Source organism: Lagopus leucura, unplaced genomic scaffold (assembly GCF_019238085.1).
Source record: "Lagopus leucura isolate 7727_CA_CO unplaced genomic scaffold, USGS_WTPT01 Super-Scaffold_100002, whole genome shotgun sequence".
Classification (NCBI taxonomy): domain Eukaryota; kingdom Metazoa; phylum Chordata; class Aves; order Galliformes; family Phasianidae; genus Lagopus; species Lagopus leucura.
The window spans coordinates 8,448,916-8,521,004 of record NW_024962263.1 but is presented as its reverse complement, the minus strand read 5'-3'; the positions used below and the strand labels follow the sequence as shown (position 1 = coordinate 8,521,004).

Here is a 72,089-nt window from a genome sequence, read left to right as displayed (position 1 = left end):
CAAGCAGTGGGGATAAAAGTCAGAGGAAGGGTAAATTGCACAAGGAAAATGAGGAGAAACATGTGAGTCCTGAAGAATTTAAGCTGACCTTCTGAGTGCATCTCAGACATTTCGGAGGTGGCAGAGCAAGAGAGAAGCTGTTAATTTAGGGGGGAAGGGAACAGGCCTAAAGAATCAGGAAAGCCATGGGAATCAATCACAGAGAAAAAAAAAAAAAAAAAAAAAAAAGCGCCATGTTGGTGCTTGAGCTGAAAATACACAGAAGTAAACTGAGAAGAGCCAAAGGAAGGAAGAAACACGAAGTTGAGGGGTAAAAGAAAAGAAAAGATAAAGAATTCATCACTGGATTTGCCTGAAATTTTAGAAACGGGAGATCAGCTGTTTCATTAAGAGCATTTTGATTTTTACCAACATGAAGATTTTAAGATGTGCAGTAGTTACTGAACTGAACTTATGAGCTCATCCTTTCTTTTGTACCCAAAGCTTGATAACACTGTTGCCACTTGACAACACTGCTTTTGCTAGAAGACACTGTAATTCAATTCAAATTCTAAAATTGTGATATTAATACATTTGTAATGAATGTCAATATGCACATGCACAAATAGCTTGACACACAGAAGTGAATAGTCAAATTCCAAGGAGAAACTAGAAAGCATTTCAGGTATTCTTATGTACAGACTTAGCTGAATCTCAAATGCGTAGAAACTGAAAAAAAAAAAAAAAAAAAAAAGAAAAAACAACCAGTAATATCCATACCCCATTTTCAAATGTCTTTCATCCAAGTATTTTAAACTACAATTTCAATTGAAATGCAGTTCAAAAAATCATTAAAGACAGAGGAAGCATCTTACTGAAAAATCAGTAAGAGGCAGACAACATCAGTGTGCTATGCAGTGCAAAGACTAACAGCTAGAACAACTTCACCTATATGGAGATCTTTAGGCAAAGCCATGGCTAAGTCATGTTCACTGAGCCAAATTTGTATAAGGATGCCTGCACTCAGCAGTGGCTTACTACAAGAGCAGTCTTTGATGCAAACATGTCAGTAAACTGGGAAAGGACAGTAGAGTCAAAACTGCAATACATTTATGTATGTCAAACAGGAGATCTAGGCATAAACATAGCACTGTGGCATTATACCTCTACACATAAAAGACTGGAGTAGGGTTTCTCCTTCCAGAGAGGAAGTAATGGAACCTGCTTGTCCCCTGCATAACTCTAAGCCTGCTGCTTGAAGCCTGAGAACCTGCAGTTGGACACTGCCAACTTGATGGGCTACATCTAGTCATGTGCAGCACTGCTGAGAATGGTCACATATGAAAAGGTTAATAAGTGAAAGACACGTATGTTCTCTTACCAGAATTTACGAGCAGCAAAGGGATCCATTCCAGTGCTGGTAATTCTTAAATCCAAGCCTCTTGAATCAAACATGCATTTAGGCTTCATGGAAAACAGGAGGTATTCCCTCCTTAAAGCAAGGCTGGTCTGCGTGACTTCTATCCAATGCAGGCTTCACTTTCTGAAAGTAGCGGCTTCTAGATCTATCAATTTTGAAATGCAGAGTCAGCAACAGTAAGTGAACTCATGGCCTAAATGTACTCTTTCTTATCATAAAGCATTGCTTTTATTCCATTTTGAGATGTTTAGAGGGAAGATCCTTAATACCTCACGTTCCCAAGAAAGCTTCATTTACAGATTTTCTGCAAAATTAAACATAAGAAACCTTTTTTGGTAAACAGACTCACAGTGATCATATTCACATATCCATCCTGGTGTAATTCCCATAGGGTTTTGGGAAGGTCTGAAAAAGCAAAGGAGAAAATAAATTCATTTTCTGTCAGATTTACAACTGCTCCTTCAAGAATGGCTGCTTTGATTGCTGTCTGTCTCTGTCAGTCCCAGGCAGGCTCATACAGAACTCCTCAAATGATGCCACGAGCAGAGAAAGCTAGAGCAGTAACATATACCGGTTGTCGAGTTATTGCGAAGTATCTCATGCCAGTAGCAATTTTTTGTCTTCCATTTAACTTGGAGAAACACAATATAATATAACCTCCCAAGGGAAGGGTGAAAAGGAACTGCATCATCTTAGAGCATCAGGTGCTCATTATAAATACCAATTAACAAATCTCAGATGCTAGGATGCTTATTCAAGCCACCTGAACATGTGCTATTACACAGGAAATCCCATGAAAACTGGATGCGAGAATGCCAAGGCTTCTCTCTCAACTGAGCTTGAATGTAAAATGCAATAAGAATTTTTCCCCTATACTTTGGCACATTTATTCTTGGAAAGAATGAAGTACTGGGTCTTGTATACATGTTTTCTTTTAAAAAGATTAACTTGGAAGAATTTAATTGTAGGTATTTACAAGATTTGTTTGCAATCCTTAATCTAACGAGCTGAGCTGAGCTGGTTCTTTTTGGTCTTGGGCTATGGATACTTGGAATTGTTTTTTCTAATCAGTACTGTATTTTCAAAAGCTGCTAATGTGTCTGGATACTTCAGATTTGAAGCACCCCAAAGAGCTCTAAATAGAGTACCTCAAAGGGTAGCCACAGAAACCACTTGCCATGTCTGCAAACATACAACGTTTTGCATACTGCATATTTTAGCTCAGCTTTGACCATACAAATAGACCAACAAATGGTCTGGTATTAAATGTGGAGATTGATGGCCCTGCATGTGGCTGGGGGGTTGGAGACTCATGATCCTTGAGGTCCCTTCCAACCTGGCCATTCTGTGATTCTGTGAAATACCATTCTAAACACATGGACTGTCTTACAGTTTTGTCACCTGAGTCTGTACAAAATAGTTAACTCTGAGTAGTTGCTTTAGAAGAGTGACATCTATTACAGAACAGATAACTCTTCAGTGGATTCCAGTAGATAAAGTCTAGTTCAAGAATACACAAACTATCCCACTTAAGCTAACTAAAAAGTTTCCCTGGTCTTCTATGGACACTGAGGCACTGGGTGCTCTTATGTTGGATGATTTCTCAGTGGCCAGTAGAAAATACTCATAGTTGTGTTGTTCCTCTGAAATAGATCACAAAATCCTCTTCCCATTTAGTACTGGAGCCCAGGATGCTCTAGGACAGATAATGAGTGGTAATCCTGGTCATCCCACCTTTAGAGGCACACAGATTAGCAGGACAAGGAGAAAACACCTGTACTAGCAACACTTAAGCTGTATTTGCACAGTGGATAGAGATAACTTTCATTTCTGGGTATGTGCCTGATGGGCCAGAAAGAACAATGGAATCAATAACATAATGTAAACGCTTCAATGTGTGTTCTAGATAAATCCTGATGGGTATATGGACTTACATTACAACTAGATAATCTGATTTTTTTGGAATTCAATTTCAGTTCAGCACAAATTTTGCTTAAAAAATTAAGAAACATTTTCATTAATTTCTTCACTGCACTGATTTCCTTTGGGACCATTAGAGAATAAATGAAAATTTGCCTCTTATTTCTCCAGTTCCTGCTCAGTAAGCTCAAGACATTTAGGCAATATAGGTAGGATTTTTTTTTATTTTTTTTTTTTTTGCATGTGCACTATTATCACGAGTGGCATTTCTCAGAGCATTACACCAGTAGCCCCATCTTGCTTGCCTTAATTACTTAAGCAGTCTGAACCAAACAAACCTTTTTGTTTAGTTGTTGTATAATGGTTTGGGTGCAGTACTGGTGTTGGCTCCCTAGCACATGTGGGCAACATGGGCGGACTTAGGAGGTAGTGGGGTTTCATTCAAGGGGGTACAGTCAGGCATGCTGTTTGAAGTAGCTATCTGACAAAATTCTTTGACATAACTCTTCCTATGCTTCACACTTGGTAAACATCAACTTGGTTGAAGCTAACTCTGTGTCAGGTTTTAGGCACTGGAGTCAACGTAGTTTTATCCTGCTATCATGATGGCATGCCTGTGGTTATCAGTCTTCCAGGATAGTCTCTGAACACTCCTAATTAAAGACTGATTCTGGGAGCTGCAGAAAAAAGTTAGTAGTACATCTCTGCAGTGTATCCTGGTCTGGATGGCATAACATCTTTTCCATTGTTCTCAGTGTTTGGGCAGAAAGCTGACGTGGTACTAAAGAAGGAAGGATGTAATTCATCTTTCCGTGAAGTTCTGAAGTATGTAGGAGGATTGATTTTTTTTGTTTTGTTTTGCTTTTTGTGGAAAATGGAATTCTATTCAATGGTGCCCATCTTGGAATAGCAGACAAAACATTATTTGTTCCCCGGATACCTGCAGTATGGAAAAAGCTCAAATCTAAATAATGTGAGTATTTCTGAAAAGATAGTATAGTATCTTCCAGGAAGTACTTCTTGCACTAAATCATGAGCTGCCTCATTAGTTTTTCTTTGATAATTAGCTGTATATATGTAAAAATTATTAGCTATATTGAAACAAGGGACTTTGGAAAGAGAACCAAAATGAATACTTATTGTTAGTAAATTAATTTGGAAAAGGCTTGATTTAGCAATATATACCTAATTTCACATAAAAATGCTGATTTTTTTTTCCCCTGAAGATTAACTGTGAATGCCATTAAGACTGAGAATGTTCTTTCTGAATATCAATTAGAGCCTTGAAAAGGTGGCTTTACCTTGTTTACTTTGTTTTTATTTAGCGAAGTGTCATCTGTGTGAAGGCCAGTGAGTATGATCTTGTCCAAGGTTTGGATTTACCTCTTGGTGTGTCGCCTTGTGCTCAGCCACTGAAACACAGAAGGAGCAGCAGCAGAAAATCTACTGGCCAAGACAGCCATTCTGATGGCTTGAGTTTTTCCAAAGCCTTGCGCGTTGTGTTGGTATTTGTACCCACATGCTCCAGAACTAGACTTTCCTGTTGTGGCACCAGTGCACACATCTTCAGTACCTCAGTGAGCCACTGAATGTGGCAGCGTGGGAGGATGTGATTTTGCCATAGGCCTCTCCAGGCACAGCCCATGGGATAGAAGCTGTAGATGGGCACAGCAGTAGTTCTAGAGCCATGAGCCACAAACTGCCCAGAGTAGTGGGTTAATCACTTTAGCTGTCTGCAATACACATTGATGGCTGGGGTTATTGGCTCTGGGCTTCTTATCCAGGTAAAATAATGGGCAAACTTTATTTTCAATGCAATGCTTAGCTGACTAAGGAGCAAGACCATTCAAAAGGCATATATAAGTCTATACTGATAAAAATAAAATTAAATAAATGAAATTAATTGTGGAAATGGTACGATAAAAAAGCGAGTCAGGCAAGATACAATTCATTCTCCTTTTTCTTTGCTGGAATTCAAGCATACCTCTTAGAACAAATGAGCTGAAGCTTGGGACAGTAATAAGTCTTTGATTTGAATATCATTTTGAAAGAATCACATATCTCTAAAAGATTAGGGAAATATAACTTTTATTTTAATGCGAGTAGTATTTTCCTGGACCCTGGCAGTGCATTAGAGAAATTATCATTTTCTCATTAGTCTAACTGCCAACTAGCTCTTCTTACTTTTCTTCACAATGGAGAGTGTCTCAGACAAAATGCTACTTAATCAAATTAATTAAGAAAGAGTAGATTTCTAAAGAATGAAGTTCAGAGGAATCAGGCCAAAAACTTAACATGTTCAAGACTTCAAATGCTTTTTCAAGTTCCACAGACTTCAGTGGTATTTAATTGCTTTCTTGAGTCAGGTCCTAAGAGTGTAGCTTTGGGATTAGAGCAGGGGAAAATTTTGTTAGACAAAAAGGTGCCATCAAATGGATTTATGAATATATGTGGAAGTGTTGCTGAGTTTCTTTGTCAAAATAATTTCCCTCAAGAATATTCAGCTCTGTCAGTGCCTACATTTTTTAATTAAACATTTTTTACAATTCAGGTTGAACCAACTACTTGTTTCAAAATTCCTTTTTGTTATACTGTTGTAAAGTCTGAAATCAAAACCCCATCTGACTTGATATTTTCCAATTAATTGGCCAAAGTAGCTGAGCTTATTGCCAACTTGAAATACTTTGAAATAATTATTTTTTAAACTGTCAGAACTACAGAAGGATGAAAAAAAAAAAAAAAAGCAACTGCAAGAAAAGCTGTCCTGACTCAAACTCTGAGGGCTATAAAAAGGAAATCCTTCATGACTGTTTTATTATACCTTAGTTTATTCAATTGCCATAAGCAGTGGATACGGATTAGCTTAGTTTATCAGTTTATCTTAGCATGTATATTGAAAACAATTTCCTATTTCTTAAATTACTACATACTCATAAACTTCATATAAAAATCTAGTAGTTAGTCATTTGTGCTTGATACTCCATCATAATGCTGTAAAAACTCATGCATACACCAACTGTTGTGTCAGGCTCCTCACAGCACAGGTATGTGAAATGTCACTCCTTGGTCTGCTAGACCTCAGCTTGTTGTGATGGGATCCCATTGCTGCATCCACGGTGATACGAAGGCTTAGAGTAGAATCCAGATTGAGGTCATCTAGGAACCCTTTTCAGAAATTCTTCCCTAAAAAATCCTGTATTTGAAGTAGGTTCCTAGTAACGATGAAATCCAGAGCCTTCAGCCCAAAGTTTTAGGAGTCACAAGGGCATTTTAGTCCTCATAGCAGACTGTGACTGACCACAAATACAAGAGCAGAAGAGATGCCTTTGCACGGACCTTCTGAGGTGTCAGGCCATGCTTCATGCAACAGCACCAATATCCAAAGATAGGTACAAATTCTGTTTCGGTGCACTTGGAGGATTTGCTCCAGTACTGCATGGTACTCATGCTAATACGGATCTGTATCCAGGCTGTATACAGATGTACAGATCTCAAACTGTCCGTGTCAGATATGACAGATCTGCCATACCAACATCATGCTCATTTCCCTGTATATTTAGAGAACCATCCCTGTTTGTTCACCACTTATATTTTCTTCAGGAACAGCACAAAGGAACAGAGACAAAGGTTTCCTTAAGCACACAGTTTCCTGTCTCCTCAATGGTAGAAGAACTTAGTAAACATCATGCTCCTTACTGTACTTCCCCTCAGAGTGGTCTCTCCACCCACATGTTCAATTGCTTCATAGACAGTCAAGTCCTTATCTCCCACATTGAAGTTCTTCAAGTTCTTTATATCTTTATTGATGACCTGGATGAGGGCATCGAGTGCACCCTCAGTAAATTCGCAGATGACACCAAATTGGCTGGAAGTGTGGATCTGCCTGGGGGTAGCGAGGCCCTACAGAGGGATCTGGACAGGCTGGAGAGCTGGGCTGGAGCCAATGGGATGAGTTTCAACAAGGCCAAATGCCGGGTCCTGCACTTCGGCCACAACAACCCCAGGCGACGCTACAGGCTTGGGGCGGTGTGGCTGGAGGACTGCGTAGAGGAAATGGACCTGGGGGTATTGATTGATGCTCGGCTGAACATGAGCCGACAGTGTGCCCAGGTGGCCAAGAAGGCCAATGGCATCCTGGCTTGCATCAGAAACAGTGTTGCAAGCAGGAGCAGAGAGGTGATTGTTCCCCTATATTCAGCACTCGTGAGGCCGCACCTGGAGTACTGTGTCCAGTTTTGGGCCCCTCACTGCAAGAAAGATATTGAGGCCCTGGAACGTGTTCAAAGAAGGGCAACAAAGCTGGTGAGGGGTCTGGAACACAGGCCATATGAGGAGAGGCTGAAGGAGCTGGGAATGTTCAGCCTGGAGAAGAGGAGGCTCAGGGGAGACCTTATTGCTCTCTATAACTTCCTGAAGGGAGGTTGTAGTGAGCTGGGGGTCGGCCTCTTCTCTCGTGTCATTAGTGATAGGACCAGGGGGAATGGTTTCAAGCTACGGCAGAGGAGATTCAGGCTGGACATGAGGAAGTATTACTTTTCAGAAAGGGTGGTCAGGCACTGGAATGGACTGCCCAGGGAGGTGGTGGAATCACCGACCCTGGGGGTGTTCAAGGAAAGACTGGATGTTGCGTTGAGGGACATGGTTTAGTAGGAGCTATTGGGAATAGGTGAACGGTTGGACTGGGTGATCTTTTAGGTCTTTTCCAACCTTAGTGATTCTATGATTCTATGATTCTAAGGAAAGCTGATTTTATTTGCTGTTACTTAGTTATCTGACACTATCAACAAAGACAACTTTCTTGCATGAAGAAGCACATTATTTGAAGTGGTTTCCACTCCCTTTTTGGCAGAGGTCAGCTGGAGATAACCAAAGCTCTTCACCACGTATAGCCCCAGTTGGGACATGGGCTGAAGGGTGAGGTGGAGGACATATATCACAGCTATTAGTCCCTTCCTCTGATTTTTTTTAAGAAGAAACCATTGAAGCTAGTGAGAATTAGACTTCTGTTTCATTGCTCCTTCATGGGCCTGCGATTCAGAGAGTGTAATATGAAAACCTGTGATTCTTCTCAGAAAGGATAACTATGTTGTACATTCATGAAAACCACTGCAATCAGCTACTTGCAAAAACTTTGGAAAGCTCATCTATTTACCATTTTTCTACCTCTTTCTTTCATGTGGCACCATCTTACTGCAAAGTATCTAAGGAGACATGCCAAACAGGATGAAATAACCTAAGATTTTTTTTTACAGAGGAAGTATCTCATTCAGAAGTCATGTTTTTAGAGGCTTACAAGAGATTGCTTTACTCTGATATTATTTTAAGTGAAATGAAAGCAATATAAAACATTGTGGAATTAGCTGATGATGAGATGATGAAGGAGAAACAGCCTGCTAAGGATATTATGTACAACAAACAAACAAAAAGAAATTGGAAGAAATTGTTTCTAAGCTGGCTATGCAGAAATGGAAAATAAAGTCATGTAACTAAGCAAAGAGGAACATAATATGGATTTATTATTTTTATTAATTGCTCAGAAATTTTCTCCCATTTTCAGAACTTCTACTCCAAGCTTGAACCCCAAACAAATTTTCACAGTAGAGTTATAAAGCCCCAAAAACAGAAGTCTATAACAGAAACACTGGCACAACACTAACTAATGGTGTAGTATATTTGTAGTAGCTAAAGTTTCTGAGCCTGCATGTCAGCCATAATAGTTATTGACATCCAAAAAGAAAAAAAAAAAAAAAAAAAAAAAAGCAACAGAAGTAGACATAGATGAAATATCAGCAGCCCCACCTTCTCAAAATAAAAAAAGTACAGGAAGTGTTACACCATAAAGGATTGCAAACAAATGATTTGTCAAAGCAGTGAATAAATACAAGATACAAACCATTCTTTGGGAAAATGATGGGTTATTAAAGTATGGAATTTAATATCATTGTCAATCTATAAAAGTTTTACTACCTAGTCTTATTTGCACAGAGATTACATCCCCAAAGCTCAGTGCCAAAGACACATGTTAATAAGCTCACAACTTTTAATTAAGCAATATGTATAAGTAGATTCCCATTAAGCTGTGATTTGTGGGCTAGTTCATTACAGTGGGTTCCAGCCACCAGACACATATTCAATACAAATCAAGCAGCCTGCATATTATCCAGCTTAATGTGAGCCTACTTGGGATATTTTATCACCAGTTCAGATTGGTGGTTTAGAGAACTATATTTTTTTCTAAAACTGGGGACCAGAACCTTATAATGACCCCATGTTGTTTTCTTAATGAAACTATCCATCCGAATTGTTCAGTTGCAACTAGTAATTATTCATACAGTTAATCATAGTTCTACTATATACTATATATAGTGTGTATGTGTATGTACATGACATTGAGCCAGAACATATTTGATCTCATTTGAATTAAGAACATAAAAGAAGGCATAAAAGAAGGAAATACAGATTTCAAAGACATGGAACAATAAAAATAATTCACACATTATATTCCAAAGAGATTGATGACAACGTTTTCCAGATCTTTAAATAACTCTCATTTGAGTCCCTGAATTATGCTAAAATTTCTGTGACAGAGTGTCAAGTGGAATTTTTTTCAATCAGCTTTACTCATGACACAGTGTGGCATGCCATTTCACATCTTTCTTAGACAGATTTCCCATTGATTGCATCAGCAGTCAGGATTGTACAGTAATCTGATGCCCCAGTCTTAAAAATAAGATGGATTTTCTGCAATATTTAACACATTTTTTTGCAGGAGTTAGAAGTTCGTAGATCATTGGATCATAGTCTAGGAGAAATTACTACAGTCAAATTGCTGGAAAATAATACTTCATCATAACGCTTTATTCTGCTACTCCTTCCATAATAATAAGTTAATGAATTAACTTTGCTGCATATTTACAGTTATCAAGAGTGACAACTGTTGTTTTTAACAACCCTTTCAGTGAGGATCCTCCTGTATTTAACAGTAATGAAATATGCATTTTATTTACTGACTGAACATTTCCACATAACCTCTCTTTAGCCCCCATAAAACCACAAAACCCTTAGGCTCTTTTTTTTTTTTTTTTTTTTTTAACTTATATTTTCTATTTCACTGGTGAAAATATTCTCTAAACATCCAACCTTAGGCTAACACAACGATATTGTCTGAAGCATCCCTGTATTTATTTGGAATGTAGAATTTGCCATCTGACCTCGGAGCAGGGGTCCATTTTATTCAGTGTCTTGCTAACAGTAGCATCTTAAACATGAGGTGTTAGAAAGCCAGCGTTGAAATGTGCTCTAGTAGAGCACACTCTGGGCTGAAAGAGAAAGGAGGGAGTTCTTGAAAAGGGGACTTGAACTACAAATCAAGAAGACAAGGAGAGGAGAAAGATCATAATTAGCTATAGCTCTAAATGTAACAAGAAGAATTTTTCAATCAATATGGTAAGCTGCTTGTAGCCAATTAAAAGACTGTAAAGTGAGGACAATGCCATATGTAGATTAGGCTTGCCTCATAAAAAGAGCCTTAAAGCAGTGTTGCATAGTTCATGAATTGATTTTGCTTGAAGGCTGAAGGAAAAGGAACTGCAGTAAGCCAGTCTTGTAGGAAAAAAAATGGTACCTCAAAGAACTCTATCAATGGCAAGCAAAATGGTCAGAGGAATTTTATGTACCTCTTTTTTAGTAAAGATTTTTCCCACCTCGGCAACTTTCATAGGATCACAATGAAGCAGAACTATAGCAAAGGCATTTTTTATGATTACATTATTTCTGAACTAACTAAAGTTGAACAGACATGGGAAAAAACGAAACCTCTGCTTTCAGCTTTAATTCACCACTGAATCCCAGCGCTTTGCCTGTGACAACTCCATACAATACTGCAGCATTTGGAGCAATGAGGATACCACCTCCAATGCCAGAAGCTGAAGAGTTAAAGAGTTAGTCTGCAGAGAAAGCGGGGAGTCAAGAAAAAACATCCAGACATATAGCTGTTGAGACAGGAGCAACATTACAGCCATTAAAATCAAATGTCAAAGAAGGAACAATGCCTATTAGCTTTTAGAAACCAAAAATGAACAGTTCAGCTTTATCAAACAAATAGGTTGCACTATCCAATTACTAACTTCTGATAAGGACCATGTCAATTTTGAAATTGTACTGAGCCTGAGCTCAGTACAGCTGAGCCTGTGCAAAAGAAAAAAACAAATAAGAGAATAAGAGTTATCCACATAACAAGGATAAAAGAAAGCCAAACTATTACGATCCTGACCTAATTACCCAGACAAATCACCCCCCTTTCAGGAACACTGTAAATCCAGTAAAATCACTGCAGCCCTGATTCTGACCTTGTATGATGCCATTCAGGTCCCATTTATCAGAAACCTTGAGAAGTCATCAGGTCAGGTCCTTCACTTGAACCAATACCATTCCCAGCATGTTTTTGTTTCATCTCACCCGGGAATATCACAGCTAGGACTGCATAAGCTCCAGCTAAGTGGGCTGCAAAAGACTGCAGCCTACAAGGTGAATGGGACTCCCCCATCTACAGCAGATGAACAATCCCTGCTACAAAGAGTGGCCAGCAAGTATACTAGAAGAAGCCAGAGGCACAGCCAATAGCAGGTTTGCCTTTTTTAGAGTAACATCCATTAAGTTCCCCATATATCCTGACAAAGCTGAAAGAGGACACATGCCACCAGTGATATTAGAGCAAAAGCTAATAAACCTGTGGGACTATTTATGAGTTTCAAAACACTGAGCTACTTAAAGACTTTGCTGGTAACTGTGGTAGGTCTGGGACTATAAGACTATAATACTACAGAGCCAAGAGCAATCCCATAGTGGACAGCCATCAGCTTTGATCAATTAGATGGACGTTTTGTGTCTTGCCTACCCACGTGTCCTGGGCAGCTTTGGAGGTGACTACGTTAATAACTTAGATAAACTTTTGGGGCATCATTTTGTCCCATCAAAGGGCCAGATGAAAATAATCTGAAGTAAACCACCACAGTGTGTGGCATGGATGCCAGACCTGCAGCACCAGCTATTTTCCACTGTGGATCTGCTCCTACTGTACTGTACCACTGCTAACTACAGTAGTCTCCTGCTGCTGTTTTCCCTTGCATTCTCATGGCATAGACTGCTTGCACCTTTTTTTTTTCATCTGTCTGAAATGAGCATTAAAATCTATGTATTCTCCCCACTCATATAACCATCTGTGAGAACTCCCACCTCAAAGATCTTCCTTACCACTCACAACATTTGCAGTCAAATAAGAAACACAAGACTTCCAAAATAGCACGTTTAACACAGAGATGCACACAAAGCAGAAATCCATTTCAGCTGCAGCTGTGCTGGATGAAGGAATAACATCATCAGCCCCACCAGTCCTCACCACCCTTCTCTGGAAAATTAGTGCACTCAGATCTGCAGGTGGAGCCATTCATGTGAATATTCTCGCAGGTGTCTCAGTTAAAATGGCCATGCAAAGCTTGGATGTCTGTAAGGCAAGGCATTTGCTCATCCTGAAACGGGTGAGGGAGAGCTCTCACGGGAGCAGCTCCCAGATGAGAAAGCAGCTGCAGATGATCACTTCAGGTGGCACAGCTGTGCTCACAGAGCTTATGTCCACAGCAAGGGTAGAAGAGGAAGGCTGAAAATTAGAAACCTGAATGCAATAGCTCTTAATCTGAGCTCGTTGTTTTCTTTTTGGACCACATTGTGCTCTTTCAGCACTGTCTGTAAATTCCCTCTGGCTGTCAGAGGATCACAGACTGGCCCTCTGCTTTTAAGTATAGCTCCAGACTGTAATGAAACATCATGTTTCTGATAAGCTATGCTCATGTACATAAGGCCATGATTCATATGCACAAGCCAGCACTCAAAAGTCCTTAGAAGATCAGTGTAATGTGGTAGCTTTTTCAGCATCGGCTGTCTACAAAATATCTAAACCTTAGATATGAGCAATTGAAAATGGGAACCTGGAAAGAACAGAATAACAGGTGACTGTAAGCCAATTTCTATCCATCATTTTTTAAATGCTATGCTTTTCCATCTCTAATTGCAAGGTTTCTATGAAAAAGTACATTCTCAGAACATCTCTTATATATATAATGGGAAATAAATATTTAGCAGGGACAACAGACCAACTACTGATAATGTGTGGAATACAAAGCCTTGCCACTGAAATCTGTCCTGCTTTCATTCTATACACAAGCACAATCATTCACACGCTGGCTTTAGATGCAAAGATAACTGTTTATTGCTCCAAATTCAATGTTATTATTTTTTCCATCGCATGGCAGAATTCCAAAATTAATATGAAACAATGCTGTTTGAAGTTTTTTTTTTTAATTATTATTATTTTTATTTTTATTTTTATTATTTCATTGCATAAGGTCTCTGCACTTTTGGAGTACAAAGCTATTATAAATGTATGTCTTAGTACAGATGAGGAACTTCACCAATTTCATTAACAAGTAGCAAGATCCATGCACGTACCTTCCATACCGAATGTCATAGAAATATGCCCTATTACGTTTAGTTAAGTCAACCTTGTGTCATTATTTCATATTAGGGTATATGTCAGGATTGGCATACCTAGAAAAGATGCATCAGTGCTTGTACATGTCAACCAAGAAAATGAAAAGAGGAATTCTGTGTTTTGAAACCTAGGTTAAATATTATAGACTTAAATATTTTTAGACAAAAAGGTTATGTTGGTACCAAGAACAATTTGTGTTCTTTTAAGGTTTGAGCATTAAAAGGTACTTCGAATAAATATCTTGTAAAACAAGGAAAACAAACTTCTGAGTGCATATCTAAGTAAAAGAAAACAGATGAATGAGTACGAAAATCTGCTGGACCAATATAAGTATTCTGTAAGTGCCTTACTTTAGAACATATGTTGTAAAATATTGACCTTTTTCACATGGAAACATTTTGAAACATGCAAAATATTTCTTCCAGGCCCAACATCTTTCTCCTACACTGTTAGTGGAAATAATTCTGCTCTATAGGGCTTCACTGATTTTAAAGTTATGCACAAATGGAAAAGATATTTTTGACCAGACCTTAGAACTCCAGAAATGTAGGGCCTGAAGAAAACTCAGCACATCTCCAGCTAACTTTTATATCAAAAATAGGTAAACTGTATCTAGCTTATCCGTTGGCTGTGGCTCTCTCCGAACAGTTAAAAAAAAAAAATTAATCTAATTGTCCCATAATCTTTATTATCCTTCTTCCCTTGACCAAATTGTCCTTTTAACAGTGACTTTCTGAAGAGCTGTGGGTCAGACCCTAGCTCAACTCCTGCTTGCGGTGTCCCCAGGACCTTTACTGTGTGTCTTGTACCAGGTGAGTTTGTCAGATTGGAAGCAGTTTGGAGATTAGGGATGGTCTAGAATTTAGGAATGTCCGTGATTGTTCACAGCTTCTACATGTTTTGGCAGCAGATGCTTTGCAAGAGCCAATTCCCCACAGCTACTGAGTATCTCCTAATGCCCATAGCTGTAAAGGAAATAATAATGCTGTGTGATATAAAGGTCGCTCTCCATGCCAACACCTCTGATGGAGTAATTCTCAGATCTCTGTCGTCTTTCTTTAACTGAGCGACCATAAAGTACCTGTGCTGAAGATCAGGCTCCTCATCTCTAGATTCCTGGATGTTAATAACATCCTATCAAGGAGATATAAGAGGGGATCAGAAAAGCTCATCAAAGTGTTCGGTGACATGGTGGCAGATTTATGGGAAAAAAAGATGTCATTATAGAGAAGGGGAAAAAAAAAAAAAGAAAAAAAGGAAAGGTCACATTCATTAGTAAGAAAAAAAAAACCTGAACAAGGTAGAGGAAATGTAAATATTACATATCTACAAGCACTTTGGGCTTTTGTTGTTAAGAGAGAGGCAGGTTTCCATAGGGCATTTAATTAAAATGAGGTACTGTTTCTTTTTATTTTTACATTTCCAATCTTTTCATTATCATAGCAATACATCTTCGACTGCTTCCTTAAGCATTAACAGCTGATTTATTTAATAAAACTGAGGACTGAGCATCACTGGAAATACTGCTTCCAATGGAATGCTCTCATGCTGTGATTGGTGAAGTGCTAAGTAATTTGCTTTTAATGCTAGCACATACCACTTAGCACTATATTTAACTGAATGATGAAAATCACTCATTTTTCATCTCCTTGCTTAACTGGTGCTTAGTGTAATCTATCTATTGCACTGTGAGCCTAGTGCCAGATATATTCTAATAGACCTTGCTCTCCAATCTACAACAAGCATTTTAATTTTTAATTCATACTTATGTCTTTATCCTTTAATAGAACAGAACTACAGATGGGGAGTATGTTTTAGATAATAAGAGCACAGTAGGTACCTAGGGAAACTACACCACTAAAAGGATTCTTTATTTACACTTTTCAGTAATGACTACATATATATAGCTACACGGGAGAAAATTGTTGTAAAGGAACACTGCATAGGCAGGTAATTACTATCCAACTATAAATGAGCGTTATGGATGGTGGTACTGGTAAGAGCACTTTAGAAAACAATTTCGAATCCAAATACCACCAAATATATACTGACCAACAACCACAGGAACACACTGAATGTGAGTAACCAAAATTAATAGGTAGGATGCTACATTTTTAGAGGAAAAAAAAAAGTATGTAATATTTAAGCCTACTTTAAATTTATTTTTCAAGAATAGGTACTGTTGCAGAATTATACATTCCAGATCAGATGAAATTCAATGGAAACATGGCAACACAGCTGAGGTGATAAAAATGGTGGACCAAGTCCTTCAGGCTGAATAGAGATTTGAGTCCAGACGCACATTTGTTAAAAAAATAAATAGTTACAGGAACTGAAGGTGTGGTGATTTGCTTCCACAGGTAGTCAGTCTTTCTACCAGATTAAATCACAGAGTCAAAAATCACAAAACTGTAGGGGCTGGAAAAGAGACCATCCAGTCCAAACCCCAGCTAATGCAGGTTTCCTACACGAGGCTGTAGCTGCAGAGCCTGATCCAGTGCTGTCACCCTCGCAGTAAAGAAATTATTTCTTATGTTCATGTCCTTTGTTCCATTTTGTACCCAGTGCTGCTTGCACTGTCACTGGGCACCAACAAGAAGAGCCTGGCTCCAGCCATTTGACTCCTACTGTCTAGATATACTGGTATAATACCTATAACAAGATAAAACCTTTAAAAATCCAAACTGGAATATCTTAATATCTTAATCCAGCGCAGGCAACCTAGTATATATTAAACCCCAAAGGGATTTTTATTACTACGTCCAGTCAGATTCAAATACAAGACTCAGGCCAAGAAGATGGGCAAAGTACAGTGCTGCCCCCAGTAGTTTATCATCTTGGTACCATTCCATATGAGCAGAAAGAGGTTGTAAAGGAGGAGGTCGGTCAGCTCATAGCAGAGAACAGCTATGTACACAAGCAATGCTGGTGACCTCTGCCAGATTGTTTGTGTCACTCGTCAGATGCTGGGGCATTTGGTGAATAGTGTAACTCCACTCAGGTAGAAAGATTCCACAGAAAAATTCTGGGATTGGACAGCTTCTCTTCAGTTAGCTTCTTTTTCTAAATTATATACGACAGTTTAAGATGTCAAAAGGCAAAGCAAAAATTAAGAAGACAATTTTATTTCTGCAATGGCAGAGAGTAGCTATCCAAGCAATATCTGATGCAAGAGAAATCACCAAAATTACATCACTGCTTATAGATACTCAGAAGATTTTTAACACCATTCCTGTCCTGATGTTACATGTACAAACACACTTCTGCACACAAATCAATTAGAAGAAGAAAAAAAAAAAATGAAAGCGACATCATTACATTTCAAACCCAAAGATAAACTGCTTTCAGAATTGACATTTAAATTTACAGGTTGCAGTGTGGTGTAGTTTAATGATAATTTGGGGGGACGTAAATCACAGGTTTACGTATCAAAATTAATCAATGGTGTTCAAGGCACCTGGCAAGATCTTATAGAGGCAATTGCATCTGTAAGAAGTTTTAACTTACCAGTCTAAAAAAAAAAAAAAAAAACATCAGAAAAGCATACTTTGTAGAAAAATGTCACCGATGTGCTGTTAATTGAATAAGTGCTGTATGTGAATGATTCAAAGCTGCAGGAAGATGAGACTCTTCCCTTTTCTGTCTGTATTTCCAAGGAAAAAAAAGGATTCTAGCACAGAGAACACCAAGAGTCAGAGCACTGACAGCTTGCCCTCTATTTCTGCATTTGCTGCTGACTTTCATGACCTTGGAAGAAGGATTTCACTTTTCTTACTTCTATTTACCTTCCCACCTTCTCCTTCTGCTATCTTACGCATCCTTGCCTTTGGGGCATGGACTTCATCTCTTATGCATTTGTATGAAGCCAAACAGACTAGGCATTAACTGGTTCAAACTAATGAGCAATACTTTAGTACTAGTGAGAAAGCATAAGGATAATCTCCAGGTTGTTTTCAGATGCTGTAGCTCCCAGAGAAGGAGGTTTGTCCAACATTAAGACCCTAGCAAGCTGATCTCCTCTGGGATCATGTAAATTTTGCAGCCTGTTGGGATTTGGCTTCAGAACTGGTGGTTTTTCATGGCATGAAGCCATCATTGTTCTTTTTCTGGGCATCTTTGCATCCTTGCAATTACTTGTTGTGCTTTGAACAGTTACTGAAAACAGTGATCATTTGATTCATGAAATGAATGATAAATCAGCAATATTTTCCCCAAATCTAAAAAGGCAGGCAGGTACAGGGAAACCTGAAAAAAAAAAAAAATCACACTATTTGGAAGGAAAAAACTCACAGGTAATAATTATATATCAGATCCATGATCTGCTTCAGTGAGCTCCTCGCGCTGAAATGTTTGTTGAAGCCGTACAAGGGCAATGAACCATGCAGGATAATGCTGTATGCTGAGAGGTATGGACATCAGAACCGTAAATCCTGTCAGACAGTAATTGTACCATGGATGTGAATGATGTCATAAACAACTCCAGTGGACTATACAGTCTTCCAGGAATTATCTCATGTCAGAAGTAATGGGATTACCTGATAATTACAAAATAAACAAATAAATAAAAATTGTGGAGAAAGGCAAGATATAAATACATGGGTCATAATTACCCCAACAAGAGTGGTGCATGAACAAGAGTCCACAAAGTAAATTTGCCCATTTTACTTTGAAAAACTGTGCCTTATATGAACTTTTCAAAGTTTCTCTGTCAGCAGACAAGATTAGCATGGATTTAAAAGTAGCTATGTGCTTTCAGCCAAACTTTGCTCCTGAGAGAGCATTAGAAAGGTTGCAATGATAGGACTCAGTACTATCCATGCCTTCACTGAGGCCGTGCAAAAGAAATGAGAGGAAAGGTTTATCTTGCATTAACAGTAACATCTAGGGATGCTGAGTGTGTCCACAATTCCCTGTAAACTAACACTTTTATCAGTAGCAACTTCACTTGACAATTTGACACATGGGCAATCTCCAGTTTACACAAACCTGTGTAGACATTGGAAAGGATCAGTGCTTCTCAGCACAGGATGCAAAAAGAAGTGCAAGTCTAAGAAATGGGGACCATTGCAGCACATGCTTTAGACTCACAAAACCATCAAGGTTGGAAAAAACCTCTAAGGTCATCCAGTCCAACCATCCACCCATCACCACTATGACCACTAACCCATGTCCCTCAGTGCCACGTCTACATCTTTCTCATTTATGCATGTTTGCAGCATACTTGCAATGCTGGACCTTGCTCCAGACAGATTTCTCCAGATTGCATTACTGTTGTACCAAGGTTCAGAGAGGAAACAGCAATTGGGTTTGGGTAAGGAATGGCAGCTCCTCAGGCTTCCAGGACTTTAGTGACAGACATAGGACACCACACAAGGAGGGAGGCCAAATGGACAATGCTGCTGTGAAACTTCCTCCTAACCAAGTATACCCTAATGTTTTCAAGAGAAACTATCTTTTCTAATGGCTTGCTTCCTGTGTATCTCACAGTTTTGTATTTAGGTATCAGTACTATTTTTCAGCTAGGTACAAAAATTGAGAACAATACCTTTAGCTGTACTCTTTTTCCTCTCCCTCATCTCGATGCGAGAAGATGTATGCAGCACACTGTCCGTTTTGCTTACGTGCTCCTGGGCTGTGCTCACTTCATTACCCAAAAGACTCACTCCAGGAATATCACCAAATGCCTGAAAAACAGAACAGACAAAACCAACACATTAATATGGCGCATTCAGTGAAGTATCAGAATGAACAGAGATGACTTTGATCACACTTCCCCACCCCTCTCTTCTTGCTCTCAAAATATTGCAGCTTAGAAGCTCCTGTGTGTGTGAAATTTTATTCTGTCATACTAATAACCCAGCTTTACAGCAGCTTACAATTTAGCTTTCATGGTTCAGTTCCACTCCTAGACCTTATAACAATTTTTATAACAGCTCTGCCAAAATATTATAAAGTAAATGTTACTACAAATGTATTCACTAATACAGATACAGCCATGAGATTAGCAATTTAAACACATGTGAAATGTGAATTCACCTAATTTTTCTCAGACTCTAAGCACTTTAGTAAAACAACAGAATGAGGATCTTTACGCCCATTGCTTTTAATAATTTCTTCTTATGATGTTCTTGACACATGGATAAGATTTTAATGAATGAAGAATAGACCTTCAAAGAAAAAAGAAAAAAAAACAACTAACTGTGGCCATGAGGAGGAGATGATGTGTTATAGAACTGGAAATTGGTTATAAAGCCAAGACACTGCCTCAGCTCCAGCTCAGCCCGCTTGCAGTTACCACATCACATGTCAGATCCCCAGCTTGTGTCGTGTGGGTGGCATTTTGCACAAGAGTGCCCTGGCTCTGCTCCTCTTCTCTTTCTGGAGTGCCCATGGAAGAGAGGTTTTGCTCAAATGAACATAAGAATAAATCAAATTCCCAACACTGAGAAGTAGTAGATTCTCAGCTCTATCTGTTGTTACTACTCAAATTCTACCATGGAAAAGAGCAGATCACTCCAGTAATACAGTAATTTTTAAATGAATTTTGCTGTTTTCAACCTGCTTTAACACAGCTGTAATAACAGAAGCACTGCTTTATGTACAGGACTAATCTATAATTTTTATTGCATTTTTATATATTTCTTATATAAACAATCTCAATTTTTTGTTGTTGTTGTATTTCTGTGTTTGACACCTTGGACAGCTGAGTAGTGCAGTTATCTCTGGAACTGCGATACAGGGAAAGTAGGAGATATCCTCAACTCACATTAAAAAATTGTGGTTGAACATGGGAGCAGATTTATGCATGCTACACTGAAAAGCAAATTTCATTAATCACAGAATGATAGAAATACCTGAGTTGGAAGACACCCTTAAAGGTCATCTAGTCCAACTTCTCTGCAATGAACAGGAACACCTACAACTCCATCAAGGTTGCTGAGAACCCTGTCCAGCCTGACCTGGAGTATCTCCAGGGTCAGGGCGTACTCCACGTAGCTGAACAAGTTGTTCCAGTGCCTCATCACCCTTATTGTAAAACACTTATTCCTTACAGCCAATCAAACTCTCCTCTCTTTTAGTATGAAATCATTTCCCCTTGTTCTACCAATAGGACTAATTATAGGCTGCTATGTCTTCTTAGCTAGGTATCACTTAACCAGCACACCTCCCACTTTATTTTTACTATCATTTTGTTCCATTAAGAGGTTGTCCAGGTTTAGACTGTTTTAGCGTATTTCTTTTATAGTACAAATGAGCTTTAGGACAGGTCAGCCAGAAATACAGCAGCTGGCAGGGCTTCACAGAATGTTCCTGCAAAATACAAAGTTAAGACGACAGGAGGAAAAAGGGATACGTATCACCAGTGAAACAACAGAAACAGCAGTATTTTTCGAATTGCAATAATTTGAGAAAACACTACAAGAATATCAAAGTACCCTGGAGATTTTGTCCTAGTTACCCAGGTGTTGGAACCTTCCTACAAATGTGATCATCCCTATACCCTGCATGCCTGACCAAAGTGACAAGGAACCCTTTGCTACACAGGTGCTGCTGTTCACTTGTGTACTTTAAATTGAAGCTTATACGGATGTCACATTTTTAGACTTGATCAGATGTCGTGCAGAGCTCTGTTATTAAATTACAGTGCAAGTTGTTGTTTCTGAAAATGGCTTAATAGCAGTAACCTTATGGTTAATCAACTGTTTAGGAAAGTTCACTATGCTTTCACTGCAGTGTAATTATAAAGTGAGCAAAAGTATAATTGATGCATTTTGTCAATCTGTGTAGCTGCAAGGTACTTTTTCAAAGGTTATTTTTTAGTCAGGTAAAATACGTTAATGCTGCTTTGGCAATTATCCTTTGACTTCAGATATTTTACTGCTGATTCGGGTAAAACTACATTTTAAAATCACATCAAACATTACAAGCATTTAAGAATACAAAAGACATTTTGCAGTAATTGGTGTCTGTACCTTCACAGATTAAAACCAATCAAAAAAAAAAATCACTAAAAATAAAGGAAATCTACATGTTAAAGTGTGCTGGAACTGAAAGAGAAGAGTTTAAATACAAAATAGAATCTTGAATGTACCCTTTAATTATCAGCATTAATGCTTGCTATGTAACACAATTACAGTGATATGACATTTTTCTCATGAGTGTTTGCTCAGACAGAATGGATGTGTTTTGGCAGTGTTGCTCCCATCTCTTCTGTTAATGTTTGAGTAAAAGAACTCTAACTCCCCAGGCCCCACAAACGTAAATATCCATGCCCATAAGATATCTGTGTGTATGTTAGCTAGGTACTGAAACCCTTCCTCCTCACTCTGTGCTCTCTGCCACTGGTAAAGAAGCCAGCATGATTTAAAATTGCAGATACATATGCAGAATAAAGCAATGATACTGCAGCGTAGGTGCTTCTGTCATTTGTTAGTTATCTGAAAGTCTGTGCATCCTGCTGAGAGCCAGTGGTGGACCTGTCCCATTGCTCTCCTGCTCATTCTGTTGGACCACAATTGCAACCACAGGTACACAGGACTTGGTGGAAATACATCTAGCTCCCTACAGCTATGTGGGTTTCTGCATTGTGGAGAAGATCAAACCTGGGATTTGAAAACAACTGGAGCGGGGAGAAATGACCATGTGCTGCCTCCTGCACTTCCATCCTACTGCATGAAGTAGCATATTCTTGACAGTAGCTGATAAACTATTAAACCACTGTTTGCAGTTAAGAGTAACCTCAATTTACTATAATAAACAAACAAAGAAAACATTACTCAGTCTTACACCTGAAAGGGTAAAAAACCCGAAACAGCACATCTTCTCAGATTAGTAACTTCTAACCCGAATCAGTAACTTCTCAGATTAGGTGAAGTTTATGCATCCTTTTCATCCATTGCAATAGGTTGTCTTAGCCAGCACGGAGACGTGGAACAACAGACTGGGTCCATTTGGGGACAGAACTGGCGTGTCATGTGTAAGATGCATTGGATCAATTTAAGAGAAAAGGATAGAAACTTTTTTCACTGTTCTCATCTTTCCTTGGGATGGGAAGGGACACCTGAACAACTATTTTATGCCATAACTGATTATCTTTAGTTGAACTACATCATTAAAGGAGAAATGTATACTGGAAAAGATAACATAAAACAGTCTGGCTTACTCCTTATTTGCAGAGGAGCTAAAACTGCAATCATGATCCTCAACTGAAGGGTTGTAAATTTATAGGCTTGTATAATCAAAAAATATTAGGCTGTTATAATCACAAAATAAACAAGAGAGTTAGGCAAAGTAGACTATGATAACAAAAGAGAATAAATGGCAGGCTTACCCTTACGCTGGGCTCACCCACAAAGCACCAGTAGAGGCGATCTCCAGCAGAGATCCTTCCCCTCTGGTAGCCAGCTCTTAAATAGGTCTAGGAGGGCTGCAGCCAGGCTCCACCCCTTCCAGCAGCACAGGTGAATTGCCTTCAGCTGTGCTCCTGTGGCTGACTCAGTGCTCGCCTCAGGTGGTCAATCAGAGGTTCAGGCTGTGACTCAGCAGTTCCCATACAAGGCTGTACTAATTTGATTGCCTATGTCGATGGGAGTATCCCTTTCCTGACTTTCACCATGTACGATTCTCAACTGAATTTCAGTGAGCGTTAATACAGAACAGTAGTGATCATCCTCCTGTTGAACACAGGTACAAAATATTAATTGCTTTCAAGAGAACAAGAGTAGAGCAGCATATGGCAAAGCCCATCCAGCCCAGGAACATGTGCACAGATGATGCACTTATATGGGTGGAATCACCCTTGCTCCACAGCCTGGTGTAAATCTTTGCCACTAACTTCTAGTTGTACAGGAATCTCCAGGAAACTAACTCAATGTGAACAGACTGTCTTTACAAATGACTTGGCATGATGATGCTGAAACCAACAAATGTGGAGGAATTTGCACCAAAGGATTCCCTCTGACCAGTCTCTCCCTACAAGCAGATGCTTCACAGTCCAGCTTGGTTTATTCAGCTTACGATATGGAAAAGCCAGATCTTTCTTCCTCCTACTGCAGGGTCTGCTGAGATGATGAAGCCATTTGATGACAATGCCATTAGGTAATACATCAGGTTCAGTCACTGAGCTGGAGTAATCCTCGTTCTTTCTTTTCTCCATAAATCTTCAGAGACTGCTGCAGTGAGACTCCTTATGAAAACAGTGTGTGGGGATTTTGCGGTCAACTAGGCCAATTTATTCCCATAATGAAGTTAGAGCCAGAAAAATCTGTGCTCCGATACATGCATAAACTCCATCGGAGTCAACTGTATGGCTTATGCTCGTACAGGAAAAAAATAGGCCTCAATATTCATAGTAACATTGCGTATATAAAAAGAATTTGTGGAATTAAGAATAAAACATGAGGCAATTTGTTGATTTGCCCAGGGAGTATGTGGGAGCGACAAATCTGTAGATTATTCTAAGGTTGTTTTTTAGTGTCATTATCAGATCCAAGAACTGTATATAAAAGCACGCAGTCCTTCACATGCTAAAAGTATAGTTTGCTCAAACAATTGTAAAATATTCAGCATTCTTAAGATTAAATATCAGAATATTGCTTCTGAAGGAACAGCTGTCAGCTTAAATCTAAAGTCTAGTTTGTTTACTGGCTGTATTTTATATCTGTTAGAAAATGACACCAAATGGCAATAAAATTGTTGTAAGTATTCTACTGGGGAATATAAATGCCCTTTGGTTACAGTGTACATATCTTTATACATAATTCCAGTATATTTTCCCTAGAATTACGTTAAATATGTAAAAAGCCTTTTCTCATAAAGGTAAAAATGCTAGATGTTTCCAAGCTGTAATTTAGCATTAGTGTCAAGATTGCTTCAGAAAATAAGCTACAGTTACTGTTTCATTCTTTTTAAGTGTCACTCAGCATACCATATCTGATCTTGTATTCAAAATAAACTTATATGATTTTATTCACTTTTCCAGAAATGCGAGAGAGTTTAGACATAATTTATAGCATGTGGATTGATGTAAATAGCTTAAACTAAGTAATTGGCTAGTCACCTATGCTGTCTTATCCTATTATTACTAGGTACTTTTCAAGTAATTAGGGAAAGCAGACCTCTTTTATCCAGGAAGTTTAAATTGGATGAATCCCTGACATTTGTGCAGATTTATCTGATAGATAAAATCATGCCATACAAAAAGTTTCTCTACAATGCTGAGCTTTACTAGGCCTATAATAAGAAACTGATTTTTTGCTGAGTTAAAGTCACTTATCTTTGACCTTTTAATAAGAAATCAACTCCAGTCAGCAAAAGTCGAGATAAAAATCACTGAGTTCATGTTATCACCATGTAGACAGCAAACACTTATCACTATCATTAACTTTTCTGTGCATGGGTTTCAAATACATTTTAAATGCTAAAATTCAATAATTTCCTGTATATTACAATATTATAGCCTTAATGAATGAGGGAAAGCATGAAAAGTGATTTATTTTGGGAAGGTCATTTCTTGGTTAGCCAACATCTAAATTGAATACTATAAAGGAGAAATATATTATAGGTAAAACAGAAAATGGGTTTTATTGCATGGGAATTCTTTGAGTTTTACAATGCTTCTGATAAAAGGACTGCACTTACATGTTTAACCTCTATAATTTTTATGCTGCACACTTAAAAAAAAATCTTTTTATTTAACATTTCTACAGCAATTTATACTTGTCACCTTGTACTTAATATTCCTTTTAAAGCAGCTATTTTTGCCTTGTGCATACGAAACCTATAAAATGACTTTTCATACCCGACAATATATTTATATATGTTACTTACTAGCAAAGTTAGACCTTTAATGGGAATGCTATCCCCAGAAGAACATACATATTTTAAAGACGTTACTGCACAGATAGCCATTTTTTCCTGCAAAGTGTACTCCTTTACATAGCTATTCATAGCAGCCCTCGCATGCTGTAAAAAAGTGAGAGCAATATTAAGTGAGTGAGTTTTGGCTCCTTGGCTTAAGTGAAGCTCACACTTAAGTTCTTTGCTGAATTAGATCCAGTAGAAAATCTAGCTTCCACTTCAGTTAAAACCAGTTGTGATTATAACGTAAATTCCCAACAAGCAGCCTTATACTAATTCCTTGCACTGAAACAAAATTATTCAAAATTCCTTTTATGTCTGTCAAAGAGTATCTGCAGATACAGAAAGATCAGTTTGAGACTTTGTGATAGATGTTGTTAGCATGAATTTGAGGGAGAATTTGGCCTAGTGGTTTAAATAATGTTCTCATACCAGACTACTTGATGAGAAGTACTGCCATCCTCGTAATGGCCTGCATGAACACCTCAGTCAGTTGAAAGCTAAAAAATTATGGCTCGTGCCCACATTTGCACTTAGGTGTTGAAGTTATTATCATTTCTGTGCTGTTTTCTGCCCATTAGTATTCTCATAGTATTAAAATGAATGCACTATTTCTGAAGAAGACTTACCAATACCAAATAACCATGTTGCTGCAGTGACACAAAGCATTATGCATCTGGTGGCTGTTAGTCCCAAATGTTTAAATTAATGAGGGCCCAGTATAGTAATTAAGAAGAGGTGTTACAGGTCTTTCAGGTATAATTCCAGAAAGTCACTGAAATTTAAAAGCCAATGCCTTTTCATTTTGCTGTCTTCAGAATGTCTTAATAAAGATTAACAAACAAGAATTCACACTGAAATAACTGCATTTTCACCTCCAGTTACTCGCTGTAATAAAAAGCATGACTGTTTTACAGGAAGCAAGTTCATGCAACAGCCATTTCTAGATACTATGGAATTACTCATTGTATCCTGCAGTTATACTATAGTACAATAACTTATTATAAAAGAGAGAAAAAATGAAGCAGAAATTGGTTGGGGTTTTTGTACTCAGCAGTCTCTGTAGATCTATAGATGAGGTAGATGTATATGCAAAGGCAGGTCAAATCACTGTTGTCACAAACCACAACTGCTGATAAAGGCCATGTCCCTACAGTCCCAAGAGGGTATTTTTCACAAATATCTGATCTCTGTTAGGAAGAAATGGCTTGCTGATCATATAGAAAGAGGAAAGGCAGCTGTCATTCATCAGGCAGGGAGAGAACAGGTGACAATCTATGTCCTTGCAACTGTGGAGGAAGAAACTTCCTTCCTACACTGCTGCTGGCAGGGTGAGGAGGGGAATGAAGAACAAAAGGAGAACGTGCTTCTTCTTGTGAGGTACTGTACCCTTTCTGGCAGAAAATGGATAATATTATGCCTTGTGAATAGATTAGACAGGAAAATTTGTGGAAGGGAGTACTCCAAAGGGTGCTGCAAATAAATACAAAGAAGTTGGTAACAAATAGCTGACCACCTGCAAAGTTTTAGAATGAAGATTTTTATGCATGAAGGAGTTGGGCACAGAAAAACCCCAGCAGATTGGACTCCTTATCCCAAAACACCATTTTTAATCTTCATTTCTTACACGCTTAAAAGGTATACTTGGTGTTCCAGTGCAACTTTTTAGCTGCCAACAGATTTTCTAACCCCACTTAAGCACCACTGCTTATCTAGTCACAGCAGAGACAAACACAAACAAAAAACCTTGTTCCTAAGGTGCAACAGTAGCAAGCAGCAAAACCTGGGTACATCTGCCCCATAACAGACCCACAATGGAGTTTTCTCTTTTTGTCCTTGCTATGGCCCTTGCTCTTGTACAAGAGAGAAAATGGAACTTTTCCCACAGAGATTTTGAGGGAACATGGAAGATGGGAAACCTTTAAAATTTCCTCTCATTGTACAAATGGTAGCTAATTTTTACTAGTGAGTGCATTGCCTTAAAATTCATTAACTTATAGAGCATAAACTGGGACCAAATAAGAAAATCGCAACCCTTAAAGCACACAAATGTAGAATTACATCCATTATCATCTAAACGTAAGATTAGGATGTCAGTGTTACTGAAATTATTAGCTAAACACGTTTCTTACATGTATTTAGGCCTACCAATAAAATGCAGCAAAGCATGCACTTATCTCCTAACTTAGAGGCACTTTTTTCATTATACAGGAATCAGACACAGCCACACTGATTTTGGACAAAGACTTCTGTGATATGCTGCAGGAAACTATGCAGGAGTGGCTTAAGCCATTCACACTGTGCAGTGCTCACTTTGTGGATGCTGATCAGCATCAGTTCAGAGGCTGGAAGTCTCTGGGAAGCTCACCCAGGAAGGCAAAATTAAATTTTATGGAAATGCATTTCCTCTCTCTCAGAAATACAAAACGGAGTAATGCACAGAACCAGCAGACCAAGTTAAGATTTCCTCTGTGTTCAAAGCCCTTCCTACCACAACCTTTGGAAAGTGAATGAAACCTGATGTCTAAAACGCTGAGAAAAACTAAATTAGGAAAAAAAGCATTCTGCTCAGAGCAACTGCTTGTAACAGGTGGGAAGTAGACATGGGGCTGCACTGTTGACCTCAAAACAAAATTCTGGCCAAAGCTTTGTAAGAGCAGCTTTGGTAACAGACTCAGGCATGGATCAGGATTTGCAAGTTTCTTTGTGTTAATTAATTTCTGCTTTATGTAGGCCACATGCCTTCTCTTGTTTTCTTTGGCTAGCTCTAAAACTCGAGTGTCTTCACTCTGGTGAATCACAGCTTCCCGGGGCAGAGAATTATTCCTTGAGGACGGTGTCCTTTAAATTAAATTTTCTTTAAAAAGGCAAGTAGGGCAAAGGCATTAAGAATAAAACATTTAAATGAAGAAAACAGCCTTGAAACATTAACCAAAGAGCAGAATCAATGCTTTCCTCATTCTGGAAAGACATATTTGAACCTTCAATTTTGAAGTGAGCAACTGAAAACTGTATTTCAATATTATTTGTGCTCATTTTCTGTGGTAAGCAGACATCTGCGATGATGCTTCTACTTCATATCTGGGTGGGTAAAGTAATATTTTTTAATTCCCATTCTCTTAGACATCAATGTGTTTTTTTTAAAGTTCCACTCAAGACCAAATGCAACAATGCAGTGCGCCTCTTCTAAGCACTTGGAACTAAATGTCAATGCAATGAACAAAACGCAGCCTACAAAACAGGTAATGGACAATACCTTTTGTTAATAATATTCTAGAATGCATTTTAGTATACAAGCTGCTTGTAGCGATCCCAAAGACATGAAAACATCCAGAATTCAGTCTAAATGTTACAAGATGGCACTATGTCATGATGTATGTGCTTCAGCTCTATGAATCTGAGGAAAAAATTAAGTGAATGTCCATACCTATAGCTCTAGTTGTATAGTAAATGTGCAAAGTAATGACATTATGTATTTATATATTATAATTTCTGAAGAGAATGACTCCATGGGGATTTTAGCAATAATATTTATAAAATTATTTGTGTGTCGTTTCAATATATGCAGCATAATTTCCCTCAAATTCCTCTGAAAATTATACTGAATTCTTACTTTGCACGGTACATGCATTAACTCACTGATGTTTGTCTTCCTATGCACGAAGGGTCAGGCAGATCTATTTTCCTGTTTTGACCCTGACCTACTTCTCAAACGCGTGTCTTTGCCTTCAAAATCTGCACATAAGGAATCTGCATGGACCTACCTCAACGATAGCCCCATCAGGCAGCCGGAGGAAGTGTCTGTAGAGCTGCTGGAAGCCGCTGAGGTGCACAGTGAACACTGACACGTGAACGGTGGTACCTCTTGAGTCGCAGATCGCATCCTGGGGCTGGAGGTCACAGCTGGAGACACCAGAGTGGCTGCCATGGTCCTTCCAGATGTAATCATACACTGCCACCTAGTGAGACAGAAGGCCCCCCCATAAACACACACGCTCACACAGAGTCCCCCACCCCCCACCAAAGGAACATATTTAATTAACTTCTGGCAAGAGCTTAACCGATTTAAAATGATTTTACAATAAATCTGCAAAGCTTGTACCATATGCAGTGCTTGCACACGGTTCTCTACTACATATTTTTTATGACATAGATCTAAATAGAGGAGATAGACAAATCCCTGGTGTATATTCTATAAAGTTAATTCTGCACAGATGAAGCTGTAATTGACTCCCGTATTAACCAAAAGTAGGGAGATCAAGCAGGGTAGGTTAAACAATAAAATGGCAATGCTGATTAAAAAAAAATAAAAATGCTTACTGAGAGTTTTGTGAACAAGTATTTGTATTTCTCTCTCTTTGAGAAACCTTTATGCCTTCACCCACAAGCACTTTTTAGTCTCTGATCTCTGGGTAGTATTAAAATAACCTTGTGCTGCTCACTGAACTGTAGATGAGGCAGAGTAAATACGGTGCATTTCAGTGTGTTGCAGAAAGCAGTTTATTGACACAGTTACCTAGTTTCCTGTTTCACTCTAAAAGCACTTGCTTGGTAGCTTTTGTACCGTCTTGTGTCAGCCAGAGCTTCTATTTAAGCATTTTCATGTTAATTCTTCACACAGACTGGGCAGAACTTGAGACTCCAGGTGCAGCTCAGCACAGAGCACCTCTTATCCTTAACTAGAGCTGATGATGACAAGCATTACTTTTTATACTCCCACTCGGGTGCAAGTGTTTTAACCCTTCACTTTTGCAAGACCTTTGCATAACTCATTTTTCCCATGAGATGCCATTCCTGTTTAGGGTAGGAAGGGATTGGTGAGATGTAGTTATATCCTCACAGTACACTAGCATGCTTTTCCTAATCACTTCTACTTAATGCAGAGGAAATAAATTTTTTGCTGGTTGAGATAACAAGAACTCACCTATGAAGCCAGCTATAAGAATATTATAGCTTAAGAGAGCTGCATGAAAACCTTATGCTTCTGAGTTTTCTTGTTTCTTTCTTTCTTTTTTTTTTTTTCTCCTTTTTGTTGAAAGAATAAGCTCAGATTCTTGCAAGAGATCCCAAAATCTCAAGATGCAATTTCTAGTCTCCCACTAAGGAAAACTAGAGTTTAGCTCAGTTTGCTTGTGCTCCAGTTCACACTTCCTCATCTGTTCTTAGAGAAACTGTTAATCTTGGAGACGAGAAAATTGAGGGGGTATCTTATCAGTGCTTCTAAATACATAAAGGTCAGGAGTCAAACAGATGGCACCAGGTTCTTTTCAACAGTGCCCAGTGGCAAAACAAGGTGTAATGGACAGAAACTGCAACACAGGAACTTCTATCTGAACATGAAGTTAGGGAGTTACAGAGCAGTGGAACAGGTGGCCTAGAGAGACTGTGGATTCTCCTTCATGAGAGATATTAAAAACCCACTGGGATTTTTGATTGAAAACAGCAAGGCAGCTTCTGCTGGGGTGAGCTCCCAGAAAGTGTTGGCCAGAGCAGAGACAAGCAGCTTCAAGTACAGTCACTCCACAGCTTGTGCAATGGGAAAAAAAGACTTCACCATGCAAGACAACTCCAAGTTTCTCAAACCTTTATTCCTGAGTAAATCTTTGCTTTGCCAGGGCAAAGATCTCCTTCAGGAGTTCTCTCAAAGGATGTTCATGTGATTAGCTAAGAGAACTTAACACTACTGAATCGCACAGCCCCCTGCTCCCTAAAAGCACAGCCTGATCATCAGACATCTTAGAATGAAAAAGCATCACCAAAACTGACAAGTTCTACAATATGAAGCTGCATATAATGACCAAAAACCAACCCCAGGAAAGGAAAGAGCATACACTGTGACACTGAGTGGATTTAGACACCCTGTGTCTGAAGGACTGTTCAAATTCCCTCTTGCTAGCATCGTCCTAAAATATTTGGCAGGCAGATGTCTGCTGCCTTGAAACTTTCACAATGTGTTTCTGTGAAGTGATAGGTCTCTAGAGAGCTGCGGTGGCCCACATAACCTGCAGTAAGCTCCAAAAGTAAACTCTGCTGTCATCTGAAATCTCTATCATTAAGTTAATCAAAAATGTCCATTCATTTCTACAGGAATACAATGAGAGTTAATAAATCCACAGAGACAGGCTAGTCAAGAGACTGTGCATATAGGACATGTCAGAGGAACTGAAGTTCGCTATGATCTAGATTCACAAGGGCTGACAAGAAACCACAAAATGCCAGAGCAGTGTACAGTAATCCTTAAATGAAATTCGTCTTTCAGCAAAAAAAAAAAAAAACCAACACATTAAAGATGTTAATTCAATGATAAAAGAGGCAGGCCGGAACAGGTTCAAATACTGAATATTTCACAACATAACTTAATTAAAGCAGGAGCGTGAGGCTGTTAATCGCTTTATAATAGTTCAGCTTGAAATGAGGCTTGATGTCAATGCTCTCATAGTTTATTTGCTTATAATATTTATCTCAAAAAGTTACATAGCCTTAACCTTAATGCAAACATAAAGTTTTCACTGGTCTATTGTATTGGTTTCTTTCCTTCCTCCTGTCTTTGTGCAATCATGCAAAAGAAAGAATTGGGAAGAAGGGTCATAAATTTAGGTCAGATCAGATGATTTAGTAAGTCTCATGTGGGTTGAAGTCTTATTAATAATTTTAATACATTTTTCCTTGACAACAATGATTTCAATCACTACTTTAACGTACAGTATGACGTAAAAATACGAAGACTTTTAAAGGAATGGAACACGCACCTCACACAAAGGTTAATTATATCACCTTTTGGGAGTTATAATGCATAGCCAAAATGCATTTGTAGATATAAATACCAATGCATTCTGTTGTATCGTGCTGTACCAAGTGTACAGAAATAACATTACTGAAGTAGAACACACTAACAAATTAATTAGCAATCCATTAATAAATGCATGTTTGCATCACATATAATACATCACATGTGACAGACAACAAATTCATATTAATATAGCCAAGGTCACAGTGCAGAAAATGTCATGCAAGAGTGATAAAGTTACAAAGAGGTTTTCTATTGTCCGACAGCTATTGAAAAAAAGAAAAAAAAAAAAAAAGAAAAAAGAATTCCTCAGATTTACTGACCTACAGTAAGAATGTGAGGAACGCTGACTTTCAGTGTCTTAAAAAAGGCTTTATCATTAAAAAAATTCTTAAGAATTTGAGAGATACATGTATCTCTGTGTGTTGAAACACTACTACAATTGGTACCGATTCTAAACTGCTTCCAGTATTATTATTAACAATATAATGTGAATCAATTCGTGCTTTGCAAAATGTGCGAAAAATGCTTGAAAGCAGCATTCAAAGAAAAGGCATAAAATGAACAATACAGACCAAACCAACCAGCTGAGAATGGGCAGAACTGCAAGCTCGGCGTGACAATTAGCAAAAGTTAAAAGCTGCTAACATTAAGAAAAAGAGCAAAAGTGATGAAATTATAGGAAAAAAAAAAACAACCATCAAAAGTCGAGGATCCTGTATTCACATTAAATAACTTTCATAAACTGGCGGCAATCTTTGTTAGACCAGCATAGATCTACAACTGAAAAACAAAAGCTGGCTACCATCAGCCTTCGAGGGAAGCTCAGCAACCTTAAGCACTGCAAACTCCATGGCTGACTTTTTCTAAAAGCCTCACAACTCTGGGAAAAGAACAACTATTTTATATACACGTTTATATCCAAATGCCTAAAAACACCCTCAGTGCCTCTGAACTTTACATTGAATTGGTTGTACCAGTGGAAAAAAAAAATTGCAAGCCATCCCAGGAAGGATGGGGGACTTAACAAAGTGAACATGAACGCTGTGCAAATAAATTCCCAAAACGGATAAAGCACAAGTAGAAAGGAATGAACAAATGGAGTTATTACAACTGCCAAAAAAGTATATCATCATGAAGAAGTCACGACCAGTTCCACTAGTTCCCTCTATATTTAATCCTTATATGTACAGATAATCGAATGTGTGTACGCTAATAGGTACACAGCATCTTTTAGTGTGGCAATAGCGTGTGCTCTCACGCCTGGGACTACAGTGAAGTGTGCAAATGTGTTGGGTTAATGAAGGTCTTTAGTCTCCTGCTGGCAAAGAACTGATGCCAGGCATGTGTGCATTGCTAGCAGCCTGTCTTTTACCCTTCCGCCTACAGAGCCTTCGAAGCAAGTGTGGTGCGACATCCCCACCTACGACTGTCTGTAGTAACTCTGCAGATAGATAACTTGTTTCTAAACCTTTCTATTTATGAACATAATGGACCAACATAATGGACCAATAGTATCTGGGAATTGTTTATTTCAGTCAAATTATGAAGGCCTGAAGCATTGCCGTTAACAGTCTTCCCTGATTTATTTAATAAACTGACATGGGCAGACTGAATGATGAAAATAACCATATACAGAGAATAACCTCTTTGTAAATGACTGAGGAGAAATCGTGGAATAGATTTATGGCAAGCTGCTTAGCATTATAACACTAGAAAAGAGCAGAGGAATTTTTCTGTTGTTATTTTTGAACTGTGATAGTGTCACATTTCTGGACACGTCCAAATGAACAGCAATGCAGATCTTTTCCAGGGGACAGTTCTGATCTGCTTTGTTGAGATATCACAAAGAACATTCACATATTTTTTAGCCACAGTGCACCCATTGCTGCTGCTCACCATCCCATTGTTTCAGATCTAAATCTCATATTGTTTAAAGTCTCCACATTTGAGCCATCTACAAAAAATACACAAATGCATAAACAGACTCATTCAAACAGCAATAAATTTAGAAAAAGAAAATGTAATCTCAAGTATTAAGTCAAGGAAAACTGATACTCAATTCAGCAAAAGCTTTGTCTGAGCAAAGGATGAGTGAAAATTAAAGGCCACAGCTTTCTTGCATTTCCTCGCATATAGCAGTGCCTTTGTCCATTGATTTGCCCTAAGGAAAGGGGATAAAATACATTCCCTTACTATTCTATAGAATCCTGCTGTATTCCAAGCTCAGAATGGGTTTGGTTCAGATGGATAAGAGAAATCTCTCTCCACGCCTCATTTCCCAAATTTATAAGGGATGCTGGAATCAGTTACTTAAGAAAGCATCTTCAGTAACTTCAGACAGACAGGATTTTATATATATGAGTGTTTAGGAAAAGCTATTTTCCTGATGGAAGTCAAGATTTTAATGCATACAAGGGCATATCTGTGTAAATAAGAGTGCCTGTTATTCATTATCTGCTCATCAGCATTTGTTATTCATTACTCATCTGTTTACAAATGTAATGCAGTCAGAAAGCAGAAAAAAAATACTATATGACTTTGGTGACCAAACATACACCAGAAACAACAAATAGCAGATAGACTGACATTACAGTTCATCTTACAGGATAAAATTTCCCCAGAGAAGACGTTCTGTAAAAAATTTGTGAAACAAAGACCTCACCCTGACAGATCTGTAGAAATACAATGTGGCTCACAAAGAATCTGTAAACAAAAAACAAAGGAGCTGAGTTTGTCAATTAACATATTTGCAATGAACATTTTATGTTCAACCTTTATTGTTTGGGACAGATTAAACTCATAGTAAGGTAGTTAAAAGAAAAAAGCCTGCATTCACAGATTTCACTCACCATGTCCAACATAAGACAATGTGGGTCTGGGTATGAGAATTCTTTAACAAACCTGTGACTTATTTCAGATGGCCTGATCTGGTTCTGACAGCTGAAAAACATGGGCAGCAGATCAGCTGAGAATGTATGATGTAAATACATAATACAGCTTGCTTCTAGTTGCATCTTCTCCAGCTTCAGGAAATGTCCTCCTGTGAAGGCAGCAGGATTGGACGTCCTTGTCAGGCAGAGCACAGTGTGAAGCATGTTCTTTTGCAGGGCGAATTTTGTTGGATTCCTAATCAAATCCAGATTTTAAACTTTTTTTTTTTTTTAAATACTTTCCTAACAGTAGCAAAATTGTTAGGAATTTTTCTAATTTTCTAAGCTTTTTCTAAGAATCAAAACAATTTTCCTAATTTGCCTTCTCAGACCCAGCTCTCTCTTTAAGAAGATGGAAGCAGACTAAAAAGAAGGTGAAAGCGGGAAGCAAACTTCAACACATTTGGTAAAACATAAATGCTAATCCATGAGAGGTGATTGACCCCCGATTAGAAATTCAGTCTTTTTTTTCTGATCTTTAAGTAATTCTAATGAGTATACTGACTACAGGAGCAAGGACTGGAATGAGGATATTCCTTATTAGCAAACAGAGACAAATTCAGAGACATCCAGAGACGCTTGCTCCCTCTGTGACCCCACTGCTCTAGCTGCTGTACAAACAGGTAGAAATGGGCTGCCCCAGGAACAAGGAGATAACAACTACGGTAAGATCAAAGCAGTAGTTGTACTAGTGCACTTGTATGGCTATTTTCTTAACTGTTCCAAACTAATCTTATCTGTTTTTCAACATAATCACCAGTAATTAACTGTTTTCTTGCAGGCATCACTACAGAGGTAACTCATGGAGAGAAAACTGGAGGAAAACAATTTTGCAACCATGCTCCAGACAGCAAGGACAGTACAGTGTAACGGCCTGGAGTATTTATGTAAGAATTTGATGGGTCATGGCAGTAAAATAAATGCTGGTTTCACCGTAGAAAAGAAGGGGGAAAAGATCATGAAAAAGAGAGAAAGTTCAGTTAAAGGAAGGAGCCTGGTCTTCCTTCGCAGTCAAAACTGGCAATCCCCTGCCTCTCTTTTGCACTAGGGTTTTATATTTTAGATATCGCAAACATTGTAATTGCTTTTCTGGAAATGCAGAAACCCACTGTAACAAGTAGATAAAGGGTCAAAGGTTCAGGGCAGTTTGCATAAGCCTTCAACGGGGTATGCAAACCAGTTGGGTCTGCAAAACTTGTCAGAAAACTTGAAAGATCAGGTTGTCTCCTGGGGCTCTCTGAGCATACCAAGAGCCTCTAAGCAATGTCTTCTTCCCTGCTCAAGTTAAGAAACCAGATAGCAAAAATTCTTCTGACAGTAATATTTCCCACGTGTAGCACAGTCACAAGTATTTAAAAAAACAGCCTCCTTTGTGGTATCTCAGCAGTTCTGCCTTCATTTAAGCAGGACTCATGAAGTACGTACAAAAAAGTCGTAACTAAAAAAAACCTAAACAGACTGCTTGGAACTCTAACAAATGATTTATGGTTCAAGTCTTGGGCAAATGTGTGGTGTGATTTTATGTTTGGAAGAAAGATTTAGTTCACATTTGATTTCACTTCAACTGGTTCGCCCATCCTGAATCAAAAGTAACCGTGTAACATATCCAGAAACAATTGTGTTATGGTATTAAATTTGATGTGCTTGGTTTGGAGAAAAATGGTTTAGTGCACTGTGACCAATTGTCTGTTATAATGAATCTTATTATTAAAGGAGAGCATTTCTATATCCTTATTTTCTGTCCTTGGAAGATAGCAGAGTTCAGCATCCAATAAACACGTATGTTGCATTTTCCTTTTTACACAGGACAGATTTCAACTTCTGAACCAGCAGTCAACAAAGATTCCCCCAGCTGCTGGGGGAAAAAGTAAGTATTTATGAAGCAAGGCATAATAAGATCAGAGGGAAGCCTGTCATAAAAATGCACATTGCATAATACATGATGGATCAGTTCTATTATTTAACTTTTGCATAGATATAACAATACAGAGATATGCTAACCATCATAGTCAGCATTAATTTACAGTGGGAAAAATAATTAGAATCTCACTTTTTCTGAAGAATGGAGTGAAAATGTAAACAATGCTTCCCTCCAGGCAAGTGCTTTATCAAGTTGACAGGTGCATTTGAATTTCCATGGGTGGGGGACATAATAGGTTATTTATGTGTCATTTTAATAGAAAGGCCCAACCATCAAGATGGACAGGAGACTTTATCAGTACTGCTGTTTGCAACTAATCCACCAATTTAATACCCCATGAAAATACCTGCAACAAAACCTGAACATTTTTCTTTTCCACTCCATTATAGGCAAATCAATGTGGGTGCTATTCATCTCAACTCTTTGGCTCAGCAGGTGCCCACCACACAGACCTCCTCACAACAGAGGTGCATTGGCATAGCTGCATAAACATACAGGCATTGATGTCTGATGCAATCAATGAATCCAAGGCAGGATCACATAGACCTCTAATTCACCCTCAAACGTCAATAAAACAGTGGAAAAAAAAAAGAAGCTTGTTGCTTTATTTTGGAGAGGAATGAGATAGCAACCAGAGTCATGGCATGGGCCCTTGCTAGAAGTTCCTTTCAGTCGAGACATCCGTATGGTCTGCTTTACTTCCCTCTCGTAGCCTGAAGGTTCTTACAACAGCTAAAATGTACACTCTATATTAGTTACTGCACGGGCCAAAGTCACGGGCATCTTGCACTTAATGCAGTGCTTTCTGTCTGCACTACAGCAGTGTTTCCATGTCGCAGCTGTGGGCTGAGACCAGGTTTGTACTTGGTGCCCTGAGAGCCTGGTGCCCTCAGTGCAGAACAAATGACATTGTGGTACCACAACTGCCGTACAAACAAGGCCCGATCCTGCCAGACCCCTCAAGAGCCAGGCACATCAGTGACAGATTTGTCTTCAAAAACTTCATTTTTGGTCAAAGTTACCAAATTCACTGTCACATTAGAGTGTTTCTTTTCCTGTGTAGATGTAACATACATCCCTACACAAACATATGCCTAAATTATTGTTAATATTTGTAAAAAAAAAATCTTAATTATTATTCTGGTGATACTAGCAGCTAGCAGCACGCTTTATTTTTAAAACTGAAAAAAAATCCAGCACAACTTTTTAAAGTTTTCAATTATTCCAAGTGTATTTCAATTAAACACTCTCTAATTTGCACAAAGACTTGGTGATGGGTTAGCCACAAGGCAGGAAAACGGCATGCTGCTTCCATATGTAATGTCCCTATTTACACAGATTTGCCATGAACAAGGTGATGAAATGCATACTTAACTCACACCCTTTCACACATTAGCTGTATTTAATGCAGTTATTTCTAGTCCTACATTGGATAAGAAGTCCATTGACTCATCTGACCTAAAGTAAATTTGGTAACCACAATATAATTTTTCCTCCCTCCTTCATATTTTCCTTCTGTACCAGGACGTGTAGTTGAACCTCAGACCCAGTGTAAAGAAGGACTTCTGATTCAAGGTAGCAGAGGGTTTGCCTGTTGCACACACCTGTCCTCTGTGCATGTGAACAAGTGATAAGATATCTGCAACATGTAAGCATTCCACTCCCACAGATACTCACTACAACATCAGCTTGTAGAAAAACCTTTCAACAAACCAGAACTGCAGTTTGAAACAGCAGCTGATTAAGGTTGCTACCGTAGGGGCAAATCATCTGTGATAGCCCTGTCTTGTGGGAGTCATTCAGGAGCCAGGCTGTAGACCAGAAGAAATTCCCTGGACCAAGAGAAGGGAGCCATAGGAAGGACATCAACTGGCCATCAACTGGCATCTCTTGAGTGATTCACAAACAGCCCATAGAGCATGGAGGGATAGTCTCACTTCATTATGTGAAAGCACCTTGCAGATCACCCATACGTCGCCAAGAGAAGTCCGTCAGGAGCTATGAACAGTAAAGCGTGAGAAAGAAACCCAAAGAAATTCCTTTGCCTGGTCTTTAATTAATCTATTAAACAGCAACTCAGTCTATGCAGAAAACTACAATAGCAAAGACACCATGACAGGATGTTGGGTTGGCAACATGAACAAAACTGGAAGTCTAAATTTTAACAAAGTTTTATACCAGTGTCTATTCTTTGCTCCTTTGGATCTTGACTCCTTCCACAAGCCATGTAAGGAATGTGAGCAGCACGTCAGCATACCATCCTCATTACATAAGACAGCAGATACTGAAAAGCAAGATGACTATTTACTCCCTAATGATTTTGATTCCATTTTAATAGCTTAATAGGTGACGGGTTCCTTCTCTACCCAGAACTAATGAAAGGTATTGTTATTTTCTACTGCATTTTTATTATGTGGTGAAAACATTAAAAAAATTGAAAAATATTTTGACTTGAGCGAATTTATGTTCATCCAGATTATGCTAAATGGAAGAATAATTTTAAATGATAGCACCTGTAATGGAGATGTTTCTATTCAAAGGGGCAAACTATCAACAACACAGCTCTAAAATACAGGCAAAATTTCTTTTCAGCTCTAAGTAAGCATTAATCCTCTTGCATTGGGAGTTGTATCATTACATAAACTCTGCTAAAATGTACACTCTATATTAGTTTAGATAGTGCACCAAATCAATTCCATAATTCATTAAAAACTACTCCGTTTTTTGCTGTGTGGGTCTGTTTGATGTTCTGATGCTTGTGTAGCTTCTCTGATGGAACTGCACTGATATAAAATTACAGTAAGTGAAAGCAGCACAGAAGTGAATCATGCCCACATATTCAGTGTTATTTACCTGTAACTAGAACATTTCCCCAGGTTAGCAAACAACAATCAGAAGAATGCTAAGCACAGAAAAGACCAACCAATCATTTTAGTGTTCAAGAAGAAAAGGTACATGTGTACCCAAGAACATTTTAATGCCTTCTTAAGTCACCAAAAACTTAGCTAATACTTTTCATAGACTGCAAGAAACAAAGAAAAAAGCTGATTTCTGTATGCTGATTGCCTAAACTCGATCCAGCTGACAGCCCCAGTTTTTTGATATATGTGAAAGTATGAGCTCCCAACCAGAAGGAACATTCTGTACCATTTCTCAGCACTTTGCTGGTTCCCTTTCTCAGTACGTGTCTTATGGGGATGGTCAGACCCATGCAAATAAAATCCAAAAACACTCAACACACATTGCAATTTCAAGCACTTTCTGATGGTTTGGTTTTAAAGATGCATTAGCCCATTTATGGAAATAGTGCCAAAAGACTGTTGGCTTTTGTTGACTATGGCTTCACAAGCCATAACACAGAGAGAATGGGAACACTTCAGTGTTTTTGCAGTGTTAAAATATATTGTGAGGTACATAATTGAGAAAAAAAATATTTTGAGATCTCTCTTGGGTAGTAATGTGAGGAAGTGACACTTATGAATCCTTGACCATTCACATTAAGGATACCCTTTTCATGGTTACAGGAGGATCAGTGATCTTTCTCAGCTTCTCCCCTTATTCAATCTGTTTCCAGCTGACTGTACCATGTATTTCTAGTTAACATTAAGAATTAAAGATCAGGCTATGATAGTAAGAAATCACTAATTAGGAGTGTCATTCTGTCTGCCCAGACTATTTGTCCTCTTAAAGCAGGAACAATTCTAGGTGCAAGGAAAGCAGGTGGCTGCCAGTTAGGTCGAGAAATGTTTTTCTTCTCTATTTCGTCTGCAGTGAATCTCAACAAGCCAGGCTGACAGCTGCTGCTGCAGACAACAAGAGCAGAGGTGCTTAACCCAGAAGCAGAAACTACCCATGCCAGAGCCTATTCCTATGGCATTTTACCTCTGCTGCAAAGATATCCCAACTTCAACACACATGGACATGGACTGATGATAGAGACTTTTACACAAGATGTGGTTGAAAGCAACCCAGTTACTACTGTGTCCCATTTGGTCCCTGTGAACTGATGCTACCTTGAAACCTACAGTGTAATGTAATCATTTCTACAATCCCATTTTCATTTCAAGGGATAGCATTAGTATTTGTGAAATAAATGGTCTCTCCAAGTTCCAGCACAACTGGCTTTATATGTACAATAATTCATTGAAATAAAATGTCTGGAAATACTACTTTAATCTTCTGTGCTTCAAAATGTTACAACTCTATTTTCTAGATAGTCAACCTTGCTACGCTTATACTTTCTTTACATCTTGTTTGGACCCCACAGATATAGTCTGTGTAATATATAACTCTATACTGATCCACTTATCTACCTATGACTTTCAGGGACAGTGCTATCTATTTCTGTTTAAAGCTTTCACCTGCACACCAAAATCTTCTGTTTCTAATACTCAGACACACAACATAAGAAAAATGTTTGCAAAAGTCCCCAGGCAGACAGTGTCCTAGGGGGAAGCAACATGGTAAGTTCTGGTGCACCAAGCTTCTTAATGTCTTCACATTCCCATTGGTGATTTGGGAATTTGGAGTGTGGCTGCTGGTAGAAACTCTCATTATTTTGGAAGGAAAAATGAAAGAGGCACTGAGCATCATTACAGCACAGCAGAGACATTTGGTCTCAAGCAGAAAGAAAGGCTTGCAATGGGTTGACACATCAAAGATGACAAATAAGGGACTACTCCCAATCTAAGAGCAACATTATATATAAGGAGAATGTTAGCTGAACAATGAAACTACAACTGTACAGTGGAAGGAAGATCATAGAATCATAAAATTATGGAATCATCAAGGTTGGAAGATACGTAAACTTGAAGTTTTTGAGATTGTTATCTTAAACATTTAAGCTTATTATGGCTTATTTTTAGAAAGAGAGAGAGAAAGAGAGAAAGAAGGAAAGAAAGGAAAGAAAGGAAGAAAGGTAGAAAGGAAGAAAGGAAGAAAGAAAGAAAGAAGGCGTGCTGTAAATTTACTATAAGTATAATGGAGAGTTTAGACAGCATATGATGCTCAACTATCAAACTGTTTGGTCTTTCTTTCTTGTTCAGGTAAGGGTGTGAAAAGTAGCAAAGAATAAGGAAAAACTCATTAAACTGGTACATTCTGGTATGCCTAAATCAACCACTCTGATTTAGAAACCAAGGCAAATAAACAACATTACAACAGTGTTTCCAAGAAGTTATGTTTGCAATTTAAAACACCCATAGGGCAGATCCGACTTACATGACCAACACTTAACGTATAGTACGTGATAAAATGACGCGTGCAGTTTTGAAACTTGGCAGTAATTCAGAAAAAGGATACTTTACTGGCCATTAACAATTTTGGAGTGATGTATTCATGTTTATGTCTGCAGCTGAGTTCTTGAGTGATTATAGTTACAAAAGTGTATTCTCGTGTAAACCTAGGACACAAAAAGCTGCACTGCAAAATGAAACTGTAAGGACTAAACAAATGAGTTATCTTTTTACTTGTGCTAATATCACACCAAATGTATATCTTGAGTTTGCTTTCTGTTAGCAAATGCAAATGAATAGAAACTGCCACAGATCTACAGGGGTGCAAACGATACAAGAATTGAGATTTCAGTTTTGTCAAGGCCCTTGAGGGGTCTGAGTGTGTGAGTGGGAGCAGCAGGGGGATAAGCAGCATGACCATTAAGCTGAAATATCTTAGCATTCTTTAATGTGTCTAAATAATCTCATACAGAGAAATCAAACCAAAAAGGCAGGCAAACAATGAGCAATTATATTTTCAGCTTTCTGCTGGTGAGGTTTAAATAATACATTAAAATTTGGTGTTGCTAGGTTTTATGCTTTTGTCTGAGGAGGACTTTTTTAGACACGTGTGCGTACTTTCCGAAGGAGCTGGTACTGTCCTGCAGCTGTTTGATATTAGATGCAAGACCTACCAGCCCTCAAACCTCACATTAGAAACAGACCTTTGGCCAAGTTGTGTCTTCATTTAGACCTTGGCAACCCTGCTTACCTCAGTGGGGGTAATTTGACCTCGCATTTGAATAATGTAGTGCAGTGATATGGTTCTGGTTTGGATTTTCTATGATCATTCCAGCTGAAAAGCAACAACTCCCTGGACTGCATGTGAGACGAAAATGCCTTCCAGAGGTAGCAGTGCAGACATGGGAATCATGTCTGATCTGGCCAACTGTGTGGCAGGGACAAGTGACAGTATTGTGCCATTCCAGCCACAAAAATATCTGCTTCATGCCTCTCCTGATAACTTTGCACTGAGAGGATCAGAAAAGATAAGTGGGTGATGGTAAGGCAGCAGAAATTCTTGGACCAATGAGCTTCCTGGCATAGACAAGTTATGTGTGCATCCTTAGGAACAGTAAGTGTCCCTTCCCTCCCTTCCTCTCTCCTCTCTCTCTCTCCAGCCACAGCGAAGTTCTGAAGTGAGCAAAATTCAGCTTAGATTGGAGAAGAAAACTTCCAGTTGAAAGAACTACATTACAATAGGATTAGCTTGAACATAAACATGCTTTAGTAATCCACTTAAGGCATATATTAGTTGGCTGAATTGCTATTACTCTGAATTTAGGGAGTTTGCAAAAATGCTTAGTTATGCACTGAGTATCTGAAACAAATTTTGCTCACTTACAAAAAGAAAAGAAAGTATTAGAACCTCTCAGGAAATAAGGAAAAGCCTATGACCTATGGTAACTTTTATCCTCATTTGCTTAACGCAGTTATGAAAAACAAAATTATCATGAGGTTGAAAATGTGAAAAAATACTGTGAGCTCTGTTTATTTGTATTGGTTTGTTTGTTTTATAAAACGTCTTCTTGCCCAATTGCAGCGATAATGATTCTCAAAAAAGCTCGGGCTGGAAATCTGAATCCTAAGCTTTTAAGTCAGAGTCTTCGCCTGGCTACACATCAACCAAAAAATGGAACAACAAACTCCAGTCATGATGATGCCACATCACCACAAAAACAGAATGAATGTATTTGAACTGCAGCATCTTTGCCTCATTCAAGAATTTCCATTAGGTTTTGTTTAAACTGTACAACCTTCTTTGTACAGCACGCAGAAAAGAAAGAGGCTTTCTTTTCTGAAAATAAAGAAAAACAAAACAAAACAAACTTTTAAAGCCAAAACATTCAGCTTAATCCATCTTTAAATCCTATTACTCATTCAACAAATGACAATAGTAACCCTTAGTGGTCAGAAATGAAGCAATACACTGCAGAACAAGCAGTGTATCCTCATGGTTAGGGTAGCATCAGGTTAGAAAATCACAAATTCCTCTCTTTGTGCACTCAGGCATTTACACACCAATCTGGCACATCATTATACCCATGGCAAAATGTTGTCAAGATGCCAGAATAACATAAATGAGAGTCAGACCCCAGACGTATAAAACAGACACAGTTACTTGCACCATCACCAGCACAAAAGCAAAGAGGTTTGAGGTGGATTTCTTTGGTAAATTCATCTCCTTTATTTTTGTGGTGTTTTGTATTCATTTTGGACAATGGAACATACAGGCATTTCTATTAAAGAAAAATAAACTAAGTTATGACTTGCATCTAATTGCATACCCTCTCCAGTGCCTCAGTGTGGCACTGCAGCGGGCACTGCAGAAGAATGTTATATTTACACAAAGATACTGCTATTGTCATTTGGTTTTGAAGCTTTTTGTTTGCTGTTTATCATTGCTGTTGACCCTTTCCCTCCCTTCTCTGACCCCTCAAAATCTCATTCCGCTTGTGCTAGTTTTCATCACAAATATTCATCAGAGCTATCCGATGGGTTGATTTAACACTGCATACAGAGAGATTAACACCAATGAGACACTGCAATAGATGTAAAAAATCGCCCCCGTATTATTTAAAGGCTGATTATAGATCCTCAGGCTGGATGCATACATGAGTGACAAGAATCCTGCTACACATGCCCATGTTTTTGAGTGTAAATGTGGTAAGAGGAAATTGAGGGTAAAGGCTCCAAAACAGTCATAATGCGCTGTGATTTCATTCTCACTCACACACGTGTTTATACTTCTACTTGTAAAAACCCAACAAGAAAATATTTTGAATATTTTACTATTCCTGGGCCTCCTTTGCTTTTAGTCACACAGTGTAACATCCAACTGCATGCCTTGAGAGGTTTTGCAAGAGCCTCCATGGCAAGGAGGCCACAAAGCATGGCCTGTGCAGATTCCTGCCACCTTGGCTTCTGCCTTTGCACAACTAAGGGACTCCATAGCAGGAATTGGCCATTTCAACCTGCTGTCAAGCTTTTTAGTACTTTCAGCAGTTCTGCTCTCCCCACACTGCATAATGCACTGTCTCACTCTCAGTTAGTGGCCAGTTTACAGCCTCTTCCTAGCAGCAGTTCCCAGACCTGCAGAGTGGATTTTTTTTTGAAGTGCTTGTTCCAGCTGCCTGAGCGGAGGCAGCTCCCATTTTTGGGACCCTCCCCATTTCTGGGGGGAATTTCTGTTCTTCCCTCTTCAATACTCAGATGTAACCAGTGAAGATGACTCATGAGTACTCACAGTGCTTCTTTCTCATGAGCACTACCCCATACCTGCGCCATAGAGGGTGCATCAGCCACTGGTATGTCTCTGGACCTTTTCCCATCTCAAAAGATCTTTTTCTCTGCACTGGGACAAGCAGTGAGGTTTTGAGGACACTAGACAGACATTTTCAAGCAGAGGACAATGCCAGCAGCAGCTACATAAGACCACCCTATAGAGGAAGGCCTTAAGGCTGTATGTAACGATGCTGCTTTAAATGTAGTGCTTCTGTTTGAACAGAAGAAAGAACCAACAAAGTCTGCTGCATGCTCCAGGCTGCAGCTGGGGTATCTGAGAGAGGTTCTGCAGTTCTCAGCCTATAGAAATACTTGATGAATTTTGCAGGGCTCTCCATAGGTTATATTAGAGTCGTATCTTCCTACAAAGTCAAAGGCACTCAATGTTATGAGAGTCCACATAAACACACTGTGACTTGAATGTGAGGTGGGATAACATTTTTTATTGAGGAAAGATTCCCATCTGTTTCAAACACTAATAGTTATATGAACCACCTCAAAAGCCACTTTGAAAGACACTAGCTCTCAAACAGCAAATCAGCTAACATTTTCCAAGATGTTGTTCAAGCTGCAGTACACATTGCTTCCAACAATGCCATTTATAAAAGAGTAATGAAAGGAACTACTCTATAAACCTTTCCTTAACAGCAGGAGGTCTAAAGCTCCCAGGTTCACAAGCCTTTAGTTTATTTGAAGCCCATCAGACTTCAGCAAAGAGGAAATAATCAAGAGTAGAGTAATCCTGAAGAAAAAAAAAAAAAAAAAAGCTCAACGAGACATTATCAAGTATGTTTTTTTCTCTATCTATTTTGACTTTGAAAGAGACAGAAAACAGCTTTCTACCTATACTGTTTTATTTCCTGCTTGTTAAATAGAAATGCAAAACCCAAATGTGCTCAATAAAGCTAAAACAACATCTTTCTTTGTGAGCTAGTGAAGTAAGGATCCAGTTGGCAGCCTTGCTCTCTCAGGCAAGACCCATTAGTACAAAAGGGGGGTTATCTGGGAAAAAGTCTAAACTACAAGTCCTAAGTGGGTAATCTCAGCTGCAAAAGAAAACAAAGTTGAAAAGGTTTTTATGCCGTGATGGAGTTCAAGCTCCAGGCCTGCAGGCTACCACTACTTGGAGTGCTTCTGATGGGATAATTTTCTGTGCAGAAAGACTGATTTGTCAAAGAATTTCTCCTGTCATGGCCAATGTGCCAATTTCAATGGCCATTCATCTGACAGGAGCCACAGAACTTTCTGAGATGTTCTAACTGACCAGCTGCTATTTCCTATTTTTAAATAACCCTTCCTGATGACTTTGCCCAGGCAAATGGCCCAGAATGCCAAATGGGCTGCTGTGGCTTGGGGAAGATCAGGTCCTCAAGGTGCCCTTTCCATTTTCCCCTCTCATTCTGGGGATTCTTTGGTCCTCATACCTTAGTATAGCACAGTTTTTTTTTTTGTTTTTTTTTTAACATGTTGGTATTTGTGTCACTGCATGAATTATGCACATTTGGGGCCATACTCAAGGAGCCTGATGTGTAAATAAGGCCCAGCATTTAGCCAGTGGGGAAAGATAAACTCATCAGAAGATCCCAGAGCTATTAGGCACAGAGAGAGGTATCCAAAGGCAGCAGGAGGCTCTAGGATTATTGCGGGCAGCATATTGTCTGAATTGTTCTCATTAGCACCAAGATGTGGTCAGGCTCAAAGTTTGGCCTCATCTTCATTCAGAGCGTGCCAAAGATAGAAGCTGGTCTCCTTTTCTCTTGGTCATCTTGCTATACCCCCATGAAAAGTTCAAGATTTTATTTCAGAAATGTTGATTATTAAAATTAGTTCTATTTTGGACAGAACTGAGAAAGTTTTGAAACAGTATGCCCATGAAGCCTTTTGTATTTATAGGTTACCTGAATGGCATAATTATCCCATTCTGACCACTTGACCTGACAGATTTTCCATTAATATTAATGCTCATATCCTTGTACATATAACTCCCATTTAACTGTTTAGGGTAATATTTTGCACAGCTTTCAAAATACATGAAAAATCCAGAGGATGTGACCACATTTCACAGGTCAGTAGTTGGGATAGTAGGAGCTGCTGAAGGGGAGCAGAAGGAACACACTCGCTCAGGGGCATTTTAGCACTCTTGTGATACGATACCCATATTCATCAACATGCAACAATCCCCTCTCCAGATGAAAAACGCTACAGATCATGTTCCTAATAAAACAGTCAATTTGCCTCCTTCTCTTTTTTGTTGTTGGCAGGAATTCCTTACAACCTTACCTCCCTGGGGCATAGCTTCCTCTCCCACTTTGTGGCTCAGGAGAAAACAAGGCTGCATGCAACAACAAAGTCTCGCTGGCTGGCCTCAGAGACACTTGTGCCAGATTTCAAACAGACCCAGGAAATAGTTATTATTTTAGAAGCCTTGATAATCACTAAGATAGAAAAACTGTAGTGGATGAGAAATTTACGATCCCTTCAGAGAGCTCTAGCAAATAAGATCTGGACAAATAAGCTCTGGTGAAAGCTGTCAAGTGTCAGCAGAGGAAATCTAACTCAGCATCCAATTCTGTTCAGCTTGAAAAGGTGACTATTTCAAATCTCGAGCCAGAGCTCGGTTTTGTAGCCCATTCTGTGGTCGCAGACTGGCGTATCTTAAACCAGGATAGATGAGTGTATATAAGCATATTGAATTCTGTAAGACTTATTTTCAGACAAAAATTTACCTGTAAAATTGGGCACAAAGATTATTTTGGTTCAGGTTAAGACATGAAGAGGGCAGGCACATATGGGCCTGAAAACAAGTGTGTATCTTTGATAAACTCACTGCGTGGACAGATACAGGGGCAAGACTTTAGCCTTTGCATTGGCTTTCCTGCAGCTACTCCTATATACAGCCAATATTTGTTCAGTTCCTGCTATATCCCTCCTGTCCCATTCATTGGGCTGGAAATTTCACTTTACTATTGTGTCTTCAATAGTCCCTGCTGTTGCTGCAGGATTTTTGTATTTAAAGAAAAAAAATACCATTTAGTCCCCAGAACATTTGAAAGTCATTACTAGAAAGCAAAATAATTGAAGTGCCAGTTTTATAACATTACTCAAGTAGTCTCTAATGCACTTAATGCACTTAATGCACATCACTCTCTGGTAACAAACTTTTGTGTGACAGTCAACAATACACTAGTAGACCTATTTCCTCTTAAGGAAAAAACTTAAAACCCAATCTGTGAAAACATGCTGGCAATTATATACGTAGTTGGCACATGCACCTCATACAATCACAAACACAAGCTTATAATCATGTGGTGATCCACATATAATGGGAACATTAGCAGAAACATTTGAATTACCCCACTTTCCTGCCAGGATCAACGGGCATCTACACTACCCTGCCCAAGCTCAGCGAATAAGTAATGCTAAAGATGTAAGAAGCTGAGATGGACTCAGTAATTACAGAAGATCGGGGATTTTAAAGATCATATCATTGCCAAAAAAAGAAAAAAAAAAAGAAAAAATCAATATATTAAGGAGGAGAAATCATAAATAATTAAACAATATTATCTTTTAATCACTTACACCTACCTGTAACTGACAAAAATACAATAACTTTCTCATAATACAATTTTCTTCTTAAGCCCCATCTGTTAGCAATTACGCTGTCTTAAAATCATCAGGGTTGATCTTTCATGCAACGTTTCTAGTCGCTGTTTTAACTGTTTGAGTGTTCTCATAATTCAGGTAAGTGGCAAATTCTAGTCAGAATCATGCTAAGTGACTAGACATAGAGATACTGTATGCACCAATGCTTGAATTATACGCTCCAAGAGAATAAATGAGAGCAGAGTCAAAGATATTAATGCAACCATGTTTATAACACTACACAACTACTGTACAAGAGACCTATTGGCTGATTCTATTTTGTGCAAAAATGAAGAGTCAGCTGATTTTTGTTACAAAGAATAGAAATCACTGTTGTTAAATAAGTGACTATCCTGGGGGTTTTCAGAACTGCTCACATCATACATACTTCATCCTCCAGGAGGAGGAGGGAGTTGCTGTATGAATTACTCTTGCAATATTTCATAAGCTAGTAAATTTTGTATGGAAATTATCCAGCTTGATGAAAATGTCTGTATTTCAAACCTCACAAGAGTCTGATTTAGAAGAGAAATAGTGCTCGTTTACTGCAGCTTCATTGAAGACAAAGATGGAGAGAACCCGAAGTGTTGAAATGTTAACATTCCAAGAAAACTAATTATCATATTTTCACTTGCAAACTTAAAATCTGCTGCTAATTAATCTCTGTGGAAAGGATGTGTATGAATCAAATTATAATGTAAGTGAGATTATATGGGATGAGATGTATAACATGCCCTGCCACTGAGGAGAAATGAAATGGATTGCTTGCACAGAAATGACAAAAAACACAAAGAGCTTGCTCTTCATTAGTGCACCAATCTGTACGAGCCAGCTGATGACAGATTCACCCCAATGGATTGTTCCAAACCACCTTGGATTTTCAAAAGTTTGCCTGTGGTCACAAATTATCTGGATGCAAGGAGAAAAAAAACTACTTGACTGAGCAAACCTTGATGTGGCACTTGCAGAGTTCTGTTGTGAAAACCTCTTGAGGGCAATCAAGTGCCATTAGCACGTGTCAATAAAGCTTCCCATGAATTACTACAAAAATTACAGTTAAGTGTACTCCTCCTCCATCACTGTCCAACCTATCTGACAAAACAGTTTGGATATCTGTTGAAGTATTACAGAAATTAACACCTTTCTGCCAGTATAGTAATCAGAAGGATGTCAGCAGACAATTAATTTTTTCCACCTGCACTAACACCTTTATATAATTCATGTATTGATTATAGGATTAAAATGATTTGTTACCATTCAGTCTGGAAATCCTATATTGTGGATATAATAGGGATAGCGAAGGAGCCCTGAACAAATTAGTTCTTGAAGATGGAAACAAAATACGTTTTCTAAAAACAAGATTGTGTCTACAACCCTCCCTAAACAAATTCCATGACTACATCATTTCATTTTCAATGTATAGCCTTATCATATATCAAATGAAAATTAAAAAAAGAAGCGATGTACGTAACCTTGCCTCTGCAGAATTTATCTTTTTGAAATTCTATTAATTTGTTGCCATGTGAGCTTCAGATTCAGAGCAGCTCACACACCTATTTGTTCTTTCATCAGTTGTTAATTGCTGTTTCCTTAAGAAGGATACAACACGGCCTCAAGAAAGGCCTATACAATTTCACTCTACTGGCTCATTGTAGTTCCACTTGTCAGACATAACTACCCAGGCAAAAGAATCTATCATTTTACCTACTATGCATCACCTTCTTTATTGCAGCAGATGAAACATACACAATTTGTGACAAATTAATAATCAACTGTTGTGAGATTTTAATGACATACCCGGATATATCCAGAAGAATTGACCATTCCAAATGCATCCAGCCTTCTTTTTTCCTTTTCACTTCCCTGTGAACTAAATACTCTAAAAGAACAGCAAGTGAAGTGCTTCAGAGCCATTTGGTCAATTTGATCCTACACATTTCAAGAAAGGCCTCAAAGTTTCATAGAGAATTAGTATATTTTAAAGTTAAGAGACCATGGAATGCTACGCTCTTTTTCGGACCTTACATTTTGCTTTATTTTTCTAACATTCTATCAGTGGGCTGAGCTTTCCCTCTGCTCATCTCATGACTTTCAATCACCATTCAATATTCAAAAAAAATATAGACTCTGCCTTCAATAATTTACCCCAGATGAGAATCTGATATTAAATACACAGATCACAAAGAAGTTCAGTGAGACGTGGCCCTATTTCCTCCCTTCTCCTTTGCTTAGACAGATAGAAACGCTGGCCCTAATGAAGTCAATGTTGGACCGCAAACCAGTAAAGTTTTCCCTCCAACCATTTCTGTAGCAGAAAGATTATTATTTTTTATTACCTAGATTGTCATCTCTATCTGCTGAGCAGAATTGTCTCAGAGTAGCAGAGTTTAGTGGTACTAGTTAAAACAACTGTGCGTTAGCCCAGATAAATCTAATGGTTTATTCATACTGGCTAAAAGATCAAATCCCATATTACTGCTAATATTTCTGCATATGCTCAAAACTGGCTTTACTGCTTCTTACTGATCTCCTATTGTACTCTCAGAGCTCAAAAAAAACCTTTTAGATTCTGGGTAAAATCCAAATTGCTGGAAACAGTGTGTGGAAATCTCCAGTGAGTGGTTTCAGAAAGTTATATAGCATGGGTTATGCTTAGGAAAAAGCTCGATCATGAACTCACAAATTGCTAGGATTCCCAAAGATCACCGGAACTAATTTGGGGAAAAGAAACCACAAGCCACAATTATAAGGTCTTATCTTTCATCACAGCCATCTGTTGTTTTTGAAGACATTAAATCTCATATACACGGGGTGATAGAACTTAAACATATAAGGTACAACTCACCATTGGGAAGATTTTTGTGAAAAGAAGAAAAATACAAAGAAAATTAACACTTTCTATTCTTTTGCTCTCTCAACATGTTTTCATTTGTCCATTTGCAGCACAGTGATCTCTAACTTGGTGATATCATCTTTAATTTGTTAAGAGGAGCTTTCTCTTAGTGCGACCAGAAGTAACACAATTGTGTAACTCTTTTCACATCACCTTGTTTTACCTGGCATCTCTGTTCTAATTCCTTTTCTTCAGTATCGTTGTGTCTTCTTCATAAATTCTGAGACAACTTTCCTTTCTTTTCTCCTTTTATCACCTTGTGCTTTGCTGACTTTTCCTTCAGAATCCCACAATTCTGAACTACGTTATTATTCTTTCCAACTCTTCCTATCTTTATTCTACCTAACTATTATTACTGCCCAAAATAACAACCATCTTTGCTACTTTTCACCTGTCTTTTGGAAATCATGTTTCCTGCAAGGCAATGGAAACACTTCTACTTGTGTCCGTGGGTAAGATTTATCATGCAACTACAGAGATATCAAATTTCAGATAATCAAATCTGTTTGATTCAGTCAGACATCCTTGCCCTACGTTTGGCCTAGTCTCACTATCCATTCCTACATACCAGTTTGCTCAAAAACCAGGAATGCAATCCACTAAGAATAGCACTCAGCCTTCAAACAGAAAACACACCAATTGTCCTCCAAGCATATTCACTAGCTATGTGGAGACTCATTAGGCTTCATCCAACAGAATGAAATGTTCTCCTTGCACCAAATGGGTTAAAGCACTTGCGCTCTGTCAGATCAGCAGTTCTTGCAATGCTAACATGTCCAATACTGGTTTCCTCTCTGCCACTGCTGATTGCACTAGCAAGGGCAGGATTTTGCCCTCAACTATTCACAAGTAATTAATGCATTATTGAACAGGAATAAATAGATAGCAATTAAATAACAAGTATTAATGACTTATTTATTAACATATTAATAGTTGGCCTGAGAGTAATAAATGCAAATTACTGTAAAGTGGTACCAAAATTGTGTCGATAATAGGCCCTGAAGTAATCTTGCGTGTTCAAGATAATTACAAATATATTTTCCTTTCAAAAAACTACTGCCGGGTAATTTTTTATGGTTTTCTATAATATCATTTTAGAATTAGAAAATGAGCTCTAGTCTCATTAAAATTATTTTGCAGTGCATCAAGCTTTACTTGAAGTGTAAGTTTCACATTATCTTTTTGCCTATACAGCTTGCATTTTTTCAGAAAGCTACTCTATGTGCAAGGTTTTTGAGTACATGCTTGGTATACTAAAGGTGTTGTTTCAGCTTAGTGCTTGTCTAACTTTCCTTGTCTGTAGCACTATGCTAAAAGTCCTAATGCAAGAAGAGGTGGTACCCTGCAGTCTAAATCCCATAAAAATTGATAACAGTCAAATTTTTCCCTTCCCAAAGTGATTGCTTGACGAGAACAGCGAGATATTGTCACTTTAGGAATATCTACCAACAAGAAAAAAGCTATACTGAAATCCTGTTTTTCCACTGATCAATGGTGGGTCAATGGATTGCTATTTATTCTTGGTTCTGGTATCCCCAATATGGGATAACAAAGTTAACATATGCCTACCTCCATAAAGCTCCATAAATGGTCACATCCATCTCTCTATCTGTAACAGGATGGAAGGTGGGAGCTCATGCTTCCCCCTTCTAGAAGGTTCACAGGACACAGTTGCTGCAAATGCTTCTGCCTGAATTTGTAGGTGGCATTTTTACTTCTTTGCAGCCTGCCTCATTAAATACATTGTCGATGACTTCTTCCAAAATAATCAAGTGTGTTTCTGTGCTGTGCCGGGCTCTGGTGGCTCTCTCCCCGCAGTGCATTCCAGACTGCTGCGTAAATGTGATTGTGGCCATGTAATCTGTGTACCTGGAAATATAATTCGTTTTGTTGCTAATGAAGGTCCTACGGCACAAATTTATTAAGGTATACTTTTCCATGGGATAATAATTGGGTCGATAATATTAAACTCATAGGCTCATTATTTAATTGCAAGGGCAGATTATGAATACAGCTTCTAAAATGTATTTTAATGAAAAACACTACATCCTGACCTAATCATATCAACCTTATGCTATCTAATTAAGGATGCAAAAAATCATTAGAGTTGCAAAATATTAGTTCCAGCTCCATCAGGCTGCTAGCTGCCCCTTCATGAATATATATATTTTTTTACTCTATGATAAATACTTAATGAGGTAAAAATGACAAAATTTGCATGTAGGCAAATTAGTTTAATAGAGTGATGTCTTCCTGGTCTACAGAAAGTGACCTTTTTCCTATCAAAAGAATGACTAAAAATACTTCGAAATGATGGCATGGATGTCATTCCCCAGATGACAAATCGCTTCTCTGAACAATATAAAAATTATAAAATGCAATAACCTTAAATTCTCATCATACTGTAAATGTGTCCTCTGCTCCTGCATTTATCAATTTAATAAAAGGAAATTAAGCATATTATAAAATACCCATTTATGGGGCAATTTTTAATCCAGGGAATAAAAATGAGAAGCACATGGTTAATAGCAAGAAAATACTGCAAAGACACAGGCCTATTTTTTTCCAGAAGGTTTGACCGACTATTTACTTGAATGACCTCCATTTAAAACATATTTTTTATATGGAGCAATATAAGATATGCTCACGCTTCTCTTTTTAAAAATTGCTCACAGTTAATTTGGTATCTTATTTAAAAATTAACACATTAATAATGCACGCAATAAGGCCTAGTGATGTGTCTTCCATACTGATTACCTTGTACAACTAGACATACATAAAGAAAGAGACAAGACAAATACCTTATGCAAATTCATGGCAGAAAAAAAGGATCTGTGAGTATCTGCAATGCCAAGGAATATGAAAGACCTGAAAACACAGCTCTTGGTCTTGCTGCATAGGGAGAACTTATTTCAGGAGCAGAACATGTTTTTACTAGAAACCTAGACTTGTCAAAGAAGAAATGAAATTGGTCCAGTGGTCCTCTTTTCCACCAAAATATAAGCAAAAGATTGGAATGGAAGGGGGACATCTCACGTTTCTGGAGAACATTGTTTTTTTTCCACAACATTCATGCAGATAACTCAGGAGTTCGGGGCAGAATTCTCCACTCACAAGTTTTACCTATTGTGAGGCAGATTCTGAGCCCAGTGGGGGAAATAGGAGAATCCTACTGCTCATATTGATTGCAATAGCACATCCCACAGAGAACAGGAATGTTTGACACTATCACAGCTTTGCTTTTAGCTAGGGCTGATATAAAGGAAAGGCATGACAATGATGAAGATGCAGGCAGAATAAGAGTCAAAAATTTGGGATCTTAAGACAGAGATTAAAGCAGGCATCATCCTACTTTGCTGAAATGAGATAGCATTGTTCTCTGTGCCACACAGAAGTGTCCTCTTTCTGCTCTGATTGCACCTTTCTGGCTACTGGATCTGACTGGGGCTGGGTCCACATTTTAAAGGATCTCAGAGCAAGTTCAGGTCCCCTTCGATGAGGCAAAACTAGATGCTTACTTTATGTCCATAGCCATCATAGCCATTGGTCACGTTTCATAATATACTGTCATGTTAAATATGATACCATGCTGTATTTTAGCAGTGGACGCTCCAGATTTCTGTCAGTCATGTGTGGACTATTTGTGTATAGAAAAGCAATTTTTATTTCCATTCTCTTCCATTTGTTTTTTACCCCCATCCTTTCCTACTTGTCATTTCTTTTATCTTTTTTTTTTTTTTTTTTTTTTTTTTTTTTTTTTTTTTTTGTCACTTAGATCTTTAAGCACTACTACAAGAAACAATCTGCTGGTAATATCATTAGAAACGTACTCAATACCTAAAACAGAAAAGCAGTTGTTTGCAGTTGCCTTATCCACCACCTTTTCCATATGGTACTGGTTGTCCTGGCATGTAAAATGAGATCCACCATATATTTTTTGTTTGACCTTACTTAACATCTAACAAAGGTAGTAGTAACCAGTCATTAATAGCTTTGTTTTGACTTTCTGCAAAAAGTTTCTAAGTGGGGAAAAAAAAAAAGACACAAAAAGCTTATTTTCTTGCTGTTATAAAGCAAATAAGTACTATCTGTATAAAAACTGGGAATGTCTGAGGGAAACGGCTGTGGAAGTGCTTTCCCTCCCCCATGCTGAAATGCAGCTTGGTGCTCTGCAATTCAGGAAAAACAAAGCTTACTGAGTATCTGCTTTTTCATTCAATTGGCACATTCACCTTTTTATTTTTCCTTGCAGGGTCCAAACTGTCATCAAGAAAAAAAGTGGAAAATAGTTACAACTGTACCAGATGTTTATAGCAGTGACAACTGAGGCTATATATTTATATAAACTGCTGATCTTTCAGAGGTAGCTTTAGAGACTTGAAAAACCTGCAGACCCTAATGTGAAATCACTTGTTCCAGTGGGCTAGAAAAGAAAAGAAAACAAACTCAGACATGCTTAAGCGGGAAAATTTCCTTCCTATCTAGAATCTGTTCATTTTTACATTGAAGCAGAAGAGTTGCTGAGCAAAGCTTTGTGTTCTAAGGCAGTCATAGATGTATTAATCCAGTTGATGAGCACGTTAATTATTGTTCAAGAGCTGTTTTTGAGATAGTTCTATGGTAATTAATAATGATGATGCAAAGGTGTCTGGAGAACAAGGAAAAATGTATATCTTGCAGATTACTGACCATGCAGCTTCAGGTGTTTTCAATTCTTTGCAAGCCATTATGATCAGAAGCTTCATTTGTGGATGGGAACCCCAAAGCCAGACACTTTGCAAACACAGGTATAATTATATTTCCTGCACATCACAGCTTTAAATCTGGATATGGGCTTAGAGGCTAGCGTCCTAACAGAAAAGAAAGCAGAATTGTTTGATAACCACAGTAGCTCAGACCAACTTCAGACCTTTCCTAACTCTCAGTGCACAGTTCCAATTCAGTCCACACTTCTGGATAGTTCTAGAAGGGCTGGGAAAGACACTGACTGTCACAACTCCTAACCCACTATCCTCATGTCCCCCTCCTCTGATCAGTCCCATCCATACCCTTCCAGAGAGCAGATTCAAATTGTCTGTAGCATTTCAGTTTGCTGAGAGCTTTTCTAGGATGCTACTCACATTTGAACACATAGCAAGTCTCTGTAACCCAATCAGAAATCTTCAGATGGCATAGATAATTTTTGCCATCAGTGATGCTGTCATCTCTCTAAAGAGATGCTAAGCAGACTGAAATCCCTCAGGATGTTCAGGGAATGGACATACACCCTTCTCTTGAAATTATCTTCTTAAAAAAAAAAAAAAAAAAAAAAAAAGCCCCCACAAATCATTTCCTTATATATTTCTGTCCTCATCCAAGAAATAAAAGAATTTGGACTAGTGATTCATTGACTCTTCTTATCACTCTTAGCCACTCACCATCCGTCTTTCACCATTGATTCCTCTCCACTGCTCAGCTCTTTTCATAATGTAGCTCAGTTCCTGAATGGAAATCTCTAAGTCCAATGGAACGAAGAATGTACCTTCTTCACCATGAATGCGTTGAAATACATCCAACAGCCACCCCTCACTGTGTAGCCTATGGATAGAAATGACATGTTTTTTTCTTTCTGGAAAGGACTCTTCATGCAAATAAGTGTATCTTACCCTTTTGTAGACTTCTAAATCTTCTGGTTATGAGTAAGAAAAGAACCCATAGGTTCTCCAACATATAACTCCTTCCCTCCCAACCTTCTAGGTCCTTTACAACACTTGAGTCAAATCACATAACTGCAAGCAGCAATTTCTTTTAATTGTCACAAGATATTCACTTCCAAAGAAGGTCCTGATCTCCAGAAATGTCCAGTGTTGGTTTTTAGCTTTGGGCTGTTCCCAGTGGTAAAATGGAGAACCTTCAGTTAGGCATGACTGGAAGTCCTGTTGTGCCAGAGTGAAATAATTGGCAAACCACATCATATAGAAAAAGAACTACTCATCATTTTTGAAAACCCCAAACCTGAAGCCTGCACAATCTAAACTTCTCTTGATGTAAGAAAAGTTCATTTTGTTTGTTGGCTTTGTTTTTCTGTGACATTTCTGTGCTGTGGTAGGGAATTGAATAAGCACCACACAGTAAAATTCTCTACCACAAGAAAGGCGTGCTGTGTGGTATTTCTTAATGTAGGTGAAACCAAGAAATATTGTGAGGCTTTTGGAAAAGCCTAGTGTCACATTTTTAGCCTTAGATGAACTCTAAAACTTCAAAACACTGTTGTTTAATTCAAATGGAGCTTCTTTCTCATTCAACTTTTATTCTAAAACCAAAAAAAGATCAGAAAATGTGGAATCTCAATCTTGGATATTGAACTGAGGTCTTTCTTTTTGTACTCCCTTCCACACTCATACTTTGTTACAATTCAGCTATTGCTTAGTGCCAGCCTTAACTTTTCCATCCTTTCCAGAGACCAGCTGAGTAGTCATGAGAAGTGTGGGGATTGCTGTGTGGCTTTGCAAGCAACAAAATACCCAGATTTCTGTGGTGCTGTACAGGTCTTTCATTTCTCAGCAATTGGGAGTGAGCACAAGCACAGCTTCTTTAACCCTCTGAATTCTTGTCAACAAGATCAGAATGAAGTTAGCATTTGCAGTAGCTTTACATCGTGCCTTACAGTGAACACAGTAATTGCAGAGAAGCTCACTCAACAAGCTGTTTAAACAATTCCTCCCAAAATTGAGATTCGGCATGGAATAGAAATAAGGAATAGCACCAAAAGGCCAATTTTCAACTCGATCTCAGAAGGAGCTTTAGCTCTTGCACTCTTTCTATTTGAAACACTTTTTTGTAGTTGCAGCCAGAAATTTGTTTAAGATTCCAAGACGTCAGTGTGGGATTCCCTTACCAGAAGAGGAGACCAGATGGAAGACAACCTAACTGAGATGTTGGTAACCCTGGCAATATAAGGAAATTGGTTATGAAGAAAAAATAAAAAAAAATCCAAAGCATGGAATATAAATCAGTGCAACGTAGAGAAGGATACCAAAGGCATCTTAAAACACATTATAGAATAGTTTTTTTAAAAAAACATTATCAATACCATTCAAGGTGTAGTTCTACATGTTCTACAGCTTTTTTAAAGAAACATTTGTCTCTTATTATCCGGATTACGTTAGATGTTTGTTTTACTACATTTTTGCAAATGCTGACCCATAATTTTGTACTATCCTGTGCTTAGTTGAAAACCTAGTAATCAAGCTGGTGGTCTCTCTGGCCTTCTGCTCATCTTGAAAAATGATTTTGTGTGCTGTTAGTCTTTGAAATTCCAGGTCAGCAATTTCAATGGCTTGCCACTTATCTTGCTAAACAAGAACAAGACCTCACCATTTATTTAAACTCACTTAATGTAACATTCTTATTTTAAACAAAGCAAAATTTAATGCAGTTAAATTACTGTCTATTTGCTGCCATAAACATTTTCTATATGAAGATTTTAAGTGCATGGTAATAAACAATATAATTAACTTTGAATTAATTAGGAATCGTGAAGCCTATCTTCCAGCTTTGTTCCTTTTGCCCAAATGTACTCAGCCTGCTCCTGATACCTGATTTTACTCTCCTTTTTTTTTTAGCATTATCATTAATAAAACACTTGTTGTATGTGCACATGGCTTTTACAGATACAATAGTAATAATTTATATTGCTAATGTAATAGAGCAAAGCAAAATTCATATTCTACTTCCTAGAGATATGAGAGACCCAGTAAATCTTACAAGTTCCTTAATTTGTCAGAAAGAATCACAAAATAAGATTGAAGTGGCTTACTATCCAGAGTAAGATTAAAAAAAAAAAAAAAAAATGGATTTCTAAAAAATTCACAGACAAAAAACTGAAGAGAAGAATGCTTACAACAATTTACTGCTCCCTTATTTCTTCCTTTCACACACTTTTTTGGAAAAAAAAAAAAAAAGCTGTAAAAAAATTAAAATCATTTTGTTGTTAACATTGAAAAATGTAGAATTTTGAGGCTTTTCCAAAAAAAAAGAAAAAAGAAAAAAAAGAAAAAAGAAAAAAAAAAAAAAAAAAAAAGAAAATAACAAGAAAATTCAATACCAGGAAATTTAGACATAAACACTTTCCAGCAGACACTTTCAGTTTGAAATAGGTCTGCATTTTCTCACAGTGCAGAAAACATTTCACCAACAAATTACTGACTGTTTCTAATGCCTAGTGGAATTCAAATGAAGGAACTGCAAGAAATGCTACTCCATTTTTTAATAAAGTAATTAGAATATCCCTCCTTCGCAGATGTACTACAGACTCTCAAGTTATCCAAGAAGAGCCAGTTATGCTGAGGTTTGCTGTTTTATGAAGACACAAGAAGTTGCCTGTTATCTTGACTTTCATAGCCTATTATCTTGATTCTCATAGCTTCCCAGTTGTTCATCAGTGCTGCCAGGAAGCTCTCTAGCTGCGGCAGAAACAGGCATTTCCCCTACTTGCTTTGGCATTCTGGTGAGTTCATGGTTCTTACCCCCTTTTTTGTACGCTACTGAACAGCTCTGCTAAATGGCAAATGGCTGAGTAATTCTAATCAGTGGAGTTAACTCTGCCACCCAGCTCTTTCCTGTGGTAGGTTTCTTCAGACACAGAAGACATCCCTCAAGATTTGTACTGGTTCACCTTACAAGGGAAGGGTGTGGTGGTTGTAATGGCAAAAAAAACATGTTTTCTGAGTCCAGCAACATTCTAATGTTTGAATATCTTTGGGATACAGCATCTGGGGATGCTGTATACCCCCACCAAGGGCAATTATGGCCTTGTTTATCATACTATTTTCTCTTACAAACAAAAGCAAATATCAATATCTAGGGAACACACTTAAGGTTATGAATTGATGTTTTCCTTAAAGATATTTGAAATTGTTTTAACGTTATCATTAGTGGATAACATGTTACTGAAGAGCCCTAGCCAGGTCTAAGTTTCTTACTGTGCTAGGCTGTGGACAGACAAGGAAGAAAAAGATAAAAAGTTGATCCAATTTCAGAAGCTCACAGTATAAATTTACTCTGCATGCTCTCCAGTATTCAAAATGTTTCTTTTTATAATCAAGCAAAAAACTTCAAAGACCTTATGCACTATAACAGATTTTGTTATCTTCCCTTAGCTTTCGTATTTTGCTATGAATCATTTTAAAAATGCAGCATACTAAGACAACATTTTTCCCCCAGTAACATTCTCTCCCCACCCCTTTATTGGAAAACATTATGGGAAAATTGATCCAGAAGGAAAGGAACCTTTGATGATCTTGCACCTGTTCCCCAGACAATGAAGATGTTGGTAATATTCTCATAAAAACCTGCCTTACAAATGTTTTAATTTAAATTAATTTTCCTGAGTAATAAACGACAGCAGCTAAAACTTATGAAGCTATTCAAAACTATTAAGTCGATGATTAAGAAGGCATTAACATCTCAAAAACTAATTAACTAGACTACCAGTTCGTTGGAGTTGTGTACAGCTTCCAGGAAAGCAGGAGCTTTGAAATACTTTGCAGAAATGTAGATTGCCATTTATCTTTTTCTGCCTGCTGCAGTGGAGTTTGTGTGAGAAAGACCGAGGGATGGTTCTGTCAAATGGAAGGAGCATACTGAGCTTTGCTATTCTCACACCTGCCTGGATTTGCCTCTTTGTACAGATTTTTATTGGTGCTTGCTTGATAATCGCTGCAGTGAATGCAATGCAACATTCAGTTCTTTATTAGGTAATATATTAGACAATCTTTCTCATTTGCTTCCAGCGTCCCAGACCTTTCCCTACTGCCTGTACAGTTAATGGTATGTGCCAGACGGGTGGCAGGAAAGGCAACTGGTCAAATTTCATGATGAACAGAAGTCTATTAATATTGCTAACAGACAAAAATCAAGGAAAGATTATTCAAATTAAGTCATGTCATGCACCAGGTTTAAGCCTCATCAGGTCAAATATCCTGCATCATCCCATGGACATAACAAGTCTGGGGGCTGCTGTGTACTCAGGGAGAGATTTTGTACTTCATACCATACGTAACTTTCTAAAGTTTTTCTGTTTCTTGCAAAAACCCTCCTAGGAAGTCTAATGAACAGGTTTTCCAAAGTACCTACATGTTAAGGACACACACTTCAGAGCTTACACTTTGAAAACAGACACCACTGTTAGAAACCAGTGGAACAGAGTCTCGTAGACACTGTGAAAACTCGTGATATCAGTAACATTCCCTTTGAGATATGGCTCCATCTTTCACTCACTGTCCCTACCGGAACTAACCCCACCTTGACTGTCTGCAATTTCAGGCTCAGTATATGTGACACTGAAACATCTTTTCTGATGTCACCTTATTTTATCTTACAGGAGAAGGAGCCTGAGCCTAAGCTCTTACGGGAATAATGAGATAAAAAGACATACCTTAGAAAGTAAAGGTACAACACTGTCGATGAGATGATGAACAGGACTGTATAAAGAATCACAGTGATTAGTGCACCAGAAACCCCTGATTCCTCCGATCTTAGAAACACCCAGTAGAGCTTTGCAGCATCAGCAATGGGTTTCTCTACACTGTATGCAAGTCGCTGCCGTGGGAGAAAAAAGATGAACATAAGAAAACGCCAGACTTAATTAGGCTCTGTACATGCAGACACAGAAGAACATGAATTTATTTCTAAAAGTTTAACTGTAATTTGTGGGACATGCATCTTAAAACTTAGCATACTATTTGTATATAAGGAGTTAATACTCATAGAATGAAAATATTAATTTAATTGGGGATAATGTAGTTTGCGTATTTTTTTTTTTTACAATGATTCACAAAGAATGGTGAAAATTTCACAGCGCTCTATGCTTCAATCTATTTCCAGTAATATACAGGAGAAGGTTTTAAAAAAATCTATTCCCCCCCCCCCTTCCCCCTCCCCCATATCTAATTCTTGAGTACTAACTACTGTATTGACATATTATTGCCCTCTGCTGGATCAATTTAGAAGAATTCAACTACATATCACAGGTCTTCTACTACTCAGAGCTAAAATAAATTCTTCCATTCACGTTTCTTTTTTTTTTTCTTTTTGAAAAGTAACACGATTCATTCTAAATAATGTTAACACATTTTGCAAGGACATATGAAACTGCAGCACCAAAAACTTCCAGGATTTATCTCTCAGAGAGGGAGTTGGTGACCTTTAGGATTCAGGAACCAGCATATTCTGGAGCAACCTGCCTGGACAAATCCGTAGGGAGTCGAAACTTTCTCCCTATTGTTGGCCACCTTTGTGGTGACATGCATAGTAAAAGAGCAACATTTACAAGTCCTGTGATGAGCTATACATGGAATGTGATTCTTGACTGTACTTTTGTTCTCTCTCCACCCTTTGCAACACTGCCAGGTTTCTGTAATGGAAATTACAGGACCCAGGAGACCAGTAATAGCATATAAAAAGTAGTCACTAGTTTAGATCTGTCAGTATTCTTAAATAAATAAATAAATAAAAATTGTCTCTTAGTTCTTCTTTATCTCCCTGTTGTCCTCTCTTCTTGGAGGGAAAAAAAAAAGCCTTCATCTTCTTACAAAATCAACTGTCTACCAAGGAAAACCCTCTGCAGAGCAGTCACGTTCTGATATGCCTCCAGAGAGGCAAAGTCTGAGTGGCAAATAAATTTCTTTCCTATCCAAACTGTCCTTTCTGAAAAGGCAAAAACAGTCTGGAGAAGTGCATCTCTTTATCCATATTTTTTGAATAATGAATATTTTTTTGTGGTCTTCAAAGGTACAATCCAAGAAAGGCGCCTTCATTTTAAATTGTTTAAGTAGCATTCATTGATAGCGTTCATCAATATCTGTCTTAGGTACTTGTCACAACACACAGTGATGGTTGTGTGAGCACTTCACAGTCTGTAATGTTTTTTAGTATGACACACATCTGTATGGGTGTGAAGAGGCGTTATTCTGAATTTTACAAGCTGTGCAAAGTGGCTGATCCTAGGAAAAAATCTGTCAGAACTGGACCTTGAGCTGATTTCATCACAATCAGGGACAAGTTTCTTATGTCTAGAATGATCTGCCTGCAAAGCAAACCTGGGATCACACATTTGACATGATATCTTGAAATATGAGCTGAAATCCCCAAACATTCAATTCTTATCTGGTCTCTCCTTAAAAATAAAAAAGTAGTAAATGGAGAAACTTTTGTCCCCAGGGCTCTCCGTCATCTTTCATAAGTATTAAATCAATTTAGAATAGTAAAATACACTCCAGCACTAAAATTACTCATATTACCACAGCACAACATTTTTTCAAAACTTGCTCTAAAATAGATTGGCAAGTAAGTCTGAAATAGCTGCTGAAAGAATGCCAAGATTAAAAAAACATACAAATGCATGACCAAAAACACATGTAAGAGACACAGTTTCATTTTGGAAGGGATACACACATTATATTGTGTAATATTTGAACAAATGAGTTTCTCCCAACGATAATCTCTGCTGGTAAAATTGCCAAATTTTCAGTATGAAGTACAGAGAGAGTTGTGCCTTTTTAAACCCTATAACAAAAAACTCAGTAACTTTATTCATATCTCACATTTCCCTCTGACCAAGAAAAGAAGCTGTATTTGAAATTGGTAACAAAGCCAGCCTGACTAGAACCAAGCACAATTCAACAGAAGTCAAAGGCAATGATTTTCTCAATGCAAGTATGGTAATGACAAGGTAGACCTAACTCAGCATTTCCTTCAGATTTTATGACTACATCAATATTGGGCAGAGGGGAAGAAAATCTTTTTAAACACTGAGATATTTCTAGCCAATATATTGGTGAAAAAGAAACATATTTCTCCTTAGGAAAAAAAATTATTCATGATAATAATCACAACTGAAACTCAAATCTTTGCATGGCTTGCACCATTAAAAACAAATAAACATTAAAAAAAAAAAAAAAAAAAAACAGGCTGTCCAAGTGAAAGCTACAGTGTGTTGCCACATTAGGCAGTTTAGGCATTAGGCAAATTAGGAAGTTACCTCACAAGAAGCTCCAATTAAACTTCTTGGGCAGCTAAATTTTAATGTTGAAAAGCACAGCAATCAGAAGCAGCACGTAAACAACAGAGAATCACATTTTAAAAGGACTTCTGAAGAGCAGAGCACAGATTAGTAGACAAGGAATCATGAGACATGCAAATACCAGATCAGTGACAAAGATGGTGGATTACTGCTTGATTCGGAGCAGAAAAAGATGTCACTGAAGGCAGGCAGAGGAACAGCAATAGCACAGAAGCTTACAAAGGCTTGCAGCTCCCTGTGCCCACTGATAGGGCCCACTGTGAGACCTGGATCTGAAAGTCATATTCTGAGTGATTGGACACTGACACAGCAGAGGTCTCCTTGCCACCAGTGTATAGATGGTCTATGCAGCCCATATGCAGGCGCAGGTGGAGCTGGGATCTTTGCTTTCAAGACTTTGCACAATGAGGGTATTTCTTTGTATCTTTGTCTTCATGCCTGTCCTCATGGACACCTATCTGGAGTACTGTGTCCAGGCCTGGGGTCCTCAGCACAAGAAAGATGTGGAACTGTTAGGAGAGTCTGGAGGAGAGTCATAAAGATTATTAGAATGCTGCAGCACCTCTCCTACAAACACAGGCTGAGGGAGCTGGGGTTGCACAGTATGGAGAAGGAAAGGCTCCGAGGAGACCTCACTGCAGCCTTCCAGAACTTGAAGGGAGCTTATAAATAGGAGGGGTACTGACCCTTTAACACAGTTTGATAGTAATAGGAAATAAATAGAGGGAATGGCTTTAGACCAAAAGAAAGGAAATTTAGGTTAGAATTTAGTGATAAGCACTGGCACAGGCTGTTCAGAGAAGCTGTGGGTACTCCGTGCCTGGAGATGTTCAAGGCCAGGCTGGAGAGAGCCCTGAGCAGCATAAGCTGGTGGGTGGTAGCCCTGCCCATAGCAGAGGAATTGGAACTAGATGATCTTTAAGGTCCCTTCCAACCTAAACCATTCTATGATTCTGTGACCTTACAGGTCTTCTAGATATGCCAGAAAAGAGTACTGACCATCTCCCATGTTGGAGAAGTGCATAACAACATGTCCATTTTGTTTTGCTAGTTTTTTTCAGTTTTTTTTCAATGCTCAGAAAAAAATCTGAAATGCTAATAATCATTAGCCTATCTATCTCCATTAATATCCAAAATTGAAATAATCCTTTTCAAAGCAGATGCAATTATTCCAGCAGTGGATTCACTTTCTCATCTCCATATATGGCTCATGCAGTGATCTTTGCTTTATGCAGAAACACGGCGACTCCATTAGATGGGAATTTTGTTAATAAAAAGGTAATGTATAACATTATTACTTAATTTCTTTTTAACTTTCATGTTCCATTGCCACGGGTGGAATTTCATATCTTCCGCTGATTCACTGAATAAAACAAACTTCTACGTCAAGGACTCACGTCCAAGTTATTTTAAGTGACTTACCCCCAGGAATGAATCCACTATAAACACTGCCAACGGGTCCAGCACTGTCCAGAGTCCCAGAGCTATGATAAACTTTGACAAGAAGGAAGGGAATGAGTCAAATCGCTGCTGACAGACCCATCTGATCAGGACCATAAGCAGCAACCCAGCATTCAAGGTGAGGGGTCCCACTACGACCACAACCAACTCTTCACTGGTCTGCAGCAAGGAGTTCTGGTAGCACAGTTCAACAGTGTGAGGGAAAAACTTGAATCTGTTAATAAGTACAGGGAGAAAGTTTGTTTGTGCTCCTGGACAAACCATTAAAAAAGTAGAATAATGCATACAGCACATTACATTGTGAAGTTGTGTGCTTATGTTGGCCATAAAACATCAACCTAAAGAGCATGAAGCTACACAAAACCACAAAGCTTCATCCTGTCTGCTCATCCTTCTGTCCTCTCTGACTCTCATTTCAGCAAATGCACAAGCCCCTGGGACTGATCAGGCTATGTTACAGGAGGATGCTAGCTCCCACCAACAGCAATATGAGCGCAGGCCCTAAGAGCTGACCCCTCTGCAAACTTCAGCGTGTTTGGGCTCTGCACAAAGTGGCAAACGTGTCACTGAAGTGAAGACACAATCTGTAGGATCAAGTGACGAAAACATCCCTGTTGCTACCATGGAAGAGGGATTTAAAAAGCTTGCCTAAGAAGTAAACATGCTGGTGCTTTAGGAGGCAGGAACTGCATCTGATATTATGAGCTACAGATATTGAAATTTAAGATTGAATTGGCTTAGACTTCATTCCCAGCTACAGGTAAACTGGTTTGATTTGCACTTTGATTCTGATCTGAGTACTACCACGATATTATGTAGGACTGGAAGGTATTCAATTCAGACTCTTGTTCTGAGGGTACGTAGCTCCAGATTTGCATGCTGACCCAGGGCATCTTGACGTGAGGGCTTATTAATGCAGTTGACTGCCTGGGACAGCTGTGATTAGTGGCTTTGAACATGACCATCTCTCTGTCACACCTTGCTTTCTTCTGTTCCATTTCTTTTGCTTTCACAGATTTGATGCTTGGCCTCCCTGAAGTTTTAGGGCCAGATGGCTGAGACTGCCTGGTCTCTGCAAGGCCAGAAGTGAGACATGGCCGGTCTTGCATAAAGATCTAGCAGGCAGCCCTAACTATACCCAGCACTGTCCAGATTCTGCTTAGACATCCTGCTCAGATTGTAACTGATAATCCCAATCACCCAATTTAGCACAAAGCAGAGACAGGGCACAGAGTTGCAAGTTACTGGCTCCTATCAAATGATTTTTTTTTTATTTTTTTATTTTTTTAACTATAAATGATTTTTTTTTTTTTTTTATACTTTAAAGTGAAAACAATATATATCTGTTTGCCTTGGAAAAAACCTTTCCTACTCTAACTACAGCAGTTCTTTTTTGCTTTATATGCCTATTCTCTTCCCCACAGACACATATGGGGAACTAGGTATCCATCACCTTGTGGAGTTATTCTTCATCTTTTTATTTTTCATGTCAAGTAATGACATGTAATGGTTTTCCTGAAGCTCTCTAGAGAGCTCTCATTCCTGATCCAAAGTTAATGTATCATATAGTTAAAATATGCCAACCCATTGTAGTCCTCACAGGAAAACTGATATATCAAATCTAAATTCTTCTGAAGTATTTTACTCATAGATCACGTTGGTAACATCGAATATGATTTAAATGCTTCTTCAGTTTTGTGCACTTCTTAGGCATTTTGAAATACCTCATCCAAAATGATAAATGATTCTTGTGGAAAAAGATACATTATCTGCTGGATATAGCAGAGGAGTAAGAGGTAAGGATGGCACAAGATGCATAAGTGGATACATCCTGTTCTGAATTTAAAACACATACAACTAAGACATTCACCTTTCAGTTATGGTCACACGTACATATCTGGAACCTGGATGTGGTCACCAATTCTCTTCATAACATTCTCTGAATTAGGCAATTAGTAGAAATATTCCAAGAGAGAAAGAAGACAGCAGAACTCACTTTGTAACAGGAACTGAGATGCTCTGAAGGAAGAGCCACTGGCTATAGTAATGCAGGTAGAGTCTCAAGAACCAAAGCAACAAGACCAGCAGTACAAGCAGCCAGAAGTCCCAGGAATGCAGGTGTGCAGCTCCCAGTTCTGAGAAGGTTGCGTATACCCCAAAATGGAAATGCTCAGCAACCCTGCGGAACAGCTTCACCTTGACGGCAGAGCAGCGGCTGCAAACATATTGAAATAAAAAGATGAAGAGTCCATTGGAAAAACATGCAAGGAATAGCAGTCCCTGAAAGACAGTAAAGCTGTCAGATGTGTTCTGATCATAACATTTGATTGACCAACATATCTGACACGCACACACAAAAAAAAAGAAATTTGATTACACTGCAGTCTAGATGATTAGTAGCTTCCTCCCAGGAACCATGCTGCTTTGACAAAGAACACAACATATCACAAGTTTTAAAATGGCTTTTGCTTTCATTTTGATTTTAATTTTCATGCAAATGGCTCTCCAAGGAACGCTTTTTTACTTATTTTCTTTCTGAGAAAAGGGTGAAAGAACTGCCATACTTGTACTGACAACGTATTCATTTCATTAAAAAAAAATGTCAACAGCTTTCTGGCATTCGCCTAAGAGAACTTCAAATAGTTCAGTATACAATGTAGACTAAAACTCCCCTTTAAACTAGTTTCAAGTGGAAGAGGAAATGGAAAGGAACTGGCACTGTACGGTAATCTACTGACTGTGGTATCTGCCCTTTCAGCTAATTACAATACTGCTTCCAAGGGGGAAAAAAAAAAAGAAAAAAAAAAAAGAAATGAGATGCACAGATGCCGCCTTGGCTTTATATTTCCAAGAAACTCGAGTCCCTCAGCTGATCCAAAGCTGAAAAGACAGTAGTTTCTCTGACCTTTTGGAACTAACTGCTATGCTTATTTCCACTGATTTAAATGACTAAGCAGCTGAGATGCACAACTCTAGGAATAAATATGATGTCATTGTGTTCAAGCCACTATTTATATTGATTAGGCCTTTTGAAAGTTCATAAATATAAAGATCTTTTTGTAGCTGCAAACATGCAGGCTTTTTTGATTGTAGCATATGACTAAAGAAGTGACAGCAATATTCTCATTGTACTTTATACTCTTTAAGTATTTTCCTGTCTACATTTGCACATTCCTTGAGTAACTCTGTATGTTTCCTTCTCTAGCAGTCAGAAATCCCACATCCCTCAGAACTCTCTTTGCTATTACAAATAGCCATGGAGAAATTCATAAATATTCTAGGTCTGGGTTTGAACAAGTGAGACAAATTTAAAAATTAAAAAAAAAAAAAAAAAAAAAAAAAAGAGAGAACAAAACAAATAAACAAAATCTTGTCAGCCATAGTCCTGGATTTTGGACTGGCCTCGGCATCACATTACTCCTGACACTTGGTGTTGAGCAGAATGCCTACACAGGAAGAGGAGGCATGGCTTCAGCTCAACACCTCTTCTCGTGAGAAAGCTCAAGATTTAGTTGCTTCTCTGTTGGAAGAATAGAAGGAGCAATCAGGAGGGACACATCACAAAAATTAGTATATCTGTCATTAAGAATGCCTCAAGTACAAATCACTAGAATTTCCGATAGAACCATCTGTAGAGCAGATATTAGTGATGCTTTCAGTGGCTAAAAACTGATCTGTCAGAAGTTTTCAAGAACTTTTTGAGACATTGCAGTCCACTTTACTTACACCCTAATTAGTCACAAAGTAGAACTGCACAGGCTTAGAGCCACATTATGAATCACTTTCCTCAGACTGTAATTATTTACACATAGTCGCCTGCAGAAGCATCACAACACAATTTTAATTAACGTGAAATCATACTCTAGGTTTTTGTGAAGAAAAAAAAAAAAACAAAAGAAAAATGTAAAATAACAATTATAATTAAAATGGTCATGGCATTCTGGATCTTCTGAACTCTGAAGATAAAATATTATTACATTTATTTTTAAATTTTATTTTTTTCTAATAATTTCCATCTAAGTTTCCAAATATATATACATATGGTATTCACCACTTCAGGAGAGTTAATAGGGTAGGATTAGCCACACCATTTCGTAGTTAAACTGAACTGTTTGCTGCTTGTGCAAAAAAAGAATACATCAGAAAAAGAATGGAAGAAATAGTACCATCTACATTCATGATACCCTTCTTATCCCTAAACAAACAAGCAGCATCACACAGATGTCCCACCTGTCCTCACGCATGTAAGAAATCCACATCTTACAGGGATCATTGCTAGTCATCATCTCTGTGCTGAGAGAAGAACTAATCATGCATTTTCCACAAAATCCTGGATTGGTAATTATTTCAGGTAGAAGTCACTTGATAGCAGATAATTTAGGTTCACTTTTCTAAATTAAGCTACCTTTGAAGAACAACGCTGGAGTGAAAGGTTCAATATAACATTTGTAAAACCTTTCCAGACACAAATCACTCCTGCTACCTAATAGAGATTATGAAGGAAGGCATTCAGCTCAAAGAAGAGTGCTGAAAATAAAATTGTTTTCCTGAAGAGCCAGAAAGACATATTAGTGATCAAAACGCCAAGTTGGGAAGGTGAAGGAGACCGGACTTCTCTAAGCAATCAGCATAGTTTCACAGTTTCACAGAAGAAAAACATACTCATTAGGTCAAACGAAAGAACTTTATGTTGATTTTTGAAACACTTCATGATTTTTATCACACATCCTGGCCGCAGTTTCTAGATTTTAGCTGGAAACTGAAGTCATCCTTACTGTTTTACTGGTCAGACATTCCATACTCCACAAGTGCCATTTCTTGTACTTCCCTAGGATTATATAACACCATCGCACAAACATCAGTAGCAGCAGTAGAAACTGCTGGAAAATACAGCCTAGCCAGTGACTCAATGAAGTCCCCAACCCGTGACTTGAATCTCTCCATTTACTTCAAAACAAATTCAATGAGCCCCAACATACGTGAAAGTTACAGCAAACTATTCCTGAACGCTCATTAATCACGATACAAGGCGGTTTACTGGTTGTCACTTCAAAACAGTGGGTTTAAATTATACCAAAAAAATTGACTTTTTTGCAGGATGAATAAA

General features: G+C 38.3%; 1 long non-coding RNA gene across 1 annotated transcript; it reads right to left on the bottom strand.

Moving 5' to 3' along the window:
• Nucleotides 1-54,209: 54,209 nt before the first annotated feature.
• LOC122179226 lies at nucleotides 54,210-62,921 on the bottom strand. Its single transcript, XR_006178593.1, has 3 exons — nucleotides 62,876-62,921; nucleotides 57,876-58,035; nucleotides 54,210-54,327 (listed from the first exon to the last, which is right to left on the bottom strand). It is a non-coding gene; the product is annotated as an uncharacterized LOC122179226 (long non-coding RNA).
• Between the last annotated feature and the right edge of the window lie 9,168 nt (nucleotides 62,922-72,089).